Here is a 72,089-nt window from a genome sequence, read left to right on the forward strand (position 1 = left end):
CTCTGTCAAAAAAATAAAAAATAAAAAAAATCTTTAAAAGAATAAATAAACATCCAAGGATTGATTCGTTGCAATTGGTCAAAATCTAGGCCCTCCAAGGTATGAGATGCAGGTGGGAATCTGGAAAGGGGAATGAAGAGTTTCAGAGGATGATGAAGAAGAGGTGAAGGCTGGTGAAAGAGACAAAGTTCAGATTGGTGGTTGGAAGTCATCCTTCTTAATAACCCTGCAAAAGTCATATAGATTGTCTTAGAATGCAAGTTACAACCTTACTGAAGAAGATTGTCAGTTTCATTTAATTTAGTTTAGATAGGTGTCAGTAACTGCTTGCATTTCAAGAAGACACTGATGATAAAAAGAGAGAACCCAGAAAGAGCTCTGGTAAGTGGGAAATCAGTGGAGAAGTTTTTCCTCAGGGCGGGTCAGTGACACAGGGAGACCAGGGAATGACTGTGTTGGAAAGCTGGGGTAGCACTTTGCAAAGGGCTCCTCAGGGCCTCGTGAGACTCCATATCTCCAGCTATGAAGTTGCCTCCTTGACATCTCTATTAGAAGACTAAAAGGGATCTCTAAGTTAACATGTGCAAATGTGCTTGGCATTTTCTTTCTTTCTTTCTTTTTTTTTTTTTCACAACAGGTAAGATTTATTTGTTGAAATAGGAACTTTTGTCCCCGAGCAATCTGAGCTGGCAAAACCCTTCTCACTCACACTGCTTCACCTGCTCCCCCTGAGTCTCTCAGCATTCCCCAAATCTTTGAAACCCTTAGTGTTGAAAGTTTAAGACTGCTGTTTAGACCAAAACCCCCATAAGAAATGGCTACAGACCGAAAGGGCAGCCAGCGGATCAGTGGCTCGTCTGATCACGAATCAAACACCTACCACGAAAACGAGGTGATCATCGTTAGGCTTTTCTGTCGGTTTTGGTCCTCAAAGCAGTCCCAACCTGTCCTCCCTGAGAACATAAGAGGAATCTTTCAGGAGTGGGATCTGGCAAGCCACATGACACAAAGTTTTAGGGGTTGAATTTTTTTTTTTAGATTTTTTTTTTTAATTTTTAATTTTTTTTATAAACATATATTTTTATCCCCAGGGGTACAGGTCTGTGAATCACCAGGTTTACACACTTCACAGCACTCACCAAAGCACATACCCTCCCCAATGTCCATAATCCCACCCCCTTCTCCCAAACCCCCTCCCCCCAGCAACCCTCAGTTTGTTTTGTGAGATTAAGAGTCACTTATGGTTTGTCTCCCTCCCAATCCCATCTTGTTTCATTTATTCTTCTCCTACCCACTTAAGCCTCCATGTTGCATCACCACTTCCTCATATCAGGGAGATCATATGATAGTTGTCTTTCTCTGCTTGACTTATTTCGCTAAGCATGATTCGCTCTAGTTCCATCCATGTTGTCGCAAATGGCAAGATTTCATTTCTTTTGATGGCTGCATAGTATTCCATTGTGTATATATACCACATCTTCTTGATCCATTCATCTGTTGATGGACATCTAGGTTCTTTCCATAGTTTGGCTATTGTGGACATTGCTGCTATAAACATTCGGGTGCAGGTGCCCCTTTGGATCACTACGTTTGTATCTTTAGGGTAAATACCCAGTAGTGCAATTGCTGGGTCATAGGGCAGCTCTATTTTCAACATTTTGAGGAACCTCCATGCTGTTTTCCAGAGTGGTTGCACCAGCTTGCATTCCCACCAACAATGTAGGAGGGTTCCCCTTTCTCCGCATCCTCGCCAGCATCTGTCATTTCCTGACTTGTTGATTTTAGCCATTCTGACTGGTGTGAGGTGATATCTCATTGTGGTTTTGATTTGTATTTCCCTGATGCCGAGTAATATGGAGAACTTTTTCATGTGTCTGTTGGCCATCTGGATGTCTTCTTTGCAGAAATGTCTGTTCATGTCCTCTGCCCATTTCTTGATTGGATTATTTGTTCTTTGGGTGTTGAGTTTGCTATGTTCTTTATAGATTCTGGACACTAGTCCTTTATCTGATATGTCGTTTGCAAATATCTTCTTCCATTCTGTCAGTTGTCTTTTGATTTTGTTAACTGTTTCCTTTGCTGTGCAAAAGCTTTGATCTTGATTGCCTTTTGCGTTGTTCCTAGGAAGATGTTGCTGCGGCAGAGGTCGAAGAGGTTGTTGCCTGTGTTCTCCTCAAGGATTTTGATGGATTCCTTTCGCACATTGAGGTCCTTCATCCATTTTGAGTATTTTTGTGTGTGGTGTAAGGAAATGGTCCAATTTCATTTTTCTGCATGTGGCTGTCCAATTTTCCCAGCACCATTTATTGAAGAGGCTGTCTTTTTTCCATTGGACATTCTTTCCTGCTTTGTCGAAGATTAGTTGACCATAGAGTTGAGGGTCTATTTCTGGGTTCTCTATTCTGTTCCATTGATCTATGTGTCTGTTTTTGTGAGCTTGGCATTTTCTATCCCTTCCGCAAATCCATGCCTTTTCAACTCTTTTGCAGTTCAAAAAGTGTCACCAGCATTAACCAGCTGTTGAGGCAAGGTTCTAGAAATCCTTGTCACTTCCCTCATGCAACTCTGGCAGTTCTACTCTGAGAGCCATTTCCTTCAGCCCATCTTCACTGGACTACCCAGTCTAAGCATTATTATTTCTCACTTGAACTCCACAATTGCTCTAACCGGTCTTTTTGTTTTTCAAGTTTTTATTTAAATTCCAGTCAGTTAACATAAAGTATAATATTAGTTTCTGGCATACAACACAGTGATTCAACAATTCTGTACATCACCTGGTGTTCATCATGGCAAATGGACTCTTTAATCCTATCCCCTACTTCACCCATCCCCCCACCACCTCCCTTCTGGTAACCATCAGTTTGTTCTCTAGGAAGGAGTTAAGAGTCTGTTTCTTGGGGTGCCTGCGTGGCTCAGTGGGTTAAAGCCTCTGCCTCCAGCTCAGGTCATGATCCCAGGGTTCTGGGATCAAGCCCTGAATCAGGCTCCCTGCTGGGCAGAGAGCCTATTTCCCCTTCTCTCTCTCTCTGCCTGCCTCTCTGCCTACTTGTGATCTCTGTCTGTCGAATAAATAAATAAAATCTTAAAAAAATAAAGTCTATTTCTTGGTTTGCCTCTCTCTCTCTCTCTCAATCCTCTTTTCCTCTTTGCTTGTTTATTTTGTTTCTTAAACTCCACATATGAGTAGAATCACATGGTATTTGTCTTTCTCTGACTGACTTATTTTGCTTAGCATAACACACTATCTCTATTCACATCGTTTCAAACGGCAAGATTTCATTCTTTTTTATGGCTGAGTGATAGCCCATTGTATATAAACCACATCTTCTCAATGGACACTTGGGCTGGCTCCATAATTTGGCTATTGTAGATAATGCTGCAATAAACATCAGAGTGTATGCAACCTTTGAATCAGTATTTTTATATCCTTTGGGTAAATACCCAGTAATGCACCTGCTGGGTTGTAGGGTAGTTCTATTTTTAACTTTTTGAGGAACTTCCAAACTGTTTTCTAGTGTGGCTGCACCAGCTTGCATTCCTACCAACAGTGTAAGAGGGTTCCTCTTTCTCAGCATTCTTGCCAACACCTGTTGTTTCTTGTATTGTTGATTTTAGCCATTCTGACAGGTGTGAGGTGACATTTCATTGTGGTTTTGATATGAATTTCCCTGCTGATGAGTGATGTTGAGCATCTTCTCATGTGTCTGTGGCCTGACTGACCTTACTGCTTCATATTCGCAGTGTTAGAATCAATAATTCAGCCTTATATCCTTTAATGTCTTCTCACTGCTCTTGGGATGAAATCCAAGTTCTCTCTGCCTTGAGCTCTGGACCTTGTTCACCTTTCTGATCTCCCCTACTATTTTTCTCTACTCTCACCAATTTCCTGGTGCACCTGACTCCTTTGTATTTCTCTAAGTCCCAAGTTTCTTTTTTTTTTTTTTTAATTTTTTATTTTTTATAAACATATATTTTTATCCCCAGGGGTACAGGCTTGTGAATCACCAGGTTTACACACTTCACAGCACTCACCAAAGCACATACCCTCCCCAATGTCCATACCCCACCCCCTTTTCCCAACCCCCCTCCCCCCAGCAACCCTCAGTTTGTTTTGTGAGATTAAGAGTCACTTATGGTTTGTCTCCCTCCCAATCCCAAGTTTCCTTCTTAAGGCTCTTCTTCCCACCTGCAGCTCTCTTCCTCAAAATCACAGCATCTCTGTTTCATTGTTATTCTGATCTCAGCTCAACTGTTACTCCCTGGGAAAGGCTGCCTCTATCTGATGGAAGCTTTCACCTCAAGCCCACTGTGGTATACCACCCTCTTTCATTTTTTTCGTCACCCTTTCACTATCCGGAAGGGTCATTTTTCTCTGCATGCTTCTCATTAGAGGATAAACCCCAAAGAGAAAAGATGTCATCTGTCTTGCTACTGTGTTCCCATAGTGCAGAACAATGTCTGGTACAAAGTAGGTGTTCAGTAAACAGGTGTTAACTGAGTAGGTGAATCCTTTATGTTGCTGGTGGATGACACAGATGGCAAGCAGGGTACCCTGTTTTCAGAATGGATTTCTGCTCTTGTGAGAAGATGAAAGAAGAACATATTATTTAACAAATTAACAATAACAGCTCTGGATCCTTCCGGTTACTGGGTAAATGTGTTTGAAGGTGAAAACAATGTGATGTTGATCTCTCTTCCTGGCTCTGCAAAGAACCAGGAAGATGAAATCAGTGATTTCAAAATGAGTCACTGGAAACAAGTGGGTTTCAAAGAACATACCTTGAAGTTAAACCAGGTGACACTGAGGAGGGAAGAAAAACATGACAGTCTTTTAGCCCTTGTAAATTTTGAGTTCTGTGTAGGTTCATCGATTGAAATATGTGTACTGAAACAAGGGCTATGGCTTCCTCGAGGAGTCAGTGATCCTGGGTAGTCATGACGGCTGTTTTCCTGATAGCTAATGGCTGACTTGTAATTGCTGTGACTGATTGTTTTAAAAATGGAGAGCGTTCTAAAATTTTCCCTTAATTAAGGGAGGTGACGGGAAAACATGGACTTTAGAGCAGGATAGCCTGGCTGAGTCCAAGTTTTGCAACTAAAAAATTCTGTGATGTTTGGCATATCACAAGCCTAGGCTGCAGGCTCTTTAGGTGGAAGATAGGACCAGTGGTAGCTCATGACACATTCTGTGGATGAAATGAAGCAACGATCATAAAAACGTCCTCATACAAAGTAAGAATTTTAGAAATGATAAAGCTTATGAATATGTTGTGAAACATACTCTTTGAAGATATCAAACCATACAGGCCTCATTGTCAACATCATGAATAGATAATTTCTGCGATGTTTTGTTCAAATAGGTGTAAGTGCACACATGTGAAATGTGGGCTGAAATAATGTCGGTACCACAGGCAGCATTCACATGGTGCTTCCCTAAAAATGACTCTGATGTCAGACTAGTTTTACTCCTTTGTTTCCCCCCTCATAAAATTCAAGTTAATGTGTCAAATTTGTGACTTCCAGGGAAGCCTGCTTTGGCCACCTCCCTGCAAATTAAATGAGTTCAGTAAGGGCTGTTTTTCCACTCATGGATTTTGGTTCCTCCAGAAGGGCCTCCTTTCTCTCTGGCGATGTGCTCTTTTGACAGGCTGTAAGGCAGTTTCTAAGTTTCTTCCATGAAAAAGTGGACTTAAGAACTGTTTCGGCAAAAAAAAAAAGGATATTATGATGAAATATGTTTGGGAGTCAAATTCACAGGGCACAGTGACATCTTCAGGAAATGTCACTAGAAATGTCTTAGAGCTGGGAAAAAAAAAACACCCCGATTTACTTAAACTAGTGTTTGTTAAATTATTAGACTCTATGTTTTTAAACATAAACACCTATTAAGAAATTTGCTTGCTACAGAACATATTTGAAGTAATACTGCTATAAGAAAATGCTACGTTTCTTAACGAAATAATAAAACAGATAAACTTAATACAATAAAACCATCAACACCTTTAGGGTTGTCCCTGGAAGGAAAAGCTCCTATGGGGATGAAAGAGACATCATTCTGACTCCAAAATTTCATCACCTTTGGGAACATTCAGAAATGTGGGGGACTTTTTTTTTTTTCCTACTGTGATCATATGTGCACATTTACATAGAAAAAAACATAGAAAAGCAGGGAAATAATTATGGAGAGTTGGGAGGATCCTGAGGAGGAAGAATCTAAACAATCTGGCCTACAAGGTATGATTGCTACAATGTCTTGCATGATGTAGCCCATCTCATGTATGCCCCAGAGACACAGAAATGACTGACCCCACTCTGTAACTTCCTAGGATGTGGCTCAACTCCACGAGTTGATTATTAGTTTTTAAATGTGTCACCCAATAATGCTGTCTTAGAAGTCTACATCCTCTAAAACCCAGGCCAGGAAAGAGACACAATGGTTGTTCTTTCCCCCTCATATTTGTTAGAAGTGGATTCAGGGTTTGGGGGCAGAAAATGCAAATATGGTGGCTTAATTTAGAACATTTTTATTATTTCATATAAAAATCCTGGAGGTCAGTATCTGGATTTGGCTTAAATTTGTAAGACCCGGGGCACCTGGTGGCTCAGTCGGTTAAGTTTCCGCCTTCAGCTCAGGTCATGATTCCAGGGTCCTGGGATCAAGCCCCACATTGGGCTCCCTGCTTGGCAGGGAGATTGCTTCTCTCTCTCTCCTTTTGTCTACAGCTCCCCCTGCTTGTGCTCTCTCTCTCTTTCTCTGTGGGTCAAATAAATAAATAAAACTTAAAAAAAAATTTAAGACCCTCTGGCTTCTTCTGATTTGCTTCTCTGCTATCCCTTTGGGGCATTGTGTATATTCTAAGAGGTCTGCTGAAGCATCAGTTGTTAACAGAAACAGAACAAAGCAGCTGACAGAAAGGAGAAAAGAGAAAATCATGCTTTCTCCCTTGGAAGATACTGTCCGGATTAGTTTGCAACTCACTGGCCAAAATTTGATCATATAGTTGTTTACACTTAGCTGCACAGGTGAGTGGAAAATGTAGCCTCCATTCCAGGAACCCACAGCTCTGCTAAAAATCAATGGGTTCTTTCATAGTTTTGTTTTGTTTTGTTTTGAAAGCAAAATCTCTGCCATCTTGTTCTAGAAGAGTCTCCAGATTTGTTCTGGAATCTACATTTCCAGACTTGCTTCTTCCCTATATGACTGACTTTAGGAATGACATCATACACTCAGGTGTGACCAGCTACTCTTACAAGTCTAATTAGTCATGTAATACCTTATTTTAACATAGTAACATTCATATGGTAGAAAATCATCAAATACTTTATCGGGGTATGAGGAAATATTTTCTCATGTGAGTGCAATTAATTTTTTTCTCTGGTTTCTGTATCACCATAGTGAAAACATCTTCAAAATACATTTTTTTCCACTTGCCATTTTTCAGATGTGATGTTATTTAAAGAATCTTTTTCTCCAACTTATATTTAGTCTTCTGATGCCATAACTTGGTTTGAGACATCAAAGTTAGTCCTTATATAAATGTACATGAGGGGCATCTAGGTGACTCAGTTGGTTAAGCATCTGACTTGATTTTGGCTCAGGTCATGATCTCAGAGTTATGAGATCGAGTCTCATATGCTCCATGCTCAGAGGGCATCTGCTTGAAATTTTCTCTCTCTCTCTTGCTCCTTCTCCTTCTGCCCCTCATCACAACTCCCCCTTTCCCGCTCACTTTTGCTCTCTTAAATCGATAAATAAATAAATAAATAAATAAATGTATATGATCATATCAGCTTTATTCATAAAACATTACAATTTTTTATTGAGCACTGAACCAGAAATAATTAGGACGCTATATGGCTAGAAATCAGAGAAAGTAGTGTAAATTCCTTGCTTTATGTAAGGTGCATCTTTGCCATATTCTGCAGTCTTTGATGAGTAACTGTAGTTTCTTCTTCTTCTGAGCATCAACATCACAGCAGGTAAACAGTTTTGTCTTGATTAACTTGTGTGTTTTATAATGTTCTTCTTGCTTTTAATTGTGAACTTTAGGTCCTCAAGTTTTCCAGCCTTTAAGAGTCTCTTACTCTGAAAAATTAATGATGGTGATGATGATGATGATGATGATGCAAGCTTCCTTTCCATAGGCACAGAAAATGCAGGATTTTATCATCACTCCTCCCCACATATTCTGGAAAATCTTCAAAGAATACCTATATGCCCAACAAATCTGTCCTTGTGGCTTTCGCCTTCAGTGTGCCATTCTGTTCCAGACGACTTCTCTGTTCTTTGACCACCTCTTGCTGCCTTGCAACCAAAGTCTCAGGGTAACTGCTCCTTTCTGTGTACTGGTTTGTCCCTGTATGGACACAGGTTCTGTCCTTAATTTCCCAAAGCACTGATGGGCTTAACAAAAGTGATTGATGGCTTGGGAAATACAAAGAGAAAAGAGAAAGGGCAAGATAAAGGTTTTTCACCAGATATTGCTATTCCTGGACTACCCCCTGCTCATTGCCCATGATAGGGAAAATCCTGTTTTGAGTAACTTTCTCGTCAGGCCTTCAGGAGTTACCTCTTTCTCATGATAGTGTCTTTGCCCATGCCCCTGATCCCTGCCCCTATCCTCTCCCACCCCAAACAGCTGTGCAGACAACCAAACAAGCAAACACTATGGTCCAATATGAGTTAGAGCAATTGGGAACGTAGTCTATTTTCTCTTTTAAGATCACCAAATACATTGTAGAATTTTGCACTTTGTCTTTCATTAAAACGTGATAGAATTTAAATCAAGGATTGGCTTCACTGAGATGCTAAACTTCTGGTGCCATTAAGTCTTAGTTCCTCCTTGATGCAGTGAACAGAAAACACCTCCACTGACTACTGAGCCATGAACCAGGTGTCATGCCTTTGATGAGGCCCCTGGATGTTTCAGTAAGTATGGGATACAGGGCAGGTGGCTGTGGCTTCTCATCTTTTCCAACCCCATCTCTTATGATCTCTAGTGTTCTGCTGACACTCTTCTTTGACCCCATTCCCCTTGCTCAGGTTCTTTCCTGTCCTCCTGCAGAAGGCCCTCCCATGTGCCAGCACTGCTCCTACAGTCCGTCTTCCACTGCCTCCTTGTGGATTCACATTTCTCACTCTCTTTCCTTTTCTTGACTTTCCTTTTTTCTAGCCTCTTATACTTTCTCTCTTTTTATTCATGTTTCTTGGATAATGAAATATCTAGGTATTGCCATTGAATCAGATTCTTTTCCTCCATTTCATAGCACGGGAGGAATGTAACTCCTCAGAATTTTGTGGTTCCTTCATTTGATGTTGGGTGTTGGAAATTAATTGTTTCTCTATCGCTGAGAACTTTTTACTTTGCTTTATTCGAGTTTCTCAGGCATTTTTGCACTTGAAGCTATTCCAAAAGTCTAATGGCTTCAGAGGACTCCAGTTAAGACAGCCAAGGTTTTTCTGTACGTAAATTATTGTAATGTTCCTTAGTATTCTACATGTGCTGCATACTATAATATAGAGAATTGAATCAGAGACTGTGTTTTCCAGGAAAGCACATCTCAGTCTTAGGAAAGGGTATATCTTTGGGTTATTGATGCTCTAGAAAGATGCCGTTTTATTCTATCCATTATTGGTTTGGGGGGGATTGTGATTTGGTTAACAATGATCTAGGTTATAAAGTTAGCTGAAGGGGCACCTGGGTGGCTCAGTCGGTTAAGTGACTGTCTTTGGCTTGAGTCATGATCCTGGGGTCCTGGAATGGAGTCCTGCTTTGGGCTCACTGTTTAGTGGGGAGTCTGCTTCTCTCTCTCTCTCTGCCTCTTCCCCCCAACTCCCACTCTCTCTATCTCTCTGAAAGAAATAAATACAATCTTTAAAAAAAATAAAATTAGTTGTAAAGAAGAAATACGTTTGCATGAAACAAGCTGAAAAAGACAAAACAAGAAAAAAGAGTGGGAAAAGGGATTGTATTCTTTGGGAACTTTTTGATTATAAGTAATGAAATCCTAACTAAAATTAACTTAAAGAAAGAGGAATTCATTGGTTCATGCAGCTAGGAAGAACGAGGTACAACTGACTTTCAGGTGAGCTGGATACCAGGATTCTCTCTTTTCTCTCTGCTCCCCTTTGCCTGGTAGTGTTCTTCTCTTCTACGGTAGAAAGGTTTTCTCCATGCAAATGGCCAAGGTAGCTCACATGATTTATTCGTTGTTCCAGGCCCTTGGTTTAAGGAAATCTTCCCAGCTCAGTGACCACAGAAGAACAGATGGACTTTTCCCTGTCTGCTTCAGTACATATAAATCACAGTGAAAGAATCAGATTTGTTCTACTAAGGTTATGAGCCTATGGCATTACTATAACTAGCCTGACCCTGTCACTTGCCTATTCCTGTGGCAAGTGGTGTGTATATGTATGTGTGTGTGCATGGCGGGGGCAGCTCCCCAGAAACACATTTTTTTTTTTTGAGGTAGGTAAAAGCAGTTACATCCCCTGCCCCTCCCGCCCCCACAAGAGTTACCTGTAAAGAGAAAAAGAGATATGTAGCCAGCAAAACAACTGACATTCACTGTAGACGTGAAAAAAAATAAATCTTTCAACTTTGGGAACAAGGTGGATGCAAAGTAGTATAATAATAATACATGAAATGGGTGCGCCTGGGTGGCTTAGTGGGTTAAGCCTGCCTTTCTACCTACTTGTGATCTCTCTGTCAAATACTTAAGTAAAAACTTTAAAAAAATAATACCTGAAATGCAGGAAGAAAAAAAGACAAATTTGTAGAGAGGATATGAAATTAAAAACATCAAAAATATTTGAAGATCATTCTAATCATTTGAAGTTTTTAGGCATTGGAGAAGAGTTAATAGAATATGCTATTAAAAGTAGGATAAACCAAAGTTTGGAAGCGATTTGAAGGCTAAAGTTTACGGTTAGAAAAATAGGTGTTGTTAGGTGCCTGGTTTAAATTTCCCCTACTTGTTGGTATAGAATGGTATTGAATGGATTTCCTGAAAGACTCAAACTTCAAATTGGATTTGCAGTGAAAAGAAAGAAGAAACAAAGGTGGGAGTTTTGTCTGGGACGATATGCAGACATGCCTTCAAAGCTTTAAAGAGCTGGAAAGTGCAATGGTGAACTCAGCCAGAATTCCTTCCTGTGAACCAGCACAGCCAACCACAGACAGCCTGAGCACCAGAGGAAATTTCCAGAGAGGACATAAAAAAGTTTCATCTGGATGGAAGCTTGTGCCAATGTCAGGAATTACACAAACAGTACAATACAGGGAAGTGTGGCCTATGTTTGGCACCAGAAGGTCCAAAAGTTCATGGATTATTCTTTCCTTAGGAAAATAAACAGTTGGAAATCAAATGAGGTAAAAGGAAAATTACTCGGTAAGAACAAAGCATAGCTTCTTTAGGTTTACTGATTCAGTAAATCCACATACATAACCCCTGGAGAAGTCAAGACTGTTACAAACACCACTCCATCTAACCCCCTTTAACTGTTTGAAGATGCTGATCAAAACCCTGACCTGCCTTCACAGTCGAGTCAAACAACCTGCATCTGGGCTGATAGAATTGTGTGCTAAGATGACAAGAAGAGTGGGCTTCCAATCCTAGACTTATCACTTGGGTATGATGTAGTAGTTTGATGGTCTGAGCCTCAGTTCTCCCTCTGAGCCCGAGATTAATAACCTAGATCTCTTATTTCTAATCTAGCATATTTCCCCCTAAAATCACATGATTTTCCCCTCAGTAGGGTAGCTCTTCAAACTGAATAAAAGAATACGTGAGAGCAGTATATAAAGACTAGATGGGAAAGAGAATGGGCATTGAGCATATTCTATTGTCCAAGCATTTGGGATACAGTGATGGCTAATGTAGGACCTGCCCTGAAGGGTGTGGTAGACAGAGTGGGGGCCACCCAATATTCTGCATCCTAATCCTCCCGATCTGTGACTATGTCACCTTGCACAGTAAAGAGATTTTGTAGATGTGCTTAAGTTAAGGACCTTAAAATGGGAATTATTCTGGATCATCTGGTGGGTCTACTGTAATTACGAGGGTCCTTCAGTAAAATCAGAGTCAGAGAGAAGGGGATGTGGTAATAGAAGCAGAGGCCTGAGTGATTTGAGGAAGGGGCCATAACTCAAGAAATATGGGCAGCCTCTAGAAGCTGGAAATGGTAAGGAGATGGACTCGCCCTGAGAGTCTCCAGAAGGAGCACAATTTTACCATCCCCTTGATTTTAGACCCACAAGACCCATATTGGACTTCTGACATCTGGTACTGTGAGATGATACATTCTGGTTGCTTTAAGAGGAATTGTGACAGAAACAGTAAGCTCATTCAGGTGGCTTACAGCGTATGAGATGAGGAAATCCACAGAGAGAAGTTTAGTTTGGGGTGACGGATGCTACGGCAGGGAAGGCACAGGATCTTGTGGAAGAAGCAGTGCCCCTCGCCTGGTTTGGGGCAATGTGGCAGGGCTTATTGCCATCATCAAAGAAGACTTGATGATGGCAACAAACTTGCTCATAAAGGTGGCCTTTCTCTTACTACTGTCAATGTACACCTCTCTGTTGTTTTTCCCTGTCAAACTATCGTTATAATCCTGAATCCATAACTTTAGAATTTTTGTTGTCTACCTTGGCTTTTTCTTTATGTCTGTAGTGCTTCTTTTCCTGTACAGATCAAGTTCCCTGACAGAGTTCTCTTTAGAGCTGTCCCCACTCCCCGCTTCTGTTTCATTCCTCCCAGGGTTCCTCTCTCCAGAGCCATTGGTGCCTGCTAACTATCAAAGCATTCCAGTCCAGATCTTTCTTGACCCTGCTGAGTACTTCCTCAATCTCAAATGCCCTTTACTTTTGTTTCCGGTAACACTTCTCTTTCTTCTCTCTCCTCCTACAAGAAAATGTGTTGGGGGGGAGGGGAATTACAAATGGGTCGGGGCTGCTGAACCATAGAGAACAGGGAGGCAGCAGTGGGTGAGGCTGGGGAAGCAGTAGGGCCTTGCGCGACTTGACAAGGTGCTTGTACCTTATCATGTAAGCAATGGGGAGCCACTGAAGGTTTTGAGCAAGAGACAGACAGGGCAGACTTTATTTTTAGAAATGTCACTCTAACGACTTGGAGAAAACACTGAAAGGAGCACCATCTTAAGGAAGCCTGTTAGCAGCTTTCCTCACCCATAAAAGGAACACAGTAAATATTGCTGCGTTTCAGGGTTGTACTATCTGAGTAATAACTGGAAGAAATGTTTTCAAAGACAGGGCTGTAAAAATCATGACTATTTTGTTTTACCAAAATGTGCTCTGCAACTTCTCAGGAAATACCATATATTCCTGTTTACTTTCTTGCATAGAACCATAGAACATTGGAGCTGGAAAGTGTTTGAGCTGAAAGAAATCTTAGATATCTAGGATGACGCAATCACCTTAGTTATATATCAGAACTTGGGGCTCCCTTCTCTCACCTCTTGAGAGAAGGGAGTAGTCCCTGAAGCTGGAGTAAAACAATCAAATGCAGAGGAACCTTCTGAGTGGAACAGGTGCTTTGACTGAAGGACATGCCAACTCAAGCTGACTTCACAGGAAGAGAGCCAGGGTCACAGATACCCTCTACCTTACTCTCTCTTCTCTCACTCCAGTTTCTGCTAGGGACCCAAGGACAAGGGAGCCCACTGACATTATCTAACAGAGGGGAGGGTGGAGAAAATTGGAGACTGGGTATAGATGTCCAGCACAGAAACTGTGCCTGCCTAATTCACCTGTATGCCCAGTGCCAAGTGCAGAACCTATGTTTTACAAAATAATGAATAATAAATAAAATGAATTTGTTTCCTAGTATGTGTTTTATTCACTTTCCTTCTTTGATTCTCATTACTTTTAAGTGGGTGCTATGGAGATCTGCCTAATTCAGATTAGTCTGAGTACCTTTATGTGTATGGGCCTTCCAGGCATCCCTCTGCTTGGGGGGCAAGAACTGGATGGGCAGTGACAATACATCACGGAAAAAAAAAATAGAAAAAAATCTCTCCTCTTTATAAAACAGTAGCTGGCATTTAACTCTTCTAGTATGTGGAGTGAACTGCCTGCTTGGATACAAAGTCAGGATGTACAAGCTTTGTGCTGAGAAGGAGGAAAAGGACTGACCCCTATCACTCTACTCACACCTCCCCACCAGCCGTGAGTCCACGGTGACAACTGGAGCATGTGCCTGGGACTCTGGTATGAATCAGGATGTTCAAGATGGCAGAACTGCTTACCTCTGGATTATGCAATGATAGAAATACACTCTTCTCTAATTTAAGCCACCATTTGTTTCTTTGTAACAGCAGTACAGCCTGGGTGCTAACTAAGGGGAAGAGCTTCAAGTGTTGAGGAGACCATCAGAATCCCAGTACTGTACTTTCAGAGTTTGACAGTCTTTGGAAGAGGGATTCAAAGTGCAATAAAAGTGGTGTCACTGAGAGTCACAGTATGAAACTACAAAGATGTAAATTAACATTTATTGTTCTGGGGTCTCTGGATCTGGAGGAAGCAGTTCCTAGTGAAGGTGGCTTGTGCATTCTCCACGGGACAGCACTGGCACCCAGCTATCATCGGAACAGTTGGGGTGTAACCTTGGTGACCCAGCATCAGGAACCAGGTGGAAATGTAGAAGAAACAGGTGGCAGATGGTGGGATATTTGGAGATGGTTTATTTTGAGTAGGAGGGTGTCGTTTGGATGTTCACTGAATAGATTTTGAGAAAAAAAAATACTATATTACTGATCTTATTGACTACTTAAGAGTGATGGTCCTGAGAATATCTATTACTTTGCCTAGTTATGATAGAAGAGATTTAGGTCCAAATCAAATTGCCATGTTTTGGTATGACAAAGTTGATACAAGGGAGGAAAGAAGAAGCCCTAGTGCCCAGAGAGGCCTCATCAGTCACTGGGGAAAACAGACTGTGTCACTAGGAACTCCGTTTGCTCAGTGTCTCAGATTGGATCAGCTCTCGGGTCCTAATCAAGATAAAGAGCTCTCGGAGGTGGATATGTAAATCGGAATTTGAATTATTCATTTATAAAGTAGTTATTTCTTTCCAGTTTCTGGATTTTATAAAACTATCATCTATGCTCCCTATTCCTGGTATTAAAGTACAAAAGAAGTTGAGTTACTATATTTCTGTAATTTTTAAATATTACTGATAATTAGATTACATCATGGATTAATTACCACTTTTTTTAGAGAACCATTTTTTAAAAAAAGACCAGTACTGTATTAAATATGCTCTTTACAAGATACTTCTGAATGTTATAAACAAAGAAGTATAAAAATATATGCATCACTTCTTAGAAATGACAAAATACTATAATGATCCAGAGGTTCCTTGATGAGCACAGATTCAGAGGATAGACCATAGACATGCAGACTGGGGGTTCCTAAACCAAAGGACCTCTGGTGGCATTTGAAAAGGGGAGTGAGAGGCCTGCTGTCCTTGAATAGCAAGTAAGGCTTTCCAGGAGGAAGTGGGATGCATAATACTGAAAACAGCAATAACAACAACATATTCAACTTGTAATTATTTAAATTTGATTATATATATATATATATATATATATATATATATATATATATATAATTTAGTTTTAATTTCAAGTTACCCTAAAGGAAAGGGAAGTTTTAATATTTTAAAAAAAGAAATATTCATTAATTCAATAAATATTTGAGTACCTGTCACATGTCAGGCACCATGATAGATGCCAAGGACACGATGACAAACTATATAGCTTCTTCTTGGATGGAACTGACAGCTTAGTAATAAAAACTGAGATACTCTGGTCCAGACCCTCGGGCAGCTCAAAGAACAGTGACACCACCAAGTCAGAGAACATTCTGGTGGCTCTGTCATATTCTCTGCTCAGAACAACGTGGGACTATCATTGACCAGGTCTCACTTTCTAGGCTCCATGGGCACCATTTTCTTGGTGCCCGCACATTCTCTCTTTAAAAACAAATAAAAATAATAGCGTTGATTAGGCTTCAGGTTTTTTCTTTTTTCTTTTTTTTTTCACCCATGAATGCAGTTATTCATTTTCCTGTCCCTGATCTTTTGCTTGCAGAACATAATGTTTTACAAAGTGTTTTCTAGAGATAACAGATCAAGAACTGATTTATTGGCGTAACCTTCAGAGAGAAGCCTTATTTCTAAGCTCTGGTGGACATCTCAATGTCACCTCAACTTCAAGGACAGAATATGCCAATCACCATCAACTACCCCATTTATTGAGCCTTCAGAATGTGGCCAGCACTATGTTAGACAGGCAGGGTACAAAGATCAAAAGGATATGGTTCTTGGTCTCCAACAGTTCAAGGCTAAGGTATGTATGCATAAAATGATAACCATTCTAATGAGCTTATATGCCAAATCGGGGCATAGACAGGAAGCACTAAAGAATTCTGTGGAGGAGACCTGTAGTCTCCAGGATTTCAGCAAAGATATGCTCCTGGTTCTTTTCATTTAACTCCTTAATGTTCTTTCTTTCTCCTACAAGTTAAAAATCTATCCAGTCTTACAGATTTGGACCAGACCCAGGCTTACAGCTTCACCTTAAACTTTTTGCCACTATTCAATGAATTCTTTTAGCTTGAGGTACCTTTGATCTCTACCCAAACTGTCTCTCAGTGAAGTAAAGAGGCAGTTCTTGAATATACTGTGCTAGGCACAACGTGAGAATATTGTAATATAAGGCATCTCTTCCTTCTGGAGAGTTTACAGTCTGACTTAAGGTGTTGAGATAGGAATCCTAAAGCCAAGATATAGAATAATAGAAAATCTAGAGTTAAATACTAAGCTTTGGAATGCAATTAAGGAAACTCTTCCAACCTTGTTATTGATAGGTAGGTTTTCTCTTACCTGAAAAAAGCAAATGTTTTCCATCACCAGTGGAGTGAAAGACAGTTCACAAGTCCAATGAGACTCTGAATAAAGTGAGTCTGGGCAAGGGAGGAAGGGTTGGTTTAGTGATTATTGCTGATGGGTCATGGCAGCTGAGGACTTGAAAGTAGCTGTCTCAGTATTCAGGCCAGGCTGGGGAGGCGCTGCTGTCCTGTGGTCCAGATAATGCAGGCCATCCAGGTGAGTCCTTCCCATCACGTACTTAGAGCTCAGGTGGGCTGTCCACTCAGGTTGGTCAGGAGAGCAAGGGCTGAAGCAAAAGGAAGTAAAGGTGGAATCACCACTTATTTCCACAAACTAAGTTCTAGACAGTATATGTATATGTACGTACACATGTACTAGTGTTTTACTTACAATATCTCATCTTATTTTTATAAGAGATGATACATATTGCCATTTCCCTTTTATGGGGAGGGGGGAGTAAAGCTCATGGAGTTTGAGCGACTTGTCCACAGTCCTATGCCTAGTTACTAGCAGCTGAGAGCCAAACACTGACCTCACTTTCTGACTCCAAGGCCTGCGCTCTTCTAGTCTTCACTCAGGGTGGATGCCGAAGGTATAAAGGCCTCTCAGGCAGCAACTACATAGGCGATGTCCCCTCAGCAGGGGAGCGGTCTAGCCTTCCTCAGTGCAGAAAAGTAAAGGAGGTTAACCATATCTTTGGTTGCTTCTCTCTGGCCTACCCTCTGTTATTTAGCTACAGGTTTCCACTGGCAGAGAGTATCACCCACATGGACTAGATCTGCAAGGAGAAGTTATTAGGTCACCTGCAGGGAAGGCAGTGAGGCAGCAGAATATCACATCCCCTTCTATGCTATATGCACGCAGTAAACAGCGAGCTGGGAAAAAAACCTCAACATGCCCAGATGATGAAACAGCTGGAGTTCCTCAAGGCATTCCAGTGGAAACCCCACGAAACTGCAAAAATTCTATTTAATCTTCACTGTCACCTCTTGCTCCCTGCCAGTAACTCTTGAAGAATAATGACATGAAAGATATTTCTTGTTTTTCTCACTTTTTACTAACACTCCCCAGTGAAAGCTTTTCCTGACCTTCCACTTCTTCCTGATGCAGGGTGGAGGCAGAGATGTGCAGTAAAATAAACACAGATAAAGGAATCAGGAGGCCTGGATTCTAGTCCTTGCTTGCTGGTAATAGTTGTACAGTTTCGGCAACTATTGATTCTCTGACCTCCATTAACTCACTGTCCAATGAGAAAATTTTTGTATGAGAACCAGCATCAATATCTAACAGAATAGAAATTGAAATTGAGTTTAGGTGACCTCGTGCAATAGGAAAGATGCCCAGATAACAGTGATTGGAACATGGCTGAATGGCTTACACAGAAGTGCCAAAAGCAGAAGAGAGTGGTAGAGTCATTTCTTTCCTTCTTCAGGGCACACCCAGTAATTATTTTGCTGATTGTTCCCTATTCTTTGCATGATTTGACACCAGTTACCTCGTTATTAAGGAATAAAGCTGAAAGGATGTTAGGAAGAGGAAGGCAAGCACTTCGAGGAGACGGCAAGAAATTCTTTTATTCTGGACATTTTATAGAAGTTAAAAAAAACAAGCAGATAATGTAGAACTTCAATAAAATAGGAGAATATGAACAGACATTTCTCAAAAGAAGATATACAAATGGCTAACAAACATGAAAAAATAGTCCTCATTCATACGCAAATTGAAACTACAATGACATCACTCCACACTCACTTGGATGGCTATAAAAAGTGGAAAAGAGCCAATGTTGGTGAAGATGTGGAGGAATTGGAATCTTCATAAATTGCTGATGGAAATGCAGAAATGGCTCAATCACTGTGAAAATTAGTTTGGCAATTTCTCAAGAAGTTAAATATAGAGTTGTCATAAGATCCAGAAATTCCACTGCTAGGTATAGACCCATAGAACAGAAAACAGAGACTCAAACAAGTACATGTACATAAATGTTCACTGCAGCACTACTCGTAATAGCTAAAAAGTAGAAATAATCTACATGTTCAGCAATGAATGGGTGGATGAACAAATTATGGTTCATGCATATAATGAAACATTACTTAGCCACAAAGGGAATGAAGAGTTGATCCATGCTACAATGAAGGTGAACCTGGAAAACATGCTAAGTGTAAGATCCCAGACAGAAAAGATTACAAATTTTATGTTTCCATTTGTGTGAAATATTCAGAAAAGGTAACTACATTAACACAGAAAGTGGATTGGTAGCTGCCAAGGACTGGAGGGAGGGAGGATCTGAGAGTAACAGCTTAATGGATACAAGGCTTTATTTTGGGAGTAGTTAAAATGTTTTGAAACTAAGTAGATGTGGTGTATGTACAACACTGCCGAATGTACTAAATGCTGCTGAATTGTTCACCTAAAGATGATGAATTTTATGTTATATGAATTTCACTCTCCCCCTCAAAAAGGTAAGAAATGAACATGTCTTCACAAAGAAAGTTCTTTATTATAGAAAATCTACCCTGATATAATCCCATATGCTTTAAAATCCTTTCCACGAAAAATTTCAGGAACTCAAACGAAGTTGAAACTCTTAAATTGAACTTAGCACCACTCCATATATCTGAGATAATCTCAGAATAGATCAGGAACATGCTGATTCTCTGACAGGTACATACCTGCTCATCATACACCTCTGTCATTTTCAACACCTATTTTAGTAAACAAGCCTGCAGCTTTTCAAATCTATCACTCCCAGTGATCTGTCCTCAGGTCTTTTTTGTTTCTTCAAGCTTTTTCCTTTAGGATTGCATTTTTTGTTTCATTTTGTTCGTTTTTTCCTTCTGTGCAAAGTTGTGTTTTGCGCAATGACCGGAGCAGAAACAACAACAAAACAAAACAAAACAAAAAACCCACCTCTGATGGTGAGCTAGGAAATACCTCGGGTGGTGAGGACTGAGTGTAAAGGAAGGGAATAGTGCCCAACACTTGACACTGAATAAGACCATAACTCATGTGATCCTGTGCACACAAAACTCTGCTAAGCCCCATCTATTCTGATTTACTTCATCTATGAGTTCCCTATTTTTATTAAATATGACAGTGAATTTTCAACATGACTTAAAAATTCAGTAGAAAGGTCTTGCTATGTTATCCAAAATTGGACCATCTCAGCTTGGGAACAGTCTGTCCAAAGTGCAGCCAGTTTGGTCACACACTCTGTTTACCCCCTCACTCTGACCTCTTTGTGTGTCTGAAGAGGCACTTTCTTCTGTGGCGTTTTCACTGACCACATCAACTGACCCCCAGCAGTGTGCAGCATTTAGAAATGTTTTTTCTCTCTCAAGTCAAGTTTCCATTTTCTTGTTAAGTGCAATAAACCAGCCCAGAAAATTCTTCCATCAAGCCCTGTCTTTGATTCTCTGGGGTTTCAGTGCAGTACATTGTGTTGCTTATGACATCATGGTCTCCATGGCAACATCCCGATGAGACTTTTCATGGTCAAAAGAAAAATAAATGCAAAGAAATTTCTGTTCAATCTTAATAGCCTTAGTTATTCATTACTGAGAGCAAAGGGAGTAGGAAGAATTGGATTGTATTACTTGAGGCTAACCACAGACATCTGAAGCCAAACATTTACGACTCCCAATCAGTAATCTTCCCTGTTTCTTTCTTCCCCATTTGTTTCTTACCCTTTCCATAAAGTGTATGGTAATGGAACTCTCTGAGGCATTCTGGGTACTGAGAAGTGAAAGAGAGCCTGACTGAGAATGTAGAAGAGGCCCCAGCATGCAAGAACTGGAGATTAAGACCCCTGCCCCTCATTGTAAACATGTTTCTGACTAACTTGTGCTATCTTCAGCTAGTCAGTCAAATTCTCTGTGCCAGTTTTCTACGGCACTGAAAGGAAGGCAGTGTTTGTTTCACCACTTTCAGAACGTACATTGTGAGGAAAAAATATCTGATTTCTTAATATCTCAGATTATGCATTTTTAGAAACCAACTGGCAAAAAATATGATATAGTCCTTCATAATCGATTGTGCAATACATTTCAGTTATGATGGTTGCTACACTTATAATACTTTACAAAAGAAGATGCTTCTTGCCAAAGAGGGGACTTGGGCAGCCATATTTAATGCTATGTAACCCTGCCCTTGCCGTAGCTAGGTATAACAAATCCACTATATGGCCTAATGAGAAGAGGAGATGGACAAACCAGATTCTCTTCATCTGGAATTTGCCTTGGAAGATTACTAGAATTAGGACCCAAGACTGAGGATTTGGGGAAAAAATGGGGAGAAAATGGTCATGAGGAAGGGTCAGGGCCAAAGGAGACTATGGAGGTTGTAAGCAGCATTGGAAGAATCAAGATATTGGCAAAGTCAATTTTGTAAGGAAGCACACACTATGAGCTCAGTAAAAACTATAGGGAAAGGATGAAAAGGTTAAATTAGTTGGTAGCAAGAGAAAAGTGGTGTATGTTGCAGAGGGAAATAGAAACCAGGAGATACCACTTATTCAGCAAACCTTAGCTGAATATCTATTGCACAATGCTGAATATTAGTAACAACACAGAGACAGTTCTGACTTCATGGAGCCAATAACTGAACCAACTATTATTTTTTAAAAGATGTTAGAGAATATATGGGAGACAGTAGGAGCACTAAGTCAGTCTGGGCAGTTTAAGAAAGACTTCCCAGAGAAACTGGCAATCTTGGAATCTTAAGTCTGACCTATGGCTAAGTAGAGATAACTCTGGTAAGAAGAGAGAGATAGTGAAAGAATATTTCAAACTATTGAGAAAATATATGAAAGGGCTTGGTAGTGAGACATCAGCAGTTTTCCAGGACCAAGACACATGTATTTCTATAATTAATTACATTCTCTTAATCTTTGCTCTGAGCAAAACTTTGTTCCTCTTGATCTGTAGGGGGTAACAAAAGCAAAAGGCTACAAGACTTAAGAGAGTTCACATGAAGCTGAGGTGTAGGGACATATAAGACATGGTCCTGCTTTCAAGAAGCTTCAGGCAGATGAGCTATCAGGAACAAATAAATAAGGGAACTAGTAATGACATGTGCTACATTCTAAATGCCAAGTTAGAAGTATAGACAGAAAATGGTATATTAATTCAAAGGTGGCAAATCGTAATTTTTAAATTATTAAATACAAACTTCTCTTAAAAACAGATATTTTCTTTGTGGTTACCATGGGATTTCAATAAAACATCTTGTAACAGTCTATTTTAAGCTGAAAACTTCAATTGCATATAATAATGTCCCACTTTTACTTCTCTCCACTCTCTGTGTTATTAATGTCACAACTGACATCTTTTCATATTGTGTACCCATTAGCATATTTTAATACTTACAGTTAGTTTAAATAATTTTCTTCTAACTTTTATACTAGAATGTAAAGTGATTCACAGACTGCATTACAGTATTAACAGTAATCTATATTTGTATATATATTTAACTTTACCAGTGAGTTTTATATTTTCATATGCTTCATATTTCTGTTTAGCACCCTTTTGTTTCAACTTGAGAACTATTTTTAGCATTTCTTGAGGCAGATCTGGTGGTGATAACTCCCTCAACTTTTGTTTGTCTGGGAAAGTCACTTTTGAAGGAGAGTTTTGCTGGGTATAGTATTATTGTTGGTAGTTTTTTTGTTGTTTGTTTGTTTGTTTTCCTGACAGCACTTTAAATATATGATATCACTCCCACTGACCTGCGAGGTTTCTGCTGAGAAATGTGCTAATAGACTTATGGGAGTTCTGAAAAGGAAATTAGTAAAACTATCCCATTTATAACAGCATAAAAAGGAAAACATTTAACTAAGGAGATGAAAAACTTGTACACAGAAAACTAAAACATTGATGAAAGAAATAAAAAAAAAAACACAAATGAGGAAACATCCTGTGTTTATAGTTTTGTGACTTAGTGTTGTTAAAATGTCCAGACTACCCAAAGGAGTTGACAGATTCAATGAAATCCCTATCAAAATTGCAAGGGCATGTTTTATAGAAATAGAAAAAAACAATCTTAAAATTTATACGGAACCAAAAAGAACCCTGAATAGTCGAAACACTCTTGAGAAAGAACAGAGCTTAAGGCATTACATTCCTGATTTAAATATATATTACATAGCACCAATAATTAAAGCAGTATAGTATTATCATAAGATAAACAAATAGACCAATATAATGGAATCCAGAATCCAGAAATAAACCTATGCATATGTGGTTTACTGATTTTCAATATGTTGCTATGAATACACAGTAGAGGAAGGAGAGTCTCTCCAACCAGTGATTTTGGAAACCTGTATATCCATATGCAAAAGAATGAAATTGGACCCTCATGTTATACCACACACAAAAATCAACTCAAAATGGATTGAAGACCTGAACTTAAGACCTGAAATTATGAAATGCCTAGATAAAAAACATAAGGGTTGGTGAGGATATGGAGAAATGGGAACTCTTGTGCACGGTTGTTAGGAATGCAAGATGGTGCAGCCTCTGTGCAAAACAGTATGGAGGTTTATCTAGAAATGAAAAATGGAAGTATCAAACAATACCATAATATCCACTTCTGGGTATTTATCCAAAAGAATTGAAATCACGGCCTTGAAGAGATCTTTGCTGTCCCTTATTCAATGCAGCACTGTTCATAATAGCCAATAAGTGGAAACAACATTTTAAACATCTATTGGTGGATGAATAGATTAAAAGATGTGTAGGGGCACCTGGGTGGCTCAGTGGGTTAAAGCCTCTGCCTTCAGCTCAGGTCATGATGCCAGGGTCCTGGGATCGAGCCCCACATCAAGCTCTCTGCTTAGCAGGGAGCCTGCTCTGCTCCCCACCCACCACCTATCTGTCTACTTGTGATCTCTGTCAAATAAATAAATAAATAAAATCTTAAAAAAAAAAAAGATGTGGTATACACATGCAATGTAATATTATTCAGCCTTAAAAAAGAAGGAAGTCCTGCCTTACGTGACAAGAGGATGAACCTGAAGAATGTTATGCTCAGTGAAATAAACCAGTCACAGAAGTATGAATATTGCATTATTACATTTATATGATATCAGGTATCCAAAATAGTCAGACTCAAAGGAGCAGAGATTAGAATGGTGGTTGCCAAGGGCTGAGAGGAGGGAATAGTGTGGAATGGCTATTCAATTGGCATATAGTTTCAGTTATTCAAGGTGAATAAATTCTAGAGATCTGTTATGAAATACTGTGTCTACTACTAACAACACTGTATTGAACACTTAAAATTTTGTTGAAGATAGATTTCACGTTGAGTTCTCTGACTACAATAAAACAAAAAGAAGAAAGGAAGGTGTTCGGCATGTGTCAAAATTTCACTTAAGTGATTAATGGAGGGACCATCAGAATGACAAAGATAGTTCAATGAGGGTATGAGAAACAGACTTATCCGGTCAGTGGAAATAAGAAGAGTGAAATAAGATGACAAAAGTTACGTAAAAAAACATCTGGACCCTAATCAATTGTTAGTCAAAGTGAAATTCCTTAAGAAATTCTCATGAGTCTCAGATCTTAATATGACATTAAAATGTCACACAATCAACTTTTCTCCTTATTTTCAAGTTCGGGATAAATTTTCTTCACTGTTGCCTCTGCCATCACAAATAAACTGAATATTATACTAGATAACACATGCATGCACATGTCCTCACAAACACACACAAAAACACAGATCTCATGTATTTTTGTGCTAAGATTAATTGTACTTGTTGCTAAGTTAACTGCCTTCTATAGTTTTTAAAGGGTAATTGAAATTAGACATTGGCTTAATATGTAGCTACATGTACAGCCATGACTTATACCTTAATGGTACAATAATTTTTATTATTATAGCAATTCAGTGGCCGCTATTACATGTAGTCTCAGAAACTATATCTTCACATTGTATAGATTCTGTTCTATATGGCCTGATTCACTTACATCAAGTGCAGCAAGAAGCGTTGTATCATAGCCTTTTTGTTGAATTGTCAGCAAAACTAGAGAGAAATTCGCCTAATTAATTTCTGTCTGGAAGTTACCTAGAACCAGGGTTTAGAGTTTCGGTAGCCTTTACCATTTCAGAGAGTTTTTTTCCTACCAATTTTATTAGCCTATCTATTTTGAGGCTAAGAAACTAAAACTAAGAGTCAGTCTTCACCAGGTTTTACCTGCAGTACTATAAATGCAAATGAATTCCTCCTTCTGCAGGTTTCCCCAATTCAATGAGACTCAGGCCTGCCAGGAAGAGATCGTCTTTACTACCAGCCGCAAACCTTAGACGTTCTGAGAGGGCTTTGTAGATATTGATTCCACATAAAAAGTACACCTCTTGCTCCTCAGTGATGGGCCCTTTCATGCATGATTAAATGGAATTTATTCTCCAACACGACATCACCGGCATGGCTTTGGTTGTACAATAGATCTGTCCAGCTGTATCCCAGCATAAGGACTGATTCTTAAAAATTCTGCATAAATAATTGCAATGTCATTAAAGGTGAAGAGTCTTAGTTCCAATAGTTGTAGTAATAACTGTTCACTACCCTGAGTGTTTTATAAACAAGACAATCACTCTCATGAATTTTCTATAAAATCATCATGGATTATGACAGAGATAAAATCTATGGTATAGTTTTCTCATTTACATATGAATTATAATTAAGAATTACAAAATCTGAACTTAGTAGTGTCTTTTTTTTGGTCAAAGGTCAGTTGTGATCTTTACAAGCTTAACTAAACATAAACACATTCTTTTAGATTCTAGTAATTGGCTATACCATCATTCTTAGGTCCCCTTGATGACTCATTAGTTTACAACCTATATTTGAATTTCCCAGGGAATATTTTGTCTTAATTTTGAGGGGCCATTTGGAATAAAATACATTCAAAATGTGTTTTCTTTTAGTTTGCACTAGTATAACCTATTAAACTGAGCATTTGGAACAGAACAAGAAGAAAGAAAATAGAAAATATTGCAAATTCATCACGAAACAGAGCATTAAAAATACTACCAACAACATTTTAAAACAGATAACCACATGCAGAGTTTCCTCCTTGATTTTATTCAGTCCTACGTAACTTATTTATGGTCTGTTGCATCTTGAGTCAACTACTGTCTACTTTCAGTAGTTCATAAAGTTCAGTAGTTTCATAAAGTTGTCTTCCTCTTCTTTTTTTTAATTAAAAAAATTCTTTTTTATTATTATGTTCAGTTAGTCAACATATAGTAGTACGTCAGTTTTTGATATAGTGTTCAACTATTCATTAGTTGCGTATAATGCGTCATGCTTATCACAGCACATGCCCTCCTTAATACCATCACCTGGGTACCCCGTCCCCCCACCCCTCTCCCTCTGTAACCCTCGGTTTGTTTCCTGGAGTACAGAGTCCCTCGTGGTTTGTCTCCCTCTCTGATTTCTCCATATTCACTGATGGTGGGAATGCAAGTTGGTGCAGCCACTCTGGAATATATGTGGGTTCCTCAGTATGTAGTATGCAGGTTCCTCAAAAAGCTAAAAATAGAGCTTCCCTATGGCCCAGCAATTGGACTACTTAGGTATTTACCCCAAAGATACAGATGTAGTGAAACGAAGGGGCCACATGCACCCTAGTGTTCATAGTAGCAATGTCCACAGTAGCCAAACTGTGGAAGGAGCTGAGATTCCCTTCAATAGATGAATGGATAAAGAAGATGTGGTTCATATATTCGGTGGAATAGTACTCAGCCATCAGTGTAGCCATCAGTACATCATCAATGGTAGGATGAATACCTACCATTTGCATGAACATGGATGGAATTGGAGGGGATTATGCTAACTGAAGTCAAGCAGAGAAAGACAATTATCATATGGTTTTACTCATATATGGAACATAAAGAATAGTGCAGAGTACCACAGGGCAAGGTGGGGGAAAGCTGAATTAGTTGTCTCCTACTGAATCAAAATAGTCCTGTAAATCCTGAGTCAGGCCTCTGGTAAGATTTAGTGAGTACTGCTCATGTTGCTGATGTCAGCTCATCACTGAAAGACTACATTCCTGAGTCTCTTGCCTGCAGCCCTGGTAACTAATCGCGCCTGTTCTAGTCCTCTCCTCCAAAACTCTAGGGTGATTCTTCTTCGTTATTTCTCCTAGCAGGCCTACTTTCTGGCCTATAGCCAAAAGCAAAGACCTTCGTGCAAATAGGAAAGCCATCCACTAGTGACAAAAATGAAAATGTAGGGTCTACTTTCTGAAGAAAGGAATGAGGAAAACTCTGGGAAAAGAGTGAGTAAGCTATGTCAATCAAAAAAGATAACAGAGTCTTAAAAAATAACAAGATAAAGACTCTAAGAAATAACAGCTGTGCTGAAGTCTCAGGGAAGAAATGCGTTGGGAGAACTACTGGCCGAGAAAAAGGGAAGTGAAGGAAAATGAAGGTAAGTAATAATGTTGAGACCATTGTACTTAGAAGGACCAGGGGTAGAGTTTGTGAAAACAGTTTTGGATTAGTTGGAGAAATAACTATAGAAGCCTAGAAAGACTAGATATTAGAGATAACCTATAAGCATTAGGGAAATTTAAAAAAAATTTGAAACGGGTTATTCAATAGCGGGCAGATAAGAGTACTTCTATTAATTGTAGCTTTTTTTTTTTTTTTTTTTTTTTTGAGAGAGAGAGAGGTGGGTGGGGCAGAGAGAGAGAGAGAATCTCAGGCAGGCTCCACACCTAGCATGGGGCCCGATGTGGGGCTTGATCCCACGATCATGACTTGAGACAAAAACAAAAGTTGGATGCTTAACTGAACCACCCAGGCACCCCAGTTGTAGCTCTTTTGAACAATCCTAGAGAGGGGTTTGTTCACTGTATTAGTGTCAACTTGAAAATGACTGTGAAAAAGGATAGGGCAAAAGTCATATCCAAAAATTACTACTAAATAAAGCTACGTGGACTGCTCGTTAGTTTGAAGGAAACTCATTAGTTCCCATTAGTTTTAAAGTCATTTTTGAAATATTTTCTCTATCCACTGTCTATCTGGCTATTTAGCTGTGACTAGAAGTCTGGTTAAGTATCCAATTATTGTTTTTCTAGGTGATAATCAATGGGCTTGGAGCCAGTTTTAGTTTTCTAAAATGAGAACAAATTTAGAAGAAAGCTGAACATGAAAGACATGTTCGTCTTTTTTCCAAGATAACGCTTGCGGGGCCCCTCAGCTCTGTGCCCAGAGAAAAGAACAAACACCATCTCCTGTCTTTTCTTTTTGTAGAAACTCCACTAAAGCAGGTAACCTAGCACCTGTTTGTGTCCTACTCAAGTTTATTTCCATGTTGGAACTTTTGTTGTTCTTCTAGAAACCCTCATTTCACTCTGGGTTCATTCTAAATGCCACTTACTTGCCAAGATCTAACTACAATTATATTTCCTCTGTGAAGGCAGTTCTACCTTTGGCTTTTCTGATGACAAAGAAGAAACAAGGAAAGCAGTCCATGGCTCCTTTTCCTTTCCATCCCTCATTCATCAACAAACTAAAGGTAGAAAGCATTGGTCGACTGCATGGATCAAGAAGTGTAATAAAAGCAGTTGAGTTAGTTTTGTTCAGTGTTACCACTATTCTGATGGTAAGAATGAAACACATATATATAAACTATGAACTATGAATTGTTTAATTTGGGTGATTTTGCATTCAAGTTAGATATTCTTATTTTTGTACTTAAAACTCGCTTTGCACTATACATTTTTATATTTATATACAATTTGTATTTATATGCAATAAAATATACAATTAATTTAAATGTTAAAATATTTCTTTCTTTCTTTTAAAGATTTTATTTATTTATTTGACAGACAGAGATTACTAGTAGGCAGAGAGGCAGGCAGAGAGAGAGAGGGGGGAAGCAGGCTCCCCACTGAGCAGAGAGCCTGATGGGGGGCTTGATCCCAGTCCCTGGGATTATGACCTGAGCTGAAGGCAGAAGCCCAACCCACTGAGCCACCCAGGTGCCCCTAAAATCTTTATTTAGAATGAAACTAACTGCAGTGGAGAAAAAAGAGCTGAGGGGCTGAGCCTGGGATGTGAGCCTCACTGAGACACTGAGCTAAGACCTGCTGGAGGTGAAGGAGCACATCATGTTCATATCTCAGAGAACAGCACTGTGGGAACAGAGTCCGGGCTCAGAAGAGCAACCGGTAGAGCCCTGCAGAGCTCAGACCGCACAGATATTTGTGGCGCGGTCCTCTGAGGGAATAGCCACTAGCCTGTCTGGAAAACAGTGAGATCTGTGAGTTGGAGCAGAGGGAGCTTGAGGGAGCATGGTCAGGAGGAAGTGGAATGAGGTTATGGGGCAAGGGCGTGTGTGTCGTGACGGTAAGATCTTGGCGTTTACTCTGAGTGAGACTGGAATCACTGCAGGGTTTGGGGCAGAGGTATGGAAGGAATGAATGAAGATAGAGACTGAAGTGCCCCCTCTGGAATTTCCCACCCCTTGGTAGATAGGTACTTCTTCCAAGCTTTCCTTTCTTTCCCCTTTCAGATGGGGTTAGTGATTGTGCCTGGTCCAAGGGTTTCGAGAATCACATATGATACTCTACATAAAGTGCTTAGCACACTGTTTGGCCTGTGCTAAATTCTCTATAAATTATTGTTATTGGGGGCACCTGGGTGGCTCAGTGGGTTAAAAACTTTTGCCTTCAGCTCAGGTCATGATCCCAGGGTCGTGGGATCGAGCCCCCCTTGGGGAGCCTGTTCCTGCTCCCCGCCCCCACGTATGCCTCTCTGCCTACTTGTGATTTCTGTCTGTCAAACAAATAAATAAAATCTTAAAAAAAAAGTTATTATTAACGCCATTGTGATGGTAGGAACTCAGGAATAGTAGTATTTTCTGTAGTGTGCATTTAATATTTCCCAAGAATCAGGAAAACTAATCATATTAAAATGTTTCTTACTTGGATAAGAATGAATGATATGTTATCCATTTAGGATTATTTACCACTTTAAACAAGATTACTTATTAATCCTCTCAATTAAAAAATAGTATGTTTCAGGAAAGCATAAATGTTAAAATCGCCCAGGGAAAGCATGTGGGCTAGACTACAAGGACTGCATTGATTAGGAACTGACCTCCAGTCTATTCCTCCAAACCATTCTTCTATTCTTTCTAGTGTCTTCTTTTAACCTTCTTTCCTTTTTTTTTTTTTTTTTTTTTTTTTTTTGTTAAAGCTGCCAGAGCGGCCTACTTCCATAGCTGTCAGCGCATCTCAGTGAGGAAAACAGCTTAAAAGCTTTGTGTCCTCAGGACTTAATTTAGGAGGCGCCCCATGGTTTTGGGAGCTCCAGTCCAGAGAAGGAGAAGGGTCCTGGCCCTTGCCCCAGTAACTGAAGGCGGGGAAGGGGGTGGCTGTGCTGCCGGGCCTCCAGGAAATTTCCCCTCCATAGCACAGAGCCTTCATTTTCTGGACCATTCCCTTGTGGGGTTTATTCTCCACTTCCTCAGGTAATATTTTAACAAGTGTTATTTTACAATAGGATCTGGTCTTTAAGGGGCTTTGTGGGTGGAAGTCATGCTGTCATGTTTATTAATGGACTCAGGGTTGTTTTGGGCAAGAAGTCCCCCACACAGATTCAGAGAGACGGAAACACGAGAACAATAGTGAAAGGATCAGACAAGATATTAGGACCATTCAGTCCAGTGAGTTTGGGGACACTGGACGTGCCTGGCCAAGACAAACAGAACCCCAAGATGTAAGAGAAAAAGTTTAAATTCATATACATAGTTTCATTAATTTTTAATGGTTAATCTGTCCTATAAAGTGAAAGCCTTAGGAAAAAATTCTGAATATGTAAGGAGGAGGTGTATTAAAACACATTATTTTAAGTTTCAATATTTTAAGTTTGTCAAAATCACAATTTATTATAACTCTGTTTTTCTGGCTTTAAATTAAGACAAACATCTCATAATATATTTAAAATATACTTCTATACTTATTTTGTTTTCAAATGAGAATATTGTCTTGTTGGATATTTTCTCATAAGAACAAAAATATTAAATATATTTAAAAGCTCATCAAAACATCTTTCTTTTTGCATTTTTTAAAATTTTTTATTTTTTATAAACATGTATTTTTATCCCCAGGGGTACAGGTCTGTGAATCCGCACTCACCAAAGCACATACCCTCCCCAATGTCCATAACCCTACCCCCCTTCTCCCAACCCCCTTCCCCCCAGCAACCCTCAGTTTGTTTTGTAAGATTAAGAGTCACTTATGGTTTGTCTCCCTCCCAATCCCATCTTGTTTAATTGATTCTTCTCCTACCCACTTAAGCCCCCATGTTGCACCGAAACATCTTTTGCAGGAATCTACACAAGTGATTAATCATTAACAAGTGTTAAAGAGCAATGATAAATCCAGGCAACAACTAAATTTTAAGAATGTAACAAGAAAATATCATGAATAAGTTTTAGAAGATCTAAAAGGAATAATGATTTTTAAAAATACCAAACATTGCATGCTGTTTAAAACCATTTAAGATGAAATATATCGAGATACCTGGTGTCTGCCTTCAGCTGAGGTCATGAACCCAAGGTCCTGGGATCAAGTCCCACATTGAGCTCCTTGTTCAACGGGGAGCTTCTCCCTCTGCTTACCGCTCCCTCCGTTTGTACTCTCACTCTCTCTCTCTCTTTCTCTCCTCTCTTGCTCTCTCTCTGGCAAATAAATAATATCTTTAAAAAAGTGAAATATATTAAAATTTAAAACTTCAAAATATCAAAGGGCCAAGACAGTGGGTGCTTTTTGTAAATTAGATACGTTCATTGCACACATATTTTCTCTCACTAAAGGTGCAAAATTTGAAGACATTTAGTTTAATTTTATCTGTGTACATTCAAAAGGTGACGATAGGATATATATAATCTTGTGCTTTATATCAGCCTCTTTTCTTTTATTGAATAGAGTTGACAGACAGTCAGGTATACAACCTAGTGATTAGACAACTCTATATATTATGCTCTGTTCACCACAAGTGTAGCTACTGTGTCATCATACTAACCATTGACTATATTCCCTATGCTGTGCTTTCATCTCTGTGACTTATTTATTCCATAACTGGAAACATGTATCTCCCACTCCCCTTCACTGGTTTTGTGCATCTCCCCCTCCCTTATGGCAGACAAATCATCAGTTTGTTCTCTGTACTTATGGGTTTGTTTGTTTGTTTTGTTTTCTAGATTCCACATATCAGTGAAAGCATATTTTGTTTTTCTCTGACTTACTTCACTTAGTGTAATGCTCTTCAGGTCCATCCATACTGTTGCAAATGGCAAGATCTCATTCTTTTTATGGCTGAATTACACACACACACACACACACACACACACACACACACACACATCTTCTTATTTTCTTATTCTTTTTTTTTTTTTTTTTTTTAAGAGAGAGAGAGAGAGTGCTGGGGAGAGGGGGCAGATGGAGAGGGAGAGAGAGAATCCTAAGCAGTCTCCAGTGCAGAGACCAATGCAGGGCTGTATCTCTCAACTATGGACCATGACCTGAGCTGAACTCAAGAGTTGGACACTTACCAGAATGAGGCACCCAGGTGGTCTTACCACATCTCTTTATCCACTTAATCTATTAGTGGACACTTAGGTTGCTTCCATATCTTGGCTATTATAAATAATGTTGCAATAAACATAAGGGTGCATGTATCTTGTCAAATTAGTGTTTTCATTTTCTTTGGGTGAATATCCAGTAGTGGAATTACTGGATAATATGGTATTTCTGGCTTTTTTTTGAGGCCCCTTCATACTGTTTTCCACAGTGGCTGTGACACCAACATTCCCACCAACAGTGCACAAAGGTTCCTTTTTCTCCACATCCGTGTCAACACTTGTTATTTCTTGTCTTTTTGATTCTAGCCATTCTGACAGGTGTGATATTTCTTTGTGGTTTTGATTTGCATTTCCCTGATGTTGAATGATGTTGAGAAACTTTTCAAGTATCTGTTGGCCATCTGTAAGTCATATTAGAAAAAAATGTCTATTCAAGTCCTCTGCCATTTTTTAAATCAAATTATTTACTTTTGGGGGGTTGATTTGCAGAAGTTCTTTATATATTTTGGATATTGATACTTTATCAGTTATATCATTTGCAAATATCCCATTTAATAGGTTGCCTTTTCATTTTGTTGATGGTTTCCTTCACTATGAAAAAGCCTTTTATTTTGGTATAGTCCAGATAGCTTATTTTTGCTTTTTTTTCCCTTGCTGAGGAAATATACCTAAAAAAACATTGCTAAGGTCAATTTCCAAGAGGTTATTATCTATGTTTTCTTCAGGTAGTTTTATGATATCAGGTCTCACATTTAGGTCTTTCATCCATTTCGAGTTTATTTTTGTGTGTGGTATAAGAAACTTGTCCAGTTTCATTCTTTTTTTTTTTTTTAAGATTTTATTTATTCATTTGACAGACAGAGATCACAAGTAGGCAGAGAAGCAGGCAGAGAGAGAGGAAGGGAAGCAGGCTCCCTGCTGAGCAGAGAGCCCGATGATGTGGGGCTCAATCCCAGGATCCTGAGATCATGACCTGAGCCGAAGGCAGAGGTTTTAACCCACTGAGCCACCCAGGCGCCCCCAGTTTCATTCTTTTGCATGTAGCTAGTTGTTTAGATTTCTCAACATCATTTATTGTAGTGACTTACTTTTCTCCATTGTAAATTCTTGTCTCCTTGTTATAGATTAATTGACCATATTAAATGTCGGTTTATTTCTGGTTTCTCTATTCTGTTCCATTGACCTATGTGTCTGTTTTTATGCCAGTACCATACTGTTTTGATTGCTACAACTTTGCATTTATCTTGAAATCTGGGATAGTGATACCTCCAGCTTTGTTTCTCTTTCTCAAGATTGGTTTGGCTGTTGAGGGTCTTTTGTGATTCCATACAAATTTTAGGAATATTGGTTCTAATTCTGTGAAAAATGTTATTGACATTTTGATAGAGATTGCATTGATTTTGTAGATTGCTTTGGGTAGTATGGACATTTTAACAATATCAGCTATTCCAATCCCTGGTATATCTTTCCACTTGTTTGTGTCATTTTCAATTTCTCCAACAATGTTTAATAGTTTTCCGAGTATAGGTCATATTCTTAATTAAGTTTCTTCGTAGGTATTTTATTCTTTTTTGTGTAATTTAACATGGAATTGTTTTCTTAATTTCTCTTTCTGCTACTTTGTTATTGGTATATAGAAATAATAGATTTTTGTATATTAATTTTGTATCCTGAAACTTACTGAATTCATTTATATTTGTAATAGTTTTTGGTGGAGACTTTAGGGTTTTCTATGTATAGTATTATGTAAACCACAAATAGTGACAGTTTTAATTTTTCCTTACCAATTTGCATGCCTTTTACTTCTTTTACTTTTCTGATTGCTAAAACTAAGACTTCCAGTACTTTTGAATACAAGTGGCAAGAGTCAACATCCTTGTCTTGTTCCTGCTCTTAGAGGAAAAGCTGTCAGTTTTTTAGCACTGAGTATGATGTTAGCTATGGGTTTGTCATATATGGTTTTTATTATGTTGAAGTATGTTCTCTCTAAACTCACTTTGTCAAAATTAAGCTGTATTGAGATATATTTAGCATTAACTGCTTATGTTTTAATTATGCTCCTGTATTATTTGAAACGTTTTGACACGTTAAACCCATGAAAAAATCATCACAATTAAGACCATAAACACATGTATCAACCCTCAAATTTTCCTGTACCAGTTGGTCATCCCTTCTTCTCCCCCTTCCTGTCTCCTATCACCAGACAATCTCCAGTCTGCTTTCAGTTACTACAGATTAGTTTACATTTGCTAGTATTTTATACTAGTAGAATCATGGGAGTGTGATCTTTTTGTATGTTTTAATTCACTTAATATAATTATTTTGAAATTTATCCATAATGTTGCATTTATAGCTTGTTCCTTTTCATTTTGAAGTTTTGTTCCAGTGTACGAAAATACTTTAATTAGTTTATTCATTCACCTGTGGATAGACATTTGAGTTGTTTTTAGTTTGTTTCTATATTACAAATAAAAACTGCTACAATTATATATATGAACATATATATAATACATTTTACATAAGGTCAGTGAAAGCAAATAACTTACTCCATATCACTCAGCCCATAAGTGACTTGCTCTAAACAAAACTCTCAATTTTAAGAAAGTTTAATTAGGGTCTTCTTAATATCTTTATTTACTTAAATTTTGAACATCTGGAAAACAGAATAATTGGTTTAATGTCTCTCTGATAATTCTAATATTTGTATCATTTTAGATCTGTTTTGAGTGATGACATTTTCTTCAAATTATGGGTCATATTTTCTTGCTTTGTATGGCTGGGTGATCTTTGATTAGATGCCAGATATTCTGAATGTTAACCTTGTTGGGTTCTCAATATTTTTATATTCAATAATTCTTCTTGAATTTCACTTTGAGATGTAGTTAAGTTTTGTAAAGAATTTGATCTTTTTGATTCTTGCTCTTATGATTTGTTAGGTGAGTCAGGAGCGAAGATTGGTCAAAAGCTAATTATTCCCCACTACTGAGGAAAACCTTCCTGAGTACTTTGCCCAATACCCCATGAATTATGAGTTTTTCCAGCCTTGCTGGTAAGTATAGGCATAATTCCCAGACAACTTCCTCTAATCTTTCTTAATGGTTCTTTCTTCAGCTCTAGACAGATTTCTCACATGTATGTACTGTAGCCACTGTGCTGAATACTGGAGGGGACTGTAGATCTCTGGATGCAGCTCTCTCCTCAGCTTTGTTCTGAAAACTGTAGCTGTCTTGTCTTCTTCTGACTCTCAGTTTCCTCACTTTATGTCAGGGCTCTGCTTTGGTTTGCCCTCTCTGCTCCTCTGCCTGGAAACATTCTCCAGGAAGTAAGCTGGGGTGGTTGTAGGTTTTTCCTCATTTATTTACTGTGTCTGGGGAACACTGGGCTTTGTTGACTAATGTTAAATGCTTGTGTGCCTTCTTAAGATTATACATGTATAATTTGTCAATATTTTCAATTGTTTCAAGGAGAGGGGTAAGACTTATCCTGTTACTCCAAATGAACTGGAAATAGAAATTTTCCTTTAATCTGCATATACAAATTTCATTAAATTCTCAAGACTTTTAATGCCCCCATTCTCATCCATTTTGCCCTGGTTTTGTATACTTGATTCGGTGTTTCCTTCTTTGTGTTTTTACTTCTCAGTGGGTGACTTCTCTCAGAGAGAATTTATCCTTTTTTTTTTTGAATAGTATTTAAATATATTAACCTGATTTTTAAATTCATTCATTATGTGAATGTTTTCCAGATTTTTCCTAGGTCATGGGTGTTTCTTTATAGAACCGTGGACTCTGTTCTAGAAATCTCATAATTCATCTCATATGCAGTTATCTTATCCATCCAACCCCTAAGAAGTAACTACTGTCTTTTAAATTTCTCAAGTTAGAGAAATGTGTCTATTCAGCAAGAAAATTTGGTGCCACCAGTTACTAGCTGAGTGACATGGAATAAGTTATTTTCTTTCACTGAACCTCTGTTTGTTTCCATTGAGACAATAACTTCTTCTTAGAGTTTTTATGACAGTTCAGTGAGGCTACCTATCCAAAAGTCTCTAGCCCCATGCTTAAAATATAGTAGATGCTCCATAAATGTTAACTCTCTTTATTATTTTGCCACTTTCCTCTCTCTCCTGCTGCTTTCTTTCAGTTATCTTTCCCCCCACTGAGAATCCTGAGGGCATCATCAATACTATGTATATTACTATAGCTGACACAATAGGAAGGATTGCTTCCTCTAGGTTATAGGCAGGAATTTTGAAAAACATATGAGTAACAGAATCACAGAGTCGGAATTGGAGAGCTCTGTGCTGAAAAGTGAGTTGCTCAGACCCCTGAACAAAACTGGTGAGGTGCTTTGGAAAAAAGTAGCTCAGGGTAACTAAAGTTATAAGTTTGTTGGGTCTCAGATTAATGTCTATCAACTGATATTTTTTATTTTTTAAATTTTTTTCTAAAGTTTTTATTTATTTATTTAACAGAGAGAGAGAGAGTACAAGCAGGGGACCACAGGCAGAGCAAGCAAAGGGAGAAGCAGGCTCCCTGCAGAGCGAGGAGCCCTATGGGGGACTCAATCCCAGGATCCTAGGATCATGACCTGAGCTGAAGGTAGCCACTTAACCAACTGAGCCACCCAACCATTCTTCAGTTGATATTTTAAAATATAGTCTGATGTTAATACTTGTTAGATAGTACTTCTGAAGCTGGAACTGACAAAAATGCAGATGTTGGGACCGATTCTATATTCTTCCTCATTTCTACAAAAGCTATGACTTCTTGTGTAAAGAGCTTCAGCCAAGCATTGATTTCAGATGGAATTCTTGCTCTGTGTTTACTGTTTGGAGGACCCCCTCTGCTTAATCCTTCCCATGAACAGTGCCTAACTCTATGATGTAAAACTGATATTGCAGGCAGGTGGGTAACAGACCTACAAAAGTTGTGTCCATATGTTGTGTGCAGGGGGTGGACGGGGGCTGGTTAGGAAAGGAATGATGAACTCTAGTGTCAGACAGCTCTGATAGAAATCAGGCCATTGATATCTTATGACTGTGTGTTGTTCCTTTGAGTTGATCTCTGGGATCCGTGCCAGAAAAATAAATGAGAACCAGAGACCAAATTAAATATTGCCTGATCATTATGTCGAAGACAAAAGCAGGAAGATAAAAATCTCAAAGCCAAATAGATGCAGGACAAAGGGAAAATAATGGCAGTTGTAACCTTAGTTTGGAACTAAGAAGTGGAGCAAATGAGACTGAATTTGCTGACCATCTGTTCCGAAGGAGTGGGGAGCCTCACAAAGTGTCCTGGACTTGGGGTCTGGTGTCGGGCTTTTACATCCTTGCTTGGCTTCTTATCAGTGGGGTACCTTGGGAAAGGTAACCTGTTCTTTCTGAATTTAAGTCTCCTCACCTGCTAAATGGAGTTAATGACACTCTTCTCCCCTTTATTCCAAGATCAACATACTCATCTCTAACATTTTAATTGCTTGGCCCACTGTCTCCCATTCTTAGCACCCATCCTACAGCCTCTGTGTCTCTCCAGGGTGCCCTGTCCTTGCTAGAACCCTGCCCACAACAGGCATTGCTACTTTACTTCCACAGGAAAATTCAATGCAATAGCAAGAATGCAGGATTTTTACTGAACCAGTCCAGAGTTCTAATCCGTTCTCTGGTCATGGACGACCTTCCAAAATTACTTACCTTTTCTGGGCCTCCATTTATCCAAACTCACAGGGTTGTTGTGAGGATTAAATCCTTCACAATGTACTTCATACTGACACACAGTAAGAAACAGCTGAATATGTATTGTTATTGTTTTTGTTAATATTGTCCAAATATGTATCCTAAACATTTAAAAACATATACAAATATGTATTGAGGACATGTCAAAGATTTGTTTAATTCCCCAGTGAGAGATGTGGCAGGATGGTAAAGGGGACTCAGATGGAAAGAAGTTTATATAGTTGGTGAAAGACAGAAGGATGAAGTGAGATTGTTAGGTCACATGCAGAACTGTTAAAAACCTTGGAGCCAATAAAATGTTCAGTTCTGAGATTACCATTTTTTACTGGGCATTTTCTGTTTTTATCTCCATTAGGCATAAATACCTCATAACTTATCAAGTGCTAACTTACAGAGGTATGAGTCAGCACTGCAGTTGACCCAGAGTCTGAGCCCTAGTTGATGAAAGTATTAAGTCGAACTAAACAGCAGCCTGAGAGAATCGGGAGAGTCAGGGCAGGCTAGGTAGAAAATGTTCTACTGTAATCAACAACAATCTGGCAGTGGTCTTCTGGCTTTATTTCCAATTTGGGGGTGATTCTTTTTGCTTTGGGTTTGGTCAATGAATCATTGGCCAGTCTGAGACCTTGGCCTTCTAGGACCTGGACTTTGGTGGCTGAGCTAAATTTTCTCACCCTTTGAGCCTTTGAAACTAAATTAAATCAGCATCAGAATGGCTTTATGTTTGAAATTTATAAGGATGTTGGGAAAGGAGGGAGGGAAAAGAAATAGGAGCTTGGAAATGAAACGGGTTTAATTTTCATTTTCACATGGGGTGTGACCTCTTTATCTTGGGTATTTAGAAATAAGGCAGGCTTCCCATTTGCAGCAGCCATCTGCATGGAAGCACAGAACAATTACATTTATGTCTGACCAGCATATTCCTTCACCTCAGCAGAAATCTTTTCTGCACTGTCCTCTTCAGACCAATTTCCCGTTTATCAGTCCTTTCATTTCTCTTATTCTTTATCTTTTGCTAATCTTTCCATCCTCCTTTCCTACCCTTCCTGGGTCTGTATATTTACTTCCAGTAGTTTTCCCTCTTTTTCTTAATGGCCTTTTCTCTTGGCACGGTTGAAAGCAGAAAAGATGTGTTTGTTTCTCTCTGTCTCTGATTCCTTTCTTTAGTTGCTTTAATAATATCTCACTCCCCCACCCTCCCAGCTGTTTCTTTATCACTACCCAGGCGCTTTGCTCCCCAGCTTCTCCTCTTGGCCATTTAATGCATTCTTAGGACTTAGCTAGAAGGAAGACAAAAGAAGCAAAACTCTGGAAAAATCAACATATTTGGAGAAGAATGTTTAAATATCCTTTATTCTTGGATGCCTTCTTGGTCACAGCTAATAAATTAAATAGATTAAAAAAATACTTTTAAAACTGTGAGGATAAAAAACCAAACTAAAACAAAAAAAGTGTAAAGAAAATGATACTACCAAATGTTTTAAAAGAACTAATTTTATTTCATAAGACTGCCTCATTAATATAAACATTTTCACTTCTGCATTTTCCTTTTGTCTTTGTCCTCTAATGATTGCAAAAAATATTCACATGTGCATTTATTTTAGAAACCTCATTATCTAAGCTGTGGCATCTGTGGGAGCATATCTTGCAGGTGTAGTAAGGAATAGGTAAAGGTTGGTAATCTAAAACTTACATTGTGACATTTTGTGTGAGAAGCAGAGACCAACCTTCAGGAAACTGTCCATCTCATGAAGAGTATCCCAGTAATTGAACTGTCATGCTCTGAACATGTAGTCAAACTGAAACAGTTCTGCCTTCACAAGTAGACAACAATGGACTTGTTTCCTAATTCATTTGAAGCTAGCTAATAAAGGACATTATAATAAATGAACAAAGAACATCCATTGTGTAAATGAAAAGTGGCACATCTAGTATAGCAGTGAGACTCTGAGGCCTGAGTTCAAGTCTTGCCACTTGCTGGTTGGTAAATCTTGAGTAAGCAAGTTAAGTTCTCCAGGTTTTAGTTTCTTCGTTTGTGAAGTGCAGATATTAATAGAAATAATAATTACCATTTTTGAGGATACTATATGTATAAAATTATCAACACAGATATCATACTTTTTATATATCTTGCAAACAAGCTACAGGTTATTACAAATGCTCAGGAACTGTTACAAATCTAATCTGACCACTTGTTTTTCTGTTTGTCAAGAAACTTTACATGGAAGAAATGAAATTTCAAGCTTTCTTATAGATCTGTATTATTACTATTTTTTTCCCCACAATCCCATCCAACTTACAAGTGGATATCTGCTGGACAACTAGAAGTAATTAAAGCAGTAACTAATTTAAATCATGTTACTGACGTAGATTGATAGCTCAAAGATATAGTATGAGGTTGAGAAGTAATCGTACATTTATGAAGGAGTTTAGTATAGGATGAAGATAACATTTCAGATCAGTGGACATTTGTATGAAAATATACCTTTGCATGAAGGATGAAATCTACACATTTTCTGTAACATTATTATTATTTAAAGAAGTTATTTAACATTATTTAAAGAAGTTCCCTGATTTATGTTTTAAATTTTTACTAAATTATACAGCATGGTGAGCTGAATCTTCTTCCCAAATTCTCAATGAAATCACACCAAAGATACTTTAAAATCAATATACCCACAACAATGCTGAAAAAAAGTGCTATAGGGAATAGAAACTTAATTTTTGCAGGGATCGGATTAATGGAGATAACCAAGAATATCTAGATATCTTAGGAAAAGCAGCCTCAAAAATGAATACAGAAATGGAGGTAAAAATCAGAACCATTGACTCAGGAAACAAAGAACTTTAGAACATTCTAATCTGGGGCACCTGAGTGTCTCAGTCAGTAAAGTGTTTTCCTTTAGCTCACATCATAATCTTAGGGTCCTGGGATCAAGCCCTGTGTCAAGCTCTCTGCTCAGTGGGAAGTCTGCTTCTCTCTCTCTCTCTGCTTCTCCCCTGCTCCCTGCTTTTGCTCTCTCTCTTTCTCAAATAAATAAATAGAATATTTAAAAAAATTTTCTAATCTACTCTCATTAGAGATATTTAGGAGAACATTTCAGGCTTAAAATAAAAACAGGCTACACTGAAGAACAAATAAGAAATAGTTCTTATAAAAATCACGATTGCTAAATGCTTTTCAACAGAAGGCTTATATGGACCTAAAAGATAAAGATGGTGAAATCTCTGAAGATGTAAAGAACAGGACAAAAAGAAAAAAATAAAATCTTGAAAGAAAAATGAGATGGCAAGAGGTCAGATGCAGAAGCTCATTAGCTATTTATAGTATTTAAAACAGTCTGATGCTCCTGGGAATAGACTGATAGATTAGTGTGGCAGCATAGAGTTCAGCAATTGACCTGCATTTATATGGAAATTTCAATATGATAAAGGTGGCATTTTAAAGCAGTGGGCATTTGGAGGAAAGGGTTCACTGGCCTCTGGGTGCATTATCAAGTCTTCGGCCTTATTCCCAAATTATTTGATTAAATGTGGACCTGATGCAGACCTGCCAGAAGGTCTCATGACCAAATATTTGAAATTTGTAAAATTTTAATGTTTATTTCCTTCTATCCTAAAAGTATATTTCTTCTCCTTCAAGCAGAGGGAAATGAAGTAGAAGGCAAAAGCAGATTTGCTCTAGTAGGTGAGGAGGTGGGGGGCAGGTGGGTGCAGGGAGTTCTCTCTGTCCTGCCCACTGTTCTGCTCTGCTGAAGAACTGCAAAAGAACAGGCACTCGGACTCAACTTTCCTTCTTTTCTAGCTTTTATCTTTCCTTGAAAAGAAAATGGGTCTGTCTCCATGAATATCCCCCCAGACAACTTACATAATACTTAGAGAGAAACTCAGAGATGCAGAGTGCAAAATCGAAGAAAAGACACAAGGTTGCCTCAACCATTTTGTGAGCTGAGAGCAGAGAGGAAACATTGATTTTTTTGGGGGGGCGGGGGCTGGGGTATCTTCCTATTTCCCTGCACATTGGAAGGAGAGATGAGAGTGTGATGCGGTGCTCCATGAAGGGACTAGCTCCCATCAGTTTCCCAAACTAGAGTGTGCATGCTTTTCACAGTAATTAAAAAAAAAAAATTGTATTTAATTTGAAAATAATCTGAACACATGAATATAAGGACATTCTGTGCCAACAAACGACTTCCTGAGTCCTGCCACAGAGTTTCGAGCTGGCTTTTGTACTTATAACTTAAGAAAAAAGAACAGAGGGGGGAAAAAAATAGTCTATTAGTGAAGGCAGACGGCATCAAGATGCAGGCTATGAACAAAAGTTTCATAGTAGCTTAAATAAAGCACTATGTCGGGAACATAAAGTTCTCTCCGAGTGCGTAATAGCACCTGCTGCCAAACCTAGAAGATCGTGCCCTGGCACTCAGCACCTCAGTCACAGAGTAAAGGGTGATTTTATTTCAGCACAGGAACATCATCTGTCACATTAAATTAATAGAGTTAATTTGAATTATATTGGTTCTGTAAGGCTACAGTTGTGTGAGCATAAGGAATTTATATCCAGGTTTATGTTTGTACATATTTAAAGAGCATTCCAATAAAAATAATTTAATTAGAAGTAAAAGTTAGAGTCATGGGTACCATTGTTTTTATTAGCCAGGAAGCTCGAAGCAGATGTGATCCAAGCTAGCTGACCCTCCCCGCCCCAAAGGTTGCTGCACGTGGTTGAGCTGGAATGGAATCAAGGGCCCATGTGACTTGGCCTCTGTTTCTTCCTGACACAACCCCTTCTAGGTGTCCTCTCCAATTGCTAGCCAGTTCTTTCCCATGTTTCCATTTTCTCTTCATGAACAGGTCTCTCTTTTTGTGGTGTTCACTTAGTCGTGCATACTCCTCAGCAGACAAGAGAATGAGGTGTTTTGGAAGAGCAAGGCCTGAGGCTTTCTCTGAGAAAAGATCTTGAGTGGCAGCTGGCTTGTAGTTAGCTCAAAACAAGGGAGCCTGGGTGGAACATAAACACCAGCCCAGATCATCGAAGAGGGATGGCGGTGGAAATAATCCCAACCATCCTGTGAGTAAGACTAGTGCTCCTGTGGAAATTATGACCCCTCTCACCCAAGTAAGAGTGGGCCAAAGTAATTCCCTTTAAGCAAAGAGCTCAGACTCCTGAGCTATTATGGGTTGTCAATCAGGTGGAAGGATGGTGCATAGTTTGAATTAAACTGTGGAAAAACAGTACATGAATTTATGATGAGAACATAACCATTTTAAGCAGGTAAAGAGCTACTGAGTGCTGATTAGTGCATTCTTCCCACATAGTTGCATTGTAAGTGCTGTGGTCTGAGTGCTTGTTTCCCTCCCACATTCCTATGCTGAAATCCTGAAGTCCTAAAGGTGATGGTCTTAGGAGGTAGGGCCTTTGGGAGGCACTTAAGTCACGGGGAGTGGAGCTCTCACTGATAGGATTAGTGTTCTTATGAAAGAGGGCCCAGATTCCTTGCCCTTTCTACCAGGTAATATACAATGAGAAGGCTGCTGTGAACCACAGAGAGGGTCTCTCTCTCTCTTTTTTTAAGATTTTATTTATTTATTTATTAAAAAAAATTTTTTTTTAAAGATTTTGTTTATTTATTTGACAGAGAGAGGGAGAGATCACAAGCAGGCAGAGAGAGGGGGGAAGCAGGCTTCCCGCTGAACAGAGAGCCCGATGTAGGGCGCGATCTTAGGACCCTGAGATCATGACCTGAGCCGAAGGCAGAGGCTTGAACCTACTGAGCCATCCAGGCGCCCAAGATTTTATTTTTTATTTGACAGTGCACAAGCAGGACAAATGGCAGAGGGAGAGGGAGAAGCTGACTCTGTGCGGAGCAGGGAGCCCAATCTGGGATCCCAGGACCCTAGGGTCATGACATGAGGCTAAGGCAGATGCTTACCCAACTGACCCACTCAGGCATCCTGAGGGTCTTTATCAGAATGGGACCATGCTGGTGCCTTGATCTTTGGTCTGCCAGCATCACAGATTGGTGAGAAATAAATTTCTTTTGTTTAAAGGCCCCCCGCCCGTGGCATCTTGTTATCGCAGCCTGAAGAGATTAAGACAATGATAGAAAGATTTCTTGGTGAACATATAATCAGAGCCAGGGGAGTTAGCTGGATTTTCTGTGTAGTTTGACCAGAACATGAAGGACTGACACAGCTACCTCCATGCCAGAGATGCAGACCTGAAACAGTCAACTTTGAGGAACAGTGTGTTGATTTTATTTTTCCTTCAGAAGCTTATCTTGTTAACATTATTTCTGAGTTCTTGGCATCTCACTGTTGCTTAGATATACAATTTGCTTCTTTCTTTTACTTTGTACTTATTAAAAAGAAAGAAAACTACCCTTGATACATGCATGCTATGGTATCTTTAAAATTTCCATATAGGGAGGATGTGGGATCTGGGATCACATGGGGGCGATGGGTAGAGGACTCCCCTGAAGCTGCTTTTGGAGGACAAGTACATTACTTTTGCGTAGAAAATGTACTTAGTTGATGGTAGCTTGAAGCTGTGTTTGCATAGTAATCATGTCTTTACTTGGGTCGGATGTTTATTTGGAGTGATTGGGGTGATGGGGCTGATGAGGATTGTGGGTATTTTTGCTTCCCTAAGCCACCTCTTGGTTGCTACTCAGAGCATGGTTTAGCTCCTCAATATGGATCAGAGACTGGCTTTGCAGTATTCTTGGAGATGGAGTTAATTAATTGGCTCTCTCCCAGAAACTCAAATTACTTGTTTCACTTTTATATTTACAGACATCTATTTGCACCTGCGTGTATTTTGTGCCCTAGTTTTGCAAATCTGCAAATCACTAACTTTGCCAGCAAAAGGACCACTTTCTTCTGCAGATATCCTCTTTACAGAGAATAAACAGGCTATTCTCTTTACAAGGGCACAATCTATTTTAACCCCTGGCAATGCAGGCAATACAGACAATGCATTCAGGCATCTTTCAGTTAACTCATAGTAACTGCAACCAGTCCCCTGCTGCCCAGGTTCCTCCTTGAATTCTGATAGCAAGATCAGATTAGAAGGGGAATGTCATGGGCAGCAATGTAAATGACTAAAGACTACAAGCATGCTGTGGGGAGGTGGGGTGTGGGGCAGGAGGATTGGATCCACGTAGATTCCCTTTAATTGGACTCCATCTGACAAATAAATAAATAAATAAATAAATAAATAAATAAATCTTAAAAAAAATAGATGTTGGATGTTGCCATAATGTTTCCCAGGATGTTTATTAATTGAATTATTTTATGAACTAATTTGTTGCTTTACTTAATGAAGTAAAAATTTAATTTCAGAGAGTTTCGCAGACAACTGGACTAAGACACAGACCTCCTACTCTTTTCCTTCATGCCAATTACAAGAGTTATATGACTAATATTTTCCCTTTATAGGAGCTTTTGGCCATGTTTGCTGGTATAATATCACATGCAAAATAGAACCTACATCACCTTCCTTAGTCTCTGACTTCCTCCAATAACCAGACCCTGCCTCTGGGATGTTCTCCTTCTACATTCATGCACCACCCCTTCCTCTTGCCCTTATTACATAAGCATCCAGAACCCTGTGTACTCATTCCACCTCGGGCTGAGATGTCATCACCTTCAGCTTTGGATGCATTCCATGTTTGGATGAGCAGGCTCCAAGGAGCATTTTATCAGCCCATGCTGTGCTTGTTGCCACCAAAGGTATGGTCCCTGCCAGTGATGCGTACTTAGGCTAATAGCCTGTGGGCAGGTGATGGAGGACAGTCATCAGAAATTGGCAGGAAACAAGGCTCTTTATGAGCAAAACCATTAAGTAGAACATGAATCGAATATAAAGAATCTCAGAGGCTCCAGAAATATGATTGTGTCATCATTTATATTAAAAATTTAGAGAGGTGGATCCCAAATACCCAAGTCTTTGACCTCCATTCTTTTTTTTTTTTTTTTTTAAGAATCAACACAGTCTTTATTTTTTTTTTATTTTTTTTTTTTTTAAATTTATTTTTTATTTTCAGCATAACAGTATTCATTATTTTTCACCACACCCAGTGCTCCATGCAATTCGTGCCCTTTATAATACCCACCACCTAGTACCCCAACCTCCCACCCCCCACCCCTTCAAAACCCTCAGATTGTTTTTCAGAGTCCATCTTACAGGAACAGGAGGAAGAGAGGCAGAAGGGACACTTAGGGCAAAGGCACTCTGCTATCCACCTTAAATACACTCTGCTATCCACCTTAAAACTCTAGTTCCAAGTCCTATATTCTATTTTTTTTTGTAATTTTATTTTGTTTCAGTGTTCCAAGATTCTTTGTTTATGCACCACACCCAGTGCTCCATGCAATACGTGCCCTCCATAATACCCACCACCAGGGTCACCCAATACCCCTCCACTCCCCTCCAAACCCTTCAGTTTGTTTCTCAGAGGCCACAGTCTCTCATGGTTCTCACATGGTTTCTCAGAGTCAGTCTCTCATCTCCCCCTCCAATTTCTCCCAACTCATTTCTTTCCAACTTCCAATGTCCTCCATGTTATTCCTTATGTTCCAAGCCCCACATACTAAAACAACAAAGACTATGCCAATTATTCTTTCTAAATGGCAAGAATTTGTGAATTTAAAGTTGGTGATCATGACTTCCCTGTGTCTTCTAATGAATATTTGAAGATTAAGTTGGGAATAAGTTCTGGTGTTCTTTGGCCAATCAATGAATCAATGAAATGTATGAAGCATGAGGTAAGTTCCTAGCATTATGTAGATGCCAAGGGCGATACAGAATAATAATAGTCAACACTTTCATAATGCATACTTTTTTTTTCTTTTTTAAAAATTTTATTTTATTTTATTTTTTTCAGTGTTCCAAAATTAATTGTTTATGCACCACACCCAGTGCTCTGTGCAATACACCCAACACCAGGCTCAGTTTGTTTCTCAGAGTTCACAGTCTCTCATGGTTTTTCTCCCCCTCTGATTTCCCCCAACTCAATTTTCTTCTCCATCTCCTAATGTCTTCTATATTATTCCTTATGCTCCACAAGTAACTAAAACCATATGATAATTGACTCTCTCTGCTTGACTTATTTCACTCAGCATAATCTCTTCCAGGCCTGTCCGTGTTGATACGAATTCATCCTTTCTAATGGAGGCATAATACTCCACTGTATATATGGATCCTATCTTTTTTATCCATTCATCCATCAAAGGGCATCTTGGTTCTTTCCATAGTTTGGCGACTGTGACAATTTCTGCTATGAACATTGGGGTGCAAGGTGGCCCTACTTTTCACTACATCTGTATCTTTGGAGTAAATACCCAGTAGTACAATTGCAGGGTCATAAGGTAGCTTATTTCTAAAGGAATCTACACACTGTTTTCCAAAGTGGCTGCACCAACTTGTATTCCCACCAACAGTGTAGAGGGTTCCCTTTTCTCCACATCCTCTCCAACACTTGTTGTTTACTGTTGTGTTAATTTTGGCCATTCTTGCTGATGTAAGGTGGTATCTCAATGTGGTTTTGATTTGAATCTCCCTGGTTGCTATACATGTGTCTGTTAGCCATTTGTATGTCTTCTTTGGAGAAGTGCCTGTTCATGTCTTATATCCATTATTTGATGTGATTATCTGTTTTTTGTGTGTTGAGTTTGAAGAGTTCTTTATAGATCTTGGATATCAGCCCTTTGTCTGTAGTGTCATTTGTGAATATCTTCTCCCATTCCGTGGGTTGCCTCTTTGTTTTCTTGACTGTTTCCTTGGCTGTGCAGAAGTTTTGATCTTGATGAAGTCATTTTCACTTTTGTTTCCTTTGCCTTTGGAGACATATCTTGAAAGAAGTTGCTGTGGCCAATGTCAAAGAGGCTATTGCCTAAGTTCTCCTCTAGGATTTTGATAGGTTCCTATCTCACGTTGAGGTCTTTTATGTATCAAGTTTATCTCTGTGTATGGTATAAGAGAATGGTCGAGTTTCATTCTTCTACACATATGTCCAATGTCCAATTTTCCCAGCAACATTTATTGAAGAGACTTTTTTCCATTTCCACTGTATATTTTTTCCTGCTTTGTCAAAGATTATTTAACCATAGAGTTGAGAGTCCATATCTGGGCTATCTATTCTGTTCCACTGGTCTATTTGTCTTTTTTTGTGCCAGTACCATGTTGTCTTGGTGATCACAGCTTTGTAATAAAGCTTGAAATCAGGCAACTTTTTTCTTTTTCAACATTTCCTTAGCAATTCGGGGTCTCTTCTGGTTCCATATAAATTTTAAGATTGTTTGTTCCAGCTCTTTGAAAAATGCTGGTGGAATTTTGATTGGGATGGCATTGAAAGTATAAATGGCTCTAGGCAATATAGACATTTTAATAATGTTAATTCTTCCGATCCACGAGCATGGAATGCTCTTCCATCTCAATTTCTTTCATGAATGTTCCGTAGTTCTTCAAGTACAGATCCTTTAACCTCTTTGGTTAGGTTTATTCCCAGGTATCTTATGCTTCTGGGAATTGATTCTCTAGTTTCCCTTTCTATTTTTTCATTGTTAGTATATGAGAAGGCAGCTGATTTCTGTACATTGATCTTGTATCCTGCCACATTACTGAATTACTGTATGAGTTTTGGCAGTTTGGTGGTGGAGTTTTTTGGTTTTCCATATAAAGTATCATGTCATCTGCAAAAAGAGAGAGTTTGACTTCTTCTTTGCCAATTTGAATATCTTTTATTTCTTTGTGTTGTCTGATTGCTTTTGCTAGGACTTCTAGTACTATATTGAACAACAGTGATGAGAGTTAAAATCCATATCGTGTTTCTGATCTCAAAAGGAAGGCTGTCAGCTTTTCCCCATTGAGCATGATATTCGCTATGGGTTTTTCATAGACAGATTTTATGAAGTTGAGGAATATTCCCTCTATCCCTATACTTTGAAGCATTTTAATCAGGAACAGGTGCTGGATTTTGTTAAATGCTTTTTCTGCATCAATTGAGAGGACCATGTGGTTCTTCTCTCTTCTCTTATTGATTTGTTCTTTCATGTTGATTGCTTTGTCAATGTTGAACTACCCCTGCATCCCATGGATAAACCCCACCTGGTCATGGTGGACAATTTTTTAAATGTACTGCTGGATCCTATTATCTAGGATCTTGCTGAGAATCTTGGCATCCATATTCATCAGGGATATTGGTCTGAAATTCTCCTTTTTGGTGGGGTCTTTGTCTGGTTTGGTGATCAGGGTAATGCTGGCTTCATAAAAAAAGTCTGGAAGTTTTCCTTCTGTTCTATCTTTTGAAACATCTTCAGGAGAATAGGTATTATTTCTTAATTGAATGTTTGGTAGAATTCTCCAGGGAATTCATCAGGTTCTAGGCTCTTGTTTTTTGGGAGGTTTTTGATCACTACTTCAATATCATTACTAGATATTTGTCTATTCAGGATGTCAATTTCTTCCTGATTCAGTTTTGGAAGTTTATAGGTTTCCAGGAATGCACCCATTTTGCCTAGGTTGCTTAACTTATTGACATATAACTGTTGATAATAATTTCTGATGCTTATTTCTATTTCCTTGTTGTTAGTCATGATCTCACCCCTTTCATTTATAATTTTATTAATATGGGTCCTCACTCTTTTCTTTTGGATTAGTTTGGTCAATGGTTTTTTATCTTATTGATTCTTTCAGAAAACCAGCTTGTAGTTTTATTGATGTGTTCTACTGTATCTCTAGTTTCTGTCTCATTGATCTCTGTTCTGATCTTCATTACTTCCCTTCTTGTCTGTGGGGTTGGCTTAATTCATTGTTGATTCCCTAGTTCTTTAAGGTGTAAAGAGAGTTGGTGTATTCTGGATTTTTCAATTTTTTTGAGGGAGGCTGGGATGGCTACCTATTTCCCCCTTAGGACCGCCTTTGCCGTATCCCATAGGTTTTGGACCTAAGTATCTTCATTCTCATTATTTTCCATGAATTGTTTAAGTTCTTCTTTGATTTCCTGGTAGATCCAAACATTCTTAATCAGGGTGGTCTTTAGCTCCCAAGTGTTTGAATTCCTTCCAAACTCTTTTTTTTGTGGTTGAGTTCCAGTTTCAAAAGGCTATGGTCTGAGAATATGCAGGGAATAATCTCAATCTTTTGGTATTGGTTGAGCCCTGATTTGTGACCCATCTATTCTGGAGAAAGTTCCATGTGCACTTGAGAAGAATGAGTATTCTGTTGTTTTAGGTAGAATGTTCTGTATATTATCTAGGAGGTCCATCTCGTCCATGCAGGTGCTAGCTGGTGGTCTCCAGGACTGGCTGAGTCTGAACACTCCCAGCCTGGACTTGAAGGAACTACCCCAGACAGCAGTCCTGGCAAAGGCAGCCACCAGAATTAGGCTCCCTGGACCAATATTGCTCACAGTTTTGGCACAGGGGGTGCAGGGACAGGCAGGCGCTTCAGGCAACCCCTGAGACAGTGGCTGGGGATGTGTACTGCCTGTGGGAGGTTGCACAGCTCAACAGAGTTTGCAGAGGGGAAGTTTGTGTGTTCTAGACCACCCAGAGGGGAGCAGACTGAGGCCTCTCTCTGAGAACGAGGTCTGGGTGCAGTTTGCTTTCCACTAACTCTCTAAAAAGCCAAAAAAAAAAAAAAAAAAAAAGCCTCTGAAGAACAAAAATCTCCAGAGAACAAAAGCCTGAAAAACCAGTTTCCATAGAGCCTGGTCCCTTGATAGGGAGCAGGAGGACTCAACCCAAGCAAGACTGACTGAAAAAAAATGCAGCAGGCTCATCCCCCAGAAAAGCCAGCCAAAAGAATAAGAGGACAACCACCACAGAGTCCCCATAAAACTGTAAAACCCTAATATCAGGGGAAAACAACGTATTAAGCTCCCGGTATTGCCCTAAAACCTGTATATTTCATAGATACAACTTTTATTTTTAATTCATTCTCATATTCTTATTCTTTTTAATTTTTTAAAACCTACTTACCATTACAACTAATGGTTTGATACAGGTTTACTCTGTAGGTTTAATACAACATAGTGCATAATAACCTTTTAACTTGATCTTTTTCCATACATATACCTGTATTTTTCTTTTTCTTTTCTATTTTCTTTTTTAAAATATATACATAGATATAAGTCTCAAGGCAATCCTCTTTCCCTAATCAGTTCTGCCCCTGTATATAAAACATTTTTTTTTAAAGATTTTATTTATTTATTTGACAGACAGAGATCACAAGTAGGCAGAGAGGCAGGCAAAGAGAGAGGGAGGAAGCAGGCTCCTTGCTGAGCAGAGAGCCCGATGCGGGGCTCGATCCCAGGACCCCGAGACCATGACCCAAGCCGAAGGCAGAGGCCTTAACCCACTGAGCCACCCGGGCACCCCTATAAACCAGTTTTAACCTCCCTTTATCTCTGGAAAGTTGAGTCCTTTAGCAAAGATATTAAGATACACCCAGGAAGAATCAAAAACCTTCCTTGCCCACATTGAGGATTTATAACTGCCTTCCCATCTTTTTCTTCTGTCAGTATTTCTGTGTATTTGTTTTTGTTCTGGTAGTATATAAATCTTATACTTGGGGTCCATTTGGACTGGGTTCTTTTTCTTTTCTTTTTTTTTTTTCTTGTCATTTACTTTTCTCAGTCTTTTTATTTGTCCATTTTTGTTTGTATACTTTTGTTTGTATATTTTTGTTTTTATAAATCTTACCTTTAGGGCCCATTCTGGCTGGGTCTTCTCTTTTTTTCTCTCTCTTTCTCTGTCTCTTTTTTTCTGTTTTCTTTCTTTTTGGTGGTGACTTCTGATTGCTCAGAAGCTTTTCAGGGTGCATCTTGCCTGGATTTTGGTTGATATATTCAGCTACATCCCCTCAACCCCCTCTCATCAAAATGACTAGGAGGAGGAACACCCAACAGAGGAAAAATTCAGAGACTGTGCCTTCTCCTTCAGAGCTACTGGATATGGACATAAATGGTATGTCAGAAAGGGAATTCAGGGTAACAATTATCCAGGCAATGGCTAGGCTGGAGAAAGCCATTAGTGACAACATGGAATTGATTAGGGCAGAATGAAAAGCTACCCAAGAAGAATTTTAAAATGCTATCAATGAGATCCAATCTAATCTAAATAATCTAACAGCTAGGGTGACCTGAGGCAGAAGACAGAATTAAACTGATAGAGAAAAAGGATCAGGAGGAGGCCTGGAGCAAACATCTTAAAAGCCATGAAAACAGAGTTAGAGAAATAAATGACTCTGTGAAATGTTCCAGCATCAGAATTATTGGGATGCCTGAGGGAGAGGAGAAAGAAAGAAGACTAGAAGATATAGTTGAACAAATTCTCCATAAAAATTTTCCCAATCTGGGGAATGGAACCAGTGTTCCTGTCCTAGAGGTAGAAAGATCATCCCCTAAGATGAATGAATCTAGAAAGACATTGAGGCACTTGATTGCAAGACTGATGAGTCATAATTTTGGATAAGAGCTTTTGAGAGAAGCTGGGGGAAGAGATTCTTTACATACAGAGGAAGGTCCATCAGAATGATGTCATACCTGTCCACAATAATGTGTACTTTGGATATCCATTGATGTACACACTATTGCTAAGGGAACTACAAAGCTGGGATTGACAGCCTTGCTTTCTGGCTCCCTATTCTATGGCCTTATGTTAATACTGCCTCCCTAGAGGAAGAATAAGAGATAAGAATTCTCCTTCATGGATATTACACAAAAGCACGTGGTTATGTCCTAAGAGAGACTGTGGTCTGGGATGAAATGAATAAAGAATATCAAGTGTGAAGGAGCCAGTCATTGGAAATTGTGCAGGATTTCAGTGGGTGCATGGGAAGGTGAAGGTTTAGAAGTATTTGGGGAAAATTACTATCTCTGCCCCACTAATTGCCAGTAGGGCTCATCAAGGATTGTGACAACTAATTCTTCACATATTTGCAAAAGCCTACTTGTTGAGAACAGTTGACCTACATATACAATGGTTCACAACAGTAGACCTCACCTGAAGGGTTCATTAAAACACAGACTGCTGGACTCTACCTCCACAGTTCCTGCTTTGGTAGGTTTAGGGTGAGGCCTAAGAATTTGTACTTCTAATGCATTCCTAGGTGACACTGATGCTGTATGGACCTCACTTTGAGAAACCACTGGCCTTGAAGCAGAAGCCATTAGGACATAAGAGAAAGGACAGGAGAGTAGGCTGAGGGCAGTAGAAGACAAAAATAAACAAAACAGAATGTTATCTAATAGTAACAGCCAAATTCAGTGACAATCTGTTCCGAGTCAGTACTGTGCAAGGCAGTTCACATAGATCATCTCTTTTAATCCTTGCCACAAATTGTAGATGTTATTATGATTTCTAGTTGACAGCTGAAAAGCCAAGGATTTAGTACATTGGGAAATTTCCCGGGTCATATGTCTCTGCATTGAAATTCACACCCAGCCAGTTCTAGGGTGCAACCCCCAGCCAGGACAGCAGTGCCACAGCTCTCAAAGGGGTTTTGATGTGACACCTTAGGAGTGCATGCTCTTTCAAAGTTTCTAATCAGTGATGTAGCAAGAAGAAGTGGTAATTAGGGTGTATTGTTTTGGCATGATTGTGAAAGCTTGAAGTGTGAGAAGATAGCTATGGATCTATTTTAGCAATATTTCAGGGACAGAGCTTTGCACATCATTCAAAGTGAGTAATAGGTCAAATGTCACCATCAAAAATTTCATTAAGACTGGATTTTTTTTTGTTTGCATATCTGATGTTTGTTTGCATATCAGATTTGGGAATCAGAAGGCTTTCATCTCAGGTCTGCTGCTTACAAGTCATTCATTTATTCAGAAGTATTACTAATCCACTAAAAATGGCTATAATTTTTTTTTTTTTTTTTTTTTTTTTTGTCAGAGAGAGAGCGTGAGTGAAAGCGAGCACAGGCAGACAGAGTGGAAGGCAGAGTCAGAGGGAGAAGCAGGCTCCCTGCGGAGCAAGGAGCCCAATGTGGGACTCGATCCCAGGACGCTGGGATCATGACCTGAGCCGAAGGCAGCTGCTTAACCAACTGAGCCACCCAGGCGTCCCTGGCTATAATTTTTTCTTTTGAAAACATTTATTGTCTATCATTTTGTTTTGAGGTGACAAACCAAACCCAAGTTAAACTTTTCTCACTGGCTGCTTTTAAAAAATTCTCTTTGTCTTTGGTGTCCTACAGTTTCATTATGATTTATCTAGGTATGATTTGTTTATCTAGGTATGGTTTATCTAGGTATGATTCTTGATTGTTGTCTCTTCAAATGATGCTTCTTCCTTACTCACACTATTTTTTCCTTCTGGAATTCTGGCATATTGGACTTTCTTGTTCTGTTTTTTAATTTTATTAATCTCTCATATTTTTAAAAAATATGTCTGTTTCCAAAACATTTTGTGTAAGTTCTAAAAAAATATTTATTTATTCATTTATTCATTTATTTATTTGAGAGAGAGAGAGGAAGAGAGAGAGCATGAGCTAAGGGGGCGAGCAGACTCCCGCTGAGCAGGGAACCCAATGCTGGGCTCAATCCCAGGACACTCGGATCATGACCTGAGCTGAAGGCAGAGGCTTAACAGACTGAGCACCGAAGGAGCCCTGTACAAGCTCTTTGAAACTTTCTTCCTTTTAGTAATTCTTTCCTCACCTATTCTAGTAGGATCAGTAACTCATTCATTGTTTAATTTCATTTGCTTTATTGACATTTTAATCTTTGAGTTGTTTCCTTTTCAGATCATTTTTTAATAGTCTGTTGCTCCATGCTTACATTTTCAGACCTTACTTTTTGAAGCATATCAAACATTCTTATTTTATATCCAGCATCTGATAATTCCAGTATCTGGCATTTTGGCTGTCTGATTCTGCAATGTTATTTCTCCTGGCTCTTACTCATGATTCTTTGTTTACCTCTGTATTTGCAGTTTTTGACTTCTAGCTTTTATCCCTTGGATCATATGTGAGACAATTTTTTCAGGTCATGTTGAAATTAAATTCCTTTAGACAGGATTTTTTTTTTTTTGCTTCTTTTTTAATCACCTGGGGACAGGCACTAAAATCTAGGACAATTTTATATAAATTTTTTAAAAAAACTTTTCTGACCACCCAGAAAGTTTTAACTTATGCCAAGAACCTGTGTGAGGGCTGGCAAATTCTTAAGTGATTTTTTTCCCCCCTCTAAATTAGTGTCAGAGTGAAAAAAGATTCTTCCCTGTTCTCTACTTCTTAAAAGAAATTGTATCCTAAGGAGGTCTTGGCTTTATATGAGGGACTACAATTAGACTTTCTACTTCAGGTGTGCTTTAGGGTTTGTCTACTTTCTTCTGTGCTTTCTACAATCTTCAAAACATACAAGTTCATCAGGGTCAAAGCTAGATTGTGAACTTGCTTGCCCTCCCCCTCCCCACATTGCTTTATTTTTGGCCTTGACGTATTACATACTTTCTTAGCAGTTTAGTAGTGCATTGAAAATATTTTAAATTATACATATTTTAACTATCTTCATAGGAAAGGTTGTTCAGGATTTCAGATTATCTGGTCTGAGGTACTACAGAAAATGTAAGCCCCAAGGTAAAATGAAAATGCATTGTACATTATATTTAAGAGGAAAGCAGGAAAAAAGTCATTTTTACCAAAAGATGTCATTAAATGAAAATGGCAAATGAACTCTCTGAGGACAGAAATAATATATTTTTATTTGTCTTTGGTGTTGACTACTTTGCCTAAGACATAATAAGATCTCCATAAATAATAAATGAATAAAAAATTAGAAGCATTTATATTGCATTGGAGGCTTCAAATGGTTTGATCATTATAGCTCATCATTAAATATATATGAATACACACTTAACTGATTCCTAAATATTCAGATACCAATATATACGTGTATACAATACTATATATAAGATAGTGTATAATATATATATACTAGATAATATACTACTTAATATATAACATACTACATATGTATATCATGGGTATTATACTAAGTAGTTTTAACATTCAACACAGTCCCATTTGTCACTAAGCCGAGCACCTCACTGAGAAACTGTCAAGCACTAACATTGAGAACCTCTGATTTTAGCGCCCGCTCCCTCTGATGAACTATCAGGCAGCCCCTATTAACAGGCAGGAACATACTTGAGCAACCTTGATTGGCACTAAACTCCTTTCAGATTCTGAATTCTAAACTTGATCTTGGTCTAGGTGGTGAGTGCATAAATGTTATCCATGGGACTTCCTGTAGCTCCGTCTTTGTGAACGGAGAGGATGGCATGCTGCTGAAGATGAAATCACTGACCGGAGTAGAATGGGAAGGAGAGTTCCTGCCAGTGGTACTCCCTGGACAATCAAGGAACTCTGCAAAAACTTGGCAGAAAACAGAGACAGGGAAATAATAAGAGTTTCAGATTTCTGTCAGATCAGGTTCTGAGGTGTACAGCTAATTTTGACTGGCTGGCAATCTGTGTTTTAGCTAACTAGACTAGAAAAATATGCTGCTTTGAGATCAGGAACTGCTTGGTCTCTTTTAAGGTAGAATAATGTTTAGACAGACATTGGAATGAAACAAAACTAGTTCCAAATCCTGTCTTTATCGTTTTAGTATCTTTTTGTCAACAAGCAAGCTACTAACCCTTTTGAATAGTCATCATCTGAGCAGTGCAAACAATAACGCTTATCTTACAAGATTGTGCTAAGGCTTTAAAAAGGGTAGTGCTTATAAAATGATCAGCATAGTGTCTCATATGGTGTAAGCATGCAATAAAATTTAGCTATTAATAGTGGCTACTGTTTTTGTCATTCTCAAAGCCTAGCATGTTGCACTTGTTGCACATTAGGACACTTACTAAATGTTTGCAAATTAACTAAAAAAGCCAGTCGTCTTTACTTGTTTAAGTGACTGCCCACATTGCTTTTCTACCTTTGCCTTTATCACTGGGAAAACAATCAGGATGAATCTTTGGTGAAAATCAAGCCATAGAGAGACCTATTTATCTCAGCCACTGAAGAACCTAAGTGGTTATTCAAAGAAGAAGGCAAAAACTAGTTTCTGGTCTCATCAAGAGGCAGAGAAACGTCTGTAGAACCTGCTGCCAGCCTTCCTTTGGAGCTAACCGTGTGCATTCTCTCTGCTTGGCCTTGACAAAGCTTCTGGGCTTCCATTAAATCAAGATGCTGGAATGTACGCTGCCTCGGCCGGCCACTACCCACATCATCTCTCTCAAGAAGCACTGTGGACTCTTGCCAACCTCCAAAACATGGTGAGAGATAAAGACTGAGTTTCCAGAGGGCTGTTTTTGTGGCTTTGGTGAAGGTCCTTTCAACTATTTATTTGCTTGAGGAACTCCCACCTTGCCTCTGACAATTGCACTTGTTCTCAGAAAAAATTATGGAGTCCTAAAAGGCAACCTGTGTAGACCTTCAAGCAGGCTGTGTGAAACTGGCCCAGACTGGCAACTGGCAAGCAGAGGAATATTTCTATGGCTAGGGTTACAGGGGTGTAGAGGTTTTGTGGTCAGAACACAAAACCATTGATAGAGCTATAGAATTTCTTTCAAAACCCACTGCCTTCTCCCTCCCATATTTTTAACTTGATTTGTGACTTTAAGCTAATTACTGAGATGATCTGAATTTCGAAGCTTTCCTCTAGCGGTTTCTGAAAGAAAGCTATTTTTTTAAAAAGATTTATTTATTTGAGAGAGAGAGAGAGTGTACATGTGGGAGATGCAGGGAGAGGGAGAGAGAATCTCAAGCCAGCTCCATGCTGACTTGGGGCTTCATCTCATCACCCCAAGATCATGGCCTGAGCTGAAAGCAAGAATCAGTCACGTAAATAACTGTCCTACCCAGGTGCCCCTGAAAATAATATATTTCTGCAGAGACATTTTTATTTTCCTGCAAGATCTATTCATGCCATGTACATTGCTTTTGTATTGTATAGGTTTTTGCTGTGTGCTCTAGTATTTTAGAGCTTCCTAAAAACCCCTACTGTCCAGGAGAATGGGTGTAAAGTGGGCTGCTTAATCAGAGGTGTAGTCTTTAATAGGGTTCCATAGAGAAAAACATGGCACCCATGACTCTGCCCACTGTTTTCTTCTTGAGTCCCTAATTAGAAAATAACTATTCCAACATAGTAGAATAAAATATTCTTTCCACATCACATGCTCCCCTTGCCTATCCCCCACTCACCCCCCTGAATTTGTTTTCTGGAGTCAAGAGTCTCTCATGGTTTGTCTCTTCCTCTGGTTTATTCCCATTCAGTTTTCCCTCACTTCCCATATGATCCTCTGTGCCATCCCTTATATTCATACAATCACCTAATTTTCCCTTGTTGGTTTGTTAATGTGGAAATATATACTGACTGATGTTGAATATTAAACCAACCTTGCAGTTGGTCACAATGTATTCATTTCTATATTTTGGTGGATTTGATTTGCTATGATTTTTGTTAAGTTGTCTTCATTTATGTTCATGAGGCGTGACAATTTATAGTTTCCTTATAATATTTTTGATTTTGGTGTCAGTGTGATGCTTTTATTTTCTGCATAAGTTTATATGGAATTAGTATTATTTCTTCCTTAAATGTTTGGTAGAATTCATTGTCACTAGTGATGTTCTCTTGGGCCTAGTGTTTTCTTTGTAGAAAGGCTATTAAATACAAATGCAATTTATTTAATAGATACACTATCCAGATACTCAATTTCATCTTGAATGAGCTTTGGAAATTTGGAACTTTCAAGAAATTTTCCACTTTATCTCAGTGGTCAACTGTATTGGCAAACAGTTGTTCATAATATTTGCTTTTCTTGAAATTTGTTTTCCATAAATTTTTTTCCAAAAAAGTTTTCCATAAAATTTGTTTTCCTTTTAATGCATCAAGATCTGTGGTGATGTTTCCTATTTCATTCCTGCTATTGACGGTTTGTACACTTTTTTCTCAGTTCCACTAGAAGTTGGTCAATTTTGTTGATAATTTCAAAGAAACAGATTTTGGTTACATTAGTTTTCTCTATTGTTTTCTGTTTTCTATTTCTTTGGTATTTGTTTTTATCTTTATTCTTTCTGCTTACTTTATGTTATTTGCTTCTATTTTTCAACTTTTTTATGGTGGAAGCTTAGATCACTGATTTAAGATCATTCTTGTTTTCTAATATAAACATTTAAAGTTATATATGTCACTCTAAGCACCCTACCAATTTTATGTTGTGTTTTGATCTAATTGTATTCAGGACATGTTCAAATTTCCTTTGTCACTTTTTGTTTTACCCATAGGTCATTTAGATGTGTGTTATGTGATTTTCTAATATTTGGAATCTTCCTCATATCTTTTTATTTGAATTCTAATTTAATTCTATTGAGAGAGAGCAAAGAAAATCATCTTAAACCAATATGATTCAAGTCTTTTATACATTTTGATAATTGATGGGTATCTGTTTTATGTCTCAGAATAAAGTTTACCTTGGTGTTCATGGTCTATGAGGAATTATGATGATGACAAAAATTAAAAAAAAAATTTCAAGTACATCAAAAATGAAAAAAAAAAGCCAACTAGGATACATTTATAATTGTAAATGCTGCATTACTAAGTATATTCCTGATAGGAGAGTTTCCATTTCTACCAGGTATTAAGGAAAACCACATTTTCTGCTTAAAATATTTTGTATCTGATGACTGGAAAAATCTTCACAAACTAGCTTCTGTTCCATATATTTCCAACTTCTTTTTCTCTTCCACCTATGTGTATTTTTGATGTCATGCACTGTAAGATCCATTTTGTATTGCAATACATCTTGCACCTTTGTATCATGATGCCAGATGAGTTGGCACAGTGGTACAAGGAGTCTTTCTGGAAGGCAACTTGGAACAGCTAGAAATAAGTGTATATGGAAATGACTGTGAATTACATAAACTCTGAATTAAATAGATCACTAATTCACCTTCTTTTTTTCTGGATACTAAAAGTACCTGTGGTTACACTCATGCTACTTGATGATTGTGAAAATGTGAAAGAAAGGATAGTGGAGATGGTGAAAATCACAAGCAACATGTTAGATAGACATTCTATTAATTATTTGAGTTAGTGCTTGTGCCTTACTGTGTTTAGCAAGCTGGTTAGTCTTTAGACAATATTATCAATATTCAAAGAGAATTAGCTATTAATTTTCAATGCTTCTTCTGGGTGAGGAATTTGATATACACCAGGTACAAACATCCCATTGATTTTGAAAGGAAGAATCATCTCTACTTACTAATGGAGGAACAGAGGATGAAAAAATGGTTTGCAGCAAGTCAGGAAGGCTCATCTTAAGCATAAATCACTTATACTTTATGCATTTTATTAAATTTTGACTTTTTCATATATAAGTTTCAACAAATATATTTTTTGAAATGGATATGATATTCTTTATCTAATTTCATTGGTTCATAAATTACCTGTCCGATGAATGGATCACGAAGATGTGGTATATATACACAATGGAATACTATGCAGCCATCAAAAGAAATGAAATCTTGCCATCTGCGACAACATGGATGGAATTAGAGCATATCATGCTTAGCGAAATAAGTCAAGCAGAGAAAGACAACTATCATATGATCTCCCTGATATGACGAAGTGGTGATGCAACATGGGGGCTTAAGTGGGTAGGAGAAGAATAAATGAAACAAGATGGGAATGGGAGGGAGACAAACCATAAGTGACTCTTAATCTCACAAAACAAACTGAGGGTTGCTGGGGGGAGGGGGTTTGGGAGAAGGGGGTGGGATTATGGACATTGGGGAGGGTATGTGCTTTGTGAGTGCTGTGAAGTGTGTAAAACTGGTGATTCACAGACCTGTACCCCTGGGGATAAAATATATGTTTATAAAAAATAAAAAATTAAAAAAAAATTACCTGTCCATAGTTTTCCTAAGGACAACTAAAATCTGAGCCAAAAAAAAAATAAAGTATATTTTAGCTTCAATTCCTAATTGAAATTCTATACATTTTTGAAATATATAGATTGCCAGAGAACCACTAATTTAAAAATTATGGATTGACAAATAATGGAGCTGGAGCTTTCTTTGTGGATGTTTTTGAAAATGTATTCAATTTGTTTAATGGGAATGGAGCTATTCAGCTTTCACTCCATTTTATGTCAGTTTACTAAAGTATGTTAAGTAATTATTATGCCCATTTCATCTATACTGTCAAATTTGTTGGCCTTTAGAATAGTCCTTTACTTTTAGTTTAGTATGTGAATGATCTATAGTGATGTATGTACTTTCATTCATTCTTGCTAATGATACATTGTATTGTCTATTATTAATCAGTCTTATTAGAAGCTTATTAATTGCATTAATTTCTTCTGAAAAACTTAGTTTGGGCTTTGTTAATTTTCTCTACTGTTAAATTATTTTTTATTTCATCTACTTATGTTGTTATCTTTATTATTTACTTCCTTCTACTAACTTAATTTAATTTTCTCTTCTTTTCCTACTTTTGTCAAATGCAACCATAAATCATTAATAAGGAAAAGAAAAGAAGAAAAAGGAGAAGGAAAGAAGGGGGGAAGGAATGAAGGAGGGAAGGAGAGAAAGAAAGAGAAAGAAAGAGATTACTGAGGAAGACATAAAATCATTCTTTCATAGGTGGTCTACTTGTTTACATAAAAATTCCTATGTAAAAACAAAGAAAAAAGTTTCAGAGAATAAGTAAATGTGTTAAAATATACATAGGAAGGTTAGAAAACAAAATGATGAAATCTTTCAGGAAACAATATAAAGGTAAAAAAAGGGAAACTGAGTGAGAAAAGAAAAATTAAAAGATTAGTTCTGGAGGTCTTTCAACTATCAGCAGTGTGAGAGCAAAGAAATTAGAAAGGATATTATCAAATAAATAATACAAGAAAATTCTGAAGAATTGGAGTGTCTAAATCTCCAGAAAGTTCCTACTGAATCAAATGCCTAGTATTCTTCCAAGTTAATTGAAAAGTATAAAAAAGTGTGTGTGTGTGTGTATTTATGTGCATGTATGTATATACATATATATTTATACATATACAAAGACATGTCACAGAAGCACATACCAACACATCTACACACACACACACACACACACACACACACACATTCCAAGTTGTTGAAAACAGTATAAAAAAGCAAATATGTTTTATTTGGTTTTTTATACTTTTTATCTTTCCAATTAATTTTGAAGAGTTTATTTGTATGTGTGATATTTGAAAAAGAATAAAAAAGCAAATATATATATACACAAATATATTTTATTCCTAAAATTTTTATACTATTCCAATTAAAAGAGTGTATATATGTGTTTGTATGTCTATTAAAAACTGCTATTTATAGGATGCCTGGGTGGCTCAGCAGGTTAAGCCTCTGCCTTCAGCTCAGGTCATGTTCTCAAGATCTTGGGATCAAGCCCTGCATTGGGCTTCCTGGATAGCGGGGAGCCTGCTTCCCCCACACTCTCTGCCTGCTTCTCTGCCTGATTGTGATCTCTCCCTCTGTCAAATAAATAAATGAAATCTTTAAAAAAAAAAACTATTTATTACCTAATGTAAGACCAGACAGAAATTTAAGAGAAAACTCATTAATTATTGAATGGAAAGAGGGAACATGCTAATGTTTATTGAGCAGCAGGCACTTTGTCTATGTACTTTATTTGACCTTCTGAATAATTCCATGAGACAGGTATTATTATCCTCATTTAGAAACATTAAAACACAGGTAGTGTTGTGATGAGCACTGGGTGTTATATGCAACTAATGAATCACTGAACAGTGCATCAAAAACTAATATGTACTATATGCTGGCTAATTGATCATAGTAAATTAAAAAAAAGAATGTATATATGGTAAAACTCTCCTGATACATCTATACTTTTATATATTCATTTCTAGGTGATAAATAAATGAATAAATAAAAACAAAAGAAAAAAAAACAGAAGTAGTTAGGGGTGTCTGGGTGACTTATTTGGTTGAGTGTCAGACTCTTGATTTTGGCTCAGGTCATGATCTCAAGGTTGTGGGATAGAGCCCCACTTTGGGCTCTGTGCTGAGAAAGGAGCCTGCTTGGGATTCTTTCCTCCCTCTTCCTGCCCCCACTTTCTCTCCCTCTCTACCTCCCCCCCAGAACAAACAAAAAACAAAACAAAACAAAAACCCAAATAACAACAACAAAAACCACAGGTAGTTAATTATCTCTATTATCTAAGTGTTTGTGAATATTATTTTATATAACTTAGGGTATTTAATATATATAAAAGGGATACTGGAATTCCTTTTAGTGATTCATTCATTTAAAAAAAAAAATGCTTACTGAATTTCTACTTTATGCCAGGCAAGGTTCACAGAATTCAGCTCTCTATAAGACATAGCCCCTGTACCTAAGGTGCCTCCAGGCCTGGGGGTGGGAAGAGAGTGCATAGGCCATACAGTGTGGTAAGTGTGGTTGGGGAGTGTGGTGTGCAGAGGTATGCACAGGAGAGTGGGTATTTACCCCAGGCGTCATAATGCATGGAGGCCTCCAGGACAACTGGATGGTGCAGGAAGGATTGTGGAAGGGAGGGACTCGTGAACACAGAGAGGGATGTGATGGAAGTGTTCTAGGCAGTTGCATGGAGATGTAGCAGGAGCCTCTGATGGCCTGACGTGTTGTTGAATACATGGATGGGGAGGCGAAGAAGCAGTTATTGGATTGAAGAATAATTGGGGAACATAATTCAGTAATTACTGTAGGAGCATGAGATGAGAATTATTGACCCAGAAATTCCCTGTAAAAGGGCTTTCTCTGTCCTTTCAATTCCCAGAGACAGATTGTGCTGATGTCGCAGGGAAAATGTGTGCTTTTATCCCTCATATCTAAGTAGGTCAGTATTTGCTAACACTCAAGAAGTCTGCATTATTTCCTCGTCGGCTAGAACATTGTGCTAATGAGGAGCAGGTCATAGGTTTAATCCCCTTATGGGCCTCTTAGCTTTGCTCTGTAGGCAGAAACAGCACCCGTCACCCGGGGGGTTTGCTTTCTCAAATGCCAGTTGCTGGCAGGAGAAACCTGATGAGAACTTTTGGACAGATTAGAGAAAACTCATCCCCACTCAGTGCCTCAGAGGGGCACAGCTTCCAGCAAATGTTCCACTGACAGTGCATAATCAATGTAATTGTGGTTTTCTAAGAATGCTTAAAACATTTAATGTTATTCTCATTAAATCCCTAACCTCAGCTCCTATGGAAAATTGCAACCAAGTAGCTACAATCGGCTAATATTCTTCTTTCTCCTCTTTAGAAGAAACTAAGAATATTTCTTTAACATCTAGTGAACTGAGGGTCTTATCAATTTTTAGCAAAAGGGCCAGAGATATAAGCCCTCATGCATATAAGTTTAAGCCTAAATACCCATATATTTATTAAACAATGGCTTTACAGTATAATGTCTAGACTCTGCTCTGTGCTAGGCATCTAGAAGTAAAAAGGATACACTAATTAACATTTACTGAATATGGCCAGTGTGCCAAGCATGTAGCTAAGCACTTTACAAGGATTATTTCATTTAATGCTCAAAAGATCATGTCAAAACTCAACAGGCCATGTCCTCCCCAACCCATCCCCTTCCTCTTTCCCAGGAGAGAAGATTAAAAAGTATGAATATGTGTGGCCATAGAAAAAACACTATAGTCAGAAGTCCTTCTAGAAACTCCAGGGAGAATATCTTCTCCCATTCCATGGGTTGCCTCTTTGTTTTGTCAACTGTTTCCTTGGCTGTGCAGAAGGTTTTGATCTTGATCAAGTCCCAAAAGTTCATTTTCGCTTTTGTTTCCTTTACCTTTGGAGACATATCTTGAAAGAAGTTGCTGTGGCCAATGTCAAAGAGGCGACTGCCTAAGTTCTTCTCTAGGATTTTGATAGATTTCTGTCTCACGTTGAGGTCTTTTATTTATTTTGAGTTTATCTTTGTGTGTGACATAAGAGAATGGTCGAGTTTCATTCTTCTACATATAGTTGTCCAATTTTCCCAGCACCATTGATTGAAGAGACTGTCTTTTTTCCACTGGACATTTTTTCCTGCTTTGTTGAAAATTATTTGACCATAGAGTTGAGGGTCCATTATCTACCCTGTTCCACTGGTCTATGTGTCTGTTTTTGTGCCAGTACCATGCTGTCTTGGTGATCACAGCTTTGTAGCAAGGCTTGAAATCAGGCAACGTGAGGCCCTCTCTTACACTGTTGGTGGGAATGTAAGTTGGTGCAACCACTTTGGAAAACAGTGTGAAGATTCTGTAAGAAATTAAAAATAGAGCTACCCTATGACCCTGCATTTGCACTACTGGGTATTTACACCAAAGATACAGATGTAGTGAAAAGAAGGGCCATATGTATCACAATGCTCATGGCAACAATGGCCACAATCATCAAACTGTGGAAAAGAGACAAAATGCCCTTCAACAGATGAATGGATAAAGAAGATATGGTCCATATATACAAAGGAATGTTACACCTCCATCATAAAGGATGAATACCCAAGTTTTGTATCAACGTGATGAGACTGGAGGAAATCATGCTGAGTGAAATAAGTCAAGAAGAGAAAGTCACTTCCTTATGGAGCATAAGGAATAACATGGAGGACACTAGGAGAAGGAAAAGAAAAGTGAATTGGGGGAAATTAGAGGGGGAGATGAACCATGAGAGACTGTGGACTCTGAGAAACAAACTGAGGGTTTTGGATGGGAAGGGAGTGGGTGAATGGGTGAGCCTGGTGGTGGGTATTAAGGAAGGTACGTATTGCATGGAGCACTGGGTGTGGTGCATAAACAATGTACCTTGGAACATTGAAACAATAAAATAAAATTTAAAAAAAGAAAAAAATTACAGGGAGAGAGGTCTGAATAATTACAACCACAACCAATATTTATTGCGCACTTAGTGTGTGACAGGCATTTTTCTGAGCAATTCATATCATTCAAACTGAACTTAGTTCTATGAAGTTAAGTTCTATTATTAGTGATATTTTTGTTTATGAGGAAGTTGAGGCAAAAGAGCTAAATCTAAGTTCACATGAAAAGAAAGTGACTGATCCAGGATTGTTGACAATGCATTACCTTAGTTATACCGAACATGCTTTATTGTGTTAATTTGCCATTCATATATATATATAGTTTGATGATGTATCTATTCAAATATTTTGCCCCTTTAAAAAAATCAGGTTGTTTGTCTTCTTTGAGTTGTAGAGGGCTTTTAAAAAAATTATTCTGGGTATAATTATTTTATCAAACATATTACTTGCAGGTTTTTTTTTTTTTTCCCCACCAGCTCTTTTGTATCTGTCAAAGACGAAATTGAAATATTGTTGAAGGGCAATTCATACCTTTTTTTTTTCTTTTCTTACTCATGCCTTTCATGTCTTGTCTAAGAAATCTTTGTCTAACCCAAGGTCACAAAAATTTTCTTTAATTTTTCTTCTTGGAGTTTTATAGTTTTTGCTCTTATGTTTCATTTAAGGTAATTTTGTATACCATGTGAGGAAATAATTATAGCATTTTCTTTCCATATGGATATCCAGTTTTTCATTTATTACAAAGATTGACCTTTCCCTACTAAATTATGTTAACATCTTTGTTGACAATCTATTGACTAAAATTTTTATGAATAATATTTTTAAATTTTTCCTACAGTAGTCTTTCATATTTTGTTAAATATCTGTAAATATTTTTTTTAGACTTTTTAATTTTTTTATTTTTTATAAACATATATTTTTATCCCCAGGGGTACAGGTCTGTGAATCACCAGGTTTACACACTTCACAGCACTCACCAAAGCACATACCCTCCCCAATGTCTATAATCCCACCCTCTTCTCCCAAGCCCCCTCCCCCCAGCAACCCTCAGTTTGTTTTGTGAGATTAAGAGTGCTGTGAAGTGTGTAAACCTGGTGATTCACAGACCTGTACCCCTGGGGATAAAAATATATGTTTATAAAAAAAAAAAAAAAAAGAGTCACTTATGGTTTGTCTCCCTCCCAATCCCATCTTGTTTCTTTTATTCTTCTCCTAGATGGAACTAGAGCGAATCATGCTTAGCGAAATAAGTCAAACAGAGAAAGACAACTATCATATGATCTCCCTGATATGAGGAAGTGGTGATGCAACATGGAGGCTTAAGTGGGTAGGAGAAGAATATCTGTAAATATTTTTTATGTGTGAGGTGCTATCGGAAACAATAGTTTTTAATTTCAATTGCCAAATACTTTTTTTTTTTTGGCTAGGATATACAAATGCCGTTGATTTTTCTTTTCTATTTTTTTTTTAAGATTTTATTTATCTATTTGAGAGAGAGCACAGGACTGAGAAAGAGAGAGAGAGAGAGAGCATGAGCAGAGGAGGGTAGAGGGAGAGAGAAAGGATTCTCAGACTTGAGACTATAATATAACTCTTCCCTAGTCTCCAGTCTGCTGGCCTACTCTGTAGATTTTGGATTTACCAGGCCCCACAGTCATGTGAGTCAATTCCTTAAAATAACTCTCTCTCTCTTTATATATAAATATAAGTTATATATATGTACATTTATATATATACGTGCATATGTTTATATATGCATATACATACACATACATATTCTTTGGGGTCTGTTTCTCTGGAGAAGTTGAATACATGGGTAGAAAGCATACTTTTTTATTTTGATACTTTTTAATTTTTTTGTTTTTTAAATTTTATTTATTTGAGAAAGAGAGAGAGAGCAAGCAAGTGGAGGGACAGAGGAAGAGGGAGAAAGAGAATCTTAAGCAGACTCCCCTCTGAGCATAGAGCCTGATGTGGGGCTCAGTCTCACCACCCTGAGATCATAACCTAAACTGAAATCAAGAGTTGGAGGCTTAACTGACTGAGCCACCTAGACCCCCTAAATCCTTTTAAATTTATTGAGACTTGTTTCATGACCTAACATAAGACCTATCTTGATGAGTATACATACCATGTACTTCTGGAAAGTATATATATTAAACTATTGTTGGATGTAGTGTTCTGTAAATATTAATTTGGTGAAGATAGTTCACAGTGATGTTCAGATCTTCTTGATCATTACAGATTATTTTGTCTAGTTAATATAAAAATCTCTGTGACAGTGGTGTTAACATCTTACTATAATTGTGTAATAGTCTGTAACTCCCTCAAATTCTGTCAGGTATCACTTCATGTATTTTAAGACTCCACTATTAGGTGCATAATTTTATACTTCTTATGTCATTCTTAGAAATAGTCCCTTTTATAATTTTAAAATCTCTCTTTATTTTTAGTAATACTCTTTGTTTTAAATTATTTTGTATAGGCCATTAATACTGCCACTCCAAGCTTGTGGGTCACATGATATACATTTTTTTACCCATTTATTTTCCATCTATCTGTGTCTTTGTATTTAAAATGTGTCTATTGTGTGAAGCATTTCACTTCTTTATGCACTTTGTCGTTAATATTTAATATGTTTTTATGTGGTTCAATTTAAATCTTTTATCCTTCTTTGTTTGTCACCTCACGGTTCATTTCTTTATTCCATGTGTTCTTCCTTCTCTTGGGTTATTTACATTTTTTAGTATTCCTTATTAATTTATATGTTGGCTTTTGGGCTATTTTTTTGTGTGTAAATTTTTAGTGGTTGCTCTAGGGATTAGAGCATCCACACCTAAAATTCCACATCTGCTTAGAGTTAGTATTGTATTACATCATTATTAACTACAGAAATTTGGCAATTGTATATGTTCTTTTATATCCTCCCACTGGTCTTCATGTTACAGATGTCCCACGTATTACCTCTATATAGATGGAACACCTCAAAAGACAATGTTATAATTTTTGCTTCAGTTCTAAGTATCTTAAAGAATGTAAGAAGAAAACAGTCTTTTAAAAAATTAAGATGATTTTTAGAGCAATTTCAGGATCAAAAGCAAAATTGAGGGGAAGTTACAAAGCTTCCCCCTATACTTCTTGGCCATACACACATACAGCTTCTCCCACTATCAACATGCCCACCAGAATGGGACTTCTGTTACTATTGATGAACCTACACTGACAGATCCTAATCACCTAAAGTCCACTGTTCCCCTTATAATTCATTCTTGCTATCTTCATTCTACAGGTTTGGACAAATATTTAATGATATGTAGCCACCATATGGTATCATATAGAGTATTTTCATTGCCTTAAAAGTCCTATGCACTTTGCCCAGACATACCTCCCTTCTCAACTCAGATCTTCTTACTGTCTCCATAGTTTTACCTTTCCCAGAATGTCATCTAGTTGTAATCGTATAACATATAGCCTTTTCAGATTTTCTTCTTTTACTTATTCATATACATTTAAATTACCTCCAGGACTTTTTATGGCTTGATGGTTCATTTCTTTTTAGCACTGAATAATAACATACCATTCTTTGGATGTACCGCAGTTTATTTATTCATTCTCCTATTGAAGGACATCTTCTTGATTCCAAGTTTTGGCAGTTATAAATAAAGATGCTATAAAGCAGTACCTCCAGGTACAGGTTTTTGTATGGATGCAAGTTTTCAACTTCTTTGGGTTTATATCAAGAAGTGTGATTGTATGGTAAGGGATATTTGATTTTATGAATAAAAAAACTTCCAAACTGTCTTCCAAGGTGGCTGAACCATTTGCATGCCCACCAGCAATGTATAAGAGTTCTTTTTGTCCACATCTTATTTGGAATTTAGTATTATCACTGTTCTAGCTTTTGGTCATTCTAATAGGTATCTAATGGTATTTCATTGTTGCTTTAATTTTCATTTCTCTGATAGCATATGGTGTGGAACATCTTTTCTTTTTTTTTTAATTTATTTTTTATTTTCAGCATCACAGTATTCATTATTTTTGCACCACACCCAGTGCTCCATGCAATCCGTGCCCTCTATAATACCCACCACCTGGTACCCCAACCTCCCACCCACCGCCCCTTCAAAACCCTCAGATTGTTTTTAAGACTCCATAGTCTCTCATGGTTCACCTCCCCTTCCAATTTCCCCCAACTCCCTTCTCCTCTCTATCTCCACATGTCCTCCATGCTATTTGTTATGTTCCACAAATAAGTGAAACCATATGATAATTGACTCTCTCTGCTTGACTTATTTCACTCAGCATAATCTTTCCCAGTCCCATCCATGTTGTGACAAAAGTTGGGTATTCGTCCTTTCTGATGGAGGCATAATACTCCATAGTGTATATGGACCATATCGTCCTTATCCATTCGTCCATTGAAGGGCATCTTGGTTCTTTCCACAGTTTGGCGACCGTGGCCATTGCTGCTATAAACATTGGGGTACAGATGGCCCTTCTTTTCACTACATCTGTATCTTTGGGGTAAATACCCAGGAGTGCAATGGCAGGGTCATAGGGAAGTTTTATTTTTAATTTCTTGAGGAATCTCCACACTGTTCTCCAAAAAGGCTGCACCAACTTGCATTCCCACCAACAGTGGAAGAGGGTTCCCCTTTCTCCACATCCCCTCCAACACATGTTGTTTCCTGTCTTGCTAATTTTGGCCATTCTAACTGGTGTAAGGTGATATCTCAATGTAGTTTTAATTTGAATCTCCCTGATGGCTAGTGATAATGAACATTTTTTCATGTGTCTGATACCCATTTGTATGTCTTCATTGGAGAAGTGTCTGTCCATATCTTCTTCCCATTTTTTGATATGATTGTCTGTTTTGTGTGTGTTGAGTTTGAGGAACTCATTATAGATCCTGGATATCAACCTTTTGTCTGTACTGTAATTTGCAAATATCTTCTCCCATTCTATGGGTTGCCTCTTTGTTTTCATGACTGTTTCCTTTGCTGTGCAGAAGCTTTTGATTTTGATGAAGTCCCAAAAGTTTTACCGGTATTCTTCAAAGAGCTGGAGCAAATAATCCTAAAATTTGTATGGAATAAGAAGAGACCCCGAATCGCTAAGGAAATGTTGAAAAACAAAAATAAATGGGGGGCATCACGTTACCTGATTTCAAGCTTTACTACAAAGCTGGGATCACCAAGACAGCATGGTACTGGCATAAAAACAGACACATAGACCAGTGGAACAGAGTAGAGAGCCCAGATATGGACCCTCAACTCTATGGGCAAATAATCTTCAACAAAACAGGAAAAAATATACAGTGGAAAAAGACAGGCTCTTCAATAAATGGTGCTGGGAAAACTGGGCAGCTATATGTAGAAGAATGAAACTCGACCATTCTCTTACAACATACACAAAGATAAACTCAAAATGGATATAAGACCTCAATGTGAGACAGGAATCCATCAGAATCCTAGAGGAGAACATAGGCAGTAATCTCTTCGATATCAGCCACAGCAACTTCTTTCAAGATATGTCTCCAAAGGCAAAGGAAACAAAAGCGAAGATGAACTTTTGGAACATCTTTTCATATGACATTTACCTTCTGTCTATTTTCTTTCTTGAGGTGTCTTTTAAAGTCTTCACCCATTTTTTAGTTGGGTCATTCATTTTCTTATTGTTGAGTTTTAAGAATGCTTTGTGTATTTGGGATAACGGTCCTTTTTCAGATGTATCTTTTGCATATATTTTCCCCCAGTCTGTGGCCTCTTTTTTCATTTTCTGGACATTGTCTTTTGTAGAGCAGAAGTTTTTAATTTTCATAAAATCCAACTTATCAACTATTTCATGTATAGTTATTGTCTTTGGAATTGTGTCTAAAGAGATATTTCCAGACCCAAATCCATTTAGGTTTTCTCCTGTGTTATCTTCTAGGAGTTTAATAGTTTTTGTGTTTTACATTTAGGTCTATGATTCATTTTAAGTTAATTCATTTTAAA

The 72,089-nt window shown here is 38.2% G+C and overlaps 1 long non-coding RNA gene across 1 annotated transcript; it reads right to left on the minus strand.

Moving 5' to 3' along the window:
• Positions 1 to 14,524: 14,524 nt before the first annotated feature.
• LOC309840483 lies at positions 14,525 to 20,310 on the minus strand. The gene is made up of 3 exons (XR_014298623.1): positions 20,147 to 20,310; positions 16,906 to 17,197; positions 14,525 to 14,735 (listed from the first exon to the last, which is right to left on the minus strand). It is a non-coding gene; the product is annotated as an uncharacterized lncRNA (long non-coding RNA).
• Positions 20,311 to 72,089: the final 51,779 nt, after the last annotated feature.

This window comes from Mustela nivalis, assembly GCF_964662115.1.
Source record: "Mustela nivalis genome assembly, chromosome: 9".
NCBI lineage: Eukaryota > Metazoa > Chordata > Mammalia > Carnivora > Mustelidae > Mustela > Mustela nivalis.